Here is a 72,089-nt window from a genome sequence, read left to right on the forward strand (position 1 = left end):
TTATAAGGAGATTTTGTATGCCTTTTTAAGATCTTCAGGAAAGATTCTCGTGGTTAAAGAAGCATTGATGATTCTTCTTACTGGTATGGCAGCAGAGGTAGATAAAAGAATATTTCTGAAGATGTGTGGTGGACAAGGGTCAGTAGGTCAGCCGGACGGCCTGCTTGCTTTGACTAGATCCATAAATTCACTTTGTGATATTTATTTGAAGGAGTGAAGAGGCTGGATAAGCTTACTCTTAGAGGGAATTTTTGAAAATGGGTTGGTGCTGGTGGTTTTCCTTTGTTTTACATAGGTGTCCATCGTGTCTGCCTCGGTTGTATAATGATTTGCCAGTTTGTCTTCGAAATCTTGAGTAATGGGATGAGTTCCATCAATGCATTTAGGTTTGCGAAATCAGTTGAGAATTTGATCAAATTCTTTCTTTGTATAGGTAGCATTTTGAATTCTGACTAAGTAGTACCTTTTTCTTTTAGCTTCTTTGGTTGTTGATTTATTTATACTATTAAATTTGCGTACTTGAAGTTTGTCTTGAATATTATTTGATTTGAGCCAAGTTTGTTGCAGCCTTCTGATTTGTTACTTTATCTTTTTTAGTTCTGTATTTCTCCAAGGTGTGTGTTTTCTTTTGTTCTGCTTAGTTTTTCTCAGTGGTATTAGAATATCAAAAGCTTCCTTTATCCACTCGTAAAGTTTTTGAACAGAATTTATTGTTTCTAGATCTGTGTTGGCTGTTAGTTGTATTCCTAAGTGTATACAATTTTGTTTGTTCCATGGTCGACAGGTGGATGTATGTAAGGTGGTCTTGGGTGTCTTGATGTGTGGTGTTTTATGTTGAAAAGTAACCAAATGGTGATCTCACCAGGTGACTGCTGTGATGCTTTCAACAGTTACCAGCGACCAGTTCTGGGTGTGTCACAACAACATTTAGGATGTGTCAAGTGATGTGTGTAGAATTGTGTACAATCTGATGTAGATTCAATGTGACTAGGCCAGTGATGATAGCTTTTGAATGCGGCATACTGTGTTTGTCAAGCCAAATGTTTATGTCCCCAAGAATGCATAAGTTGGAGTATAGTGTTAGAAGGTATGAAACTGTGTCTAGAAATGTGTCTGGGGATGTAGAATTGCTAGGTTGTGGTCTGGAAAAAGACGAGGAAGTTGGGTTGCATCTGGTGAGGAGGGCCTCACAACCTTGTATGGAGATGTTGTCTATTTTGCTAAGATTTATTGCTTGTTTGAATATAATAGCTAGTCCACCTCCTTTTTTGCATGGATGGTTTTGTGTGATTGTTTGATAGCCTGGAGGAACGGCTTCATGCAACACTGGGGCCATGTCATCTCCCAATCATGATTCAGTTATGAAGAGTAAGTCAGGTTGCGTGTCAGTGAGTAGGTCTTAGATATGGTACTTGTTCTTAGAGAGTGATTGAGCATTTAGGAGTAGGCAGTTTAGAGATTGTGTATTGGTGGTGTTGTCATTTTGTTTTGTAGAGGAGTTATCAGTATATTTTTAATTTGTAGCAGGTGTGTCATAGGTGTTGATATTAACTATATGAGGGTCACAATAGTGTTGTTTTTCTATATTGTGTTCCTCGTCCAGAAAGCTTAGAAGGCATTTTATTGGGTCTAAGTGTTTCAGTGGTGGACATGGTGGTTGTGAGCGAGATGGTGAGTTATGTTGTTTGTGTAGAGTAGTCTTGTTGTGTAATAGACTTGGGGATTCAAAATTGGGAAGACTGACATGTTTTATATTTTGCTTGTGTCTGTTTAGAGTGCAAGGAGTATGGGGTGGGGTGGTGGTGGAGCATGTGGGATCATATTGCAAGGTCCTAAATTGTGCAATGAATGGGAGGCGGGCCAATGAATCTTGTTGTGTTGGGGCGTTTGTGGTAGATGTTGGTGAAGAATGTGAATGTTTGAGTGAGCTGGTTTTGGAATTGCATCATTTGTGTAGTCAGGAGGGTGGTAGTGGGTTTGATGGAAAGTATTTTGAAATTGTTTGTGATTTTGATGTGGTTTTTTGTGAGTGTTTTGTTTTTCTGGAGTAGTGAGGGGAGATATGGATGTAGTGTTTTTAGGTCAAGCATGCAAGCGCTTTCCAACTTGTTGTTATGTATCGGGGGGCTTTTAACCATCCCCATCTCATGCTCATCACTTTCACTCGTTTGTGGGCATGCCTTTCAAAAATCTCTTGATGTCATTGGTAAATGTTTTATGTTTGTCCTGACTTAGGGGGGTTTTGTTACCGCCTTGCAGACTGCCCCTGTTACATGGATTATTGCACGATCGCTGATATACTTCAGTGTTGGTGAACTTTCTTTTTTTCTTTTGTCTCTCCCCTTTGGGCTGCATAGCACTCATAGCGTGTGCAGGCACAACAGTGTGAAATCAGCAGGTTGTATTGAAGTCCTGGTCACATTGTTCCCAGTTACCTAATCAGAGTAATTTCTTGTGGCTCTCCTCTTAAAACACTTGAAATTGGTAAATGCTTTATATAAAACAGAAATCCTCAAAGTGAAAATGGCTCTCCCAGCACAGTGGGAGAACTGATACTACAATATTTACTTTGCTTGGGAAACCCACCCCAGAATGCTTTGCAGGGCATTACTTTGACAAAACATTTTTGCTCATAACTCAGCCAGTGGTGGTCCTAGGACAATTGGAGCACCACCAAAAGGTTCAGCATGATGTGTGCTTTCTGTCTACATCATCACTGGGTCCCCACACCAGTAATAATAAACCCTCCCACCCGTCAGTGTCTTTTTAAGTGCTCTCGTGGCTGGAATTTTTATTTTATACATAGAGAAGTTTGTGTTTTAAGGACCTTGTTTGTTATATTATTGCTATAGGCCTGCTAGCCCAGAAAACGTGTAAAGCACAATACCCTCTAGGTGCTAAATATTGGTACGCTGCATTATTTCATGACATTTTCTTTTCGGGTGGTTATGCCTTCTAAGGGTTAACTATATAGTTACATTGCCATGGGTCTTACAAATGCTAATTTCATTGTGGTGTCCCCTGGGGGCTGTTCTAATCATATTTGTGGCACACGGAAACCTGCACCATAATGCTTTGCAGGGCATTACTTCTACAAAACATGTTAGATTATAACTCCTGTGGTGGTCCTAGGACAATGGGACCACCTTCACAATATTGACCACAATGTCCTGTTTCTCTCTACATCATCTTTGGGTCCCCACACTATGCTAGTGGTGACCCCTACCATAATTCATTTGCTTTTTAAGCTCTCTCATGGCTGAAACCTTGTTTTACAGCTGGAGAAATAATGTTTTATGGGTCTTGTTTGTAATATCATTGTAATAGGCATGCTAGCCTTGAAAATGTGTAATGCACTATGTCCTCAAGGGACTAAATATGTGGCTACACTGCATCACTTTCTTCAGTTTTTTCCATGGGGTTATGCCATTTAGGGGCTACCAATATAGTTAAATGACCATGTTTCTTACAAATGATATTTTTGTTATGGTGTTTTGAGTATTACAGTTTAATTCCAAAAGTGTACTTCTGATAAAGATTTATATCATACTTGTAAATGTTTTAATAATCTCTTTTTATTACAATTATGCCCATGATTCAGGCCAGCTTAGCATCATTATTAAACTATGACTGTTTGAACACTCTTGATATATTTGGAAGACCCTTTTAGTTTATTTCTTCTCTGTGGCTGTCTTAGCCAGCCAGAAACTCTGTATTAGCATGGCAGATTTAAATTAGTATACTAAATAGCAACATTTTCATTTTTTGCTGCAGATAGAGGAAGAAGGTAAATGGAAGTGCTTCAGTTATATAAAGGGCCACTGGAATTATATGGCTGGAAAAGACGAAATTATGAAGCAGGGTTGACCAATTTGTGTGGCTAGAAAAGTCCAGCTATGAATGTACAATGCCAATAGCTCCAACACAAGAAAATACGAGACCTATTGCATTGCAAATGCTTGTTTTGTGAAGGATTTGTATGTGAGTTTCTGCTGGTGAGTGGTGTTTGAAAAGTTTAGAGGGTGGTGATGTGTTTTGGAGAAGAGTGTATGTTGTGACTAAGAGGGGCCAGACAGCCGGTATGATTGTTTGTTTTAGATTTGATCACTGGAAGAGGTAATATGTGTGGTGGATTAGAGTGTAAGGAATATATAGTTGTGTGTAATTGATAAAAAGAAGAGAAAGGTGTTTGTGGATGGTGTGATAGAAGGAGGCTGAGTATAGGTTCTGTCATTATAAAAAGGGGTCTGTAATGAGTAAGTAGAGGAGAAGCTGGTGTTTTGTATTAACATAGAATGTGTGTCTGGATGCATTATAGTTTTGTATAATGTGGCTTTGTGTTGTGTTTGTAATGTGTGGATGTGTTAATGGTATGGTACAGAGTTGTATTTTGTGTGAGATTGAAGAAGCCATAGTGTTGTAGTTGGGGTAGAATGGAGTATAGGTGTGGTTTGTGTGGTTTTGTAGTGGTTGTTGAACCAATGAGATTTGTATGAGGTTTGTTTGTGGTGTATGTGTTGGATGCATTTCCTGGTATTGTCTTTGGATGTTGGAGGATGTAGAGGAATTAAGGTCTTTTTTGAAAAATTTAAAACTGGGCAGCATATCTGGCCCTAGGCCCGAGCAGTCCTGACCTGGTCCAAACAGGCAGTTGACCTTGCCCTTTCTGACCTTAGCTTCAACGTCCGGCCTGAGATGCCCTGAGACCTAGACTTAAATAGCCCTATTGGCCAATGGAACCCTAGGCATAACCCTGCCCAATCAGAATCCTAACCCTAAATCCAAGAGCCAATGGGAGACCTGGCCATGTTAACAATCACAAACCTAGCCCTAACAGTCAATAGGAACTGTAACCTAAACACGTAGTCCAATAGGAACCCTAGCCCTAGTACCAATCAGAATTCAAACCTTAGACTCTTACTTCAGTGTCAACACCAGGACAGTGCGCGCTCTACGGGCATCTAGAATGCAAAAACCCAACACTCGCAAGATAATGTAATTTATGCATTGTGATGATATGTTATTGTTTAACCTTTTGCATTGCAGAATTCCATCCAAAAGATTCATTTTTAAGGTGCTTATAAATACTGTACATTTGCAATGTATTGCTGCAGACATTCAGAGTGTGTTAGGGTGTGGTCCCTTTCCAGGGCCTTCTAGAGACTTTCCCTGCAACATGCCTGGGCGTGGTTCTAGGCTGGGCCAAGACTCTATAAAAGCGAGTCAGCCCAACTTCCAGTGCTCACTATTCAGAGGTCCCGGTGCAGAGCAGCAGCTTCTTCCTGAGCTCCTGTCCCGGCGGCCTATTTGGATTTTCCAGTCTTCGGCACTCATCTCTCATTGGTGATCACTGTTTCCAGGCAGTAAGACGGTGTTTGGACATTTCCCAACACCGTAATTGAGAATTTTCATATTCTTGATTTTAATTCTTAAATGAATAACAGATTACTTGTGCGCTGCCATTTTTTGACATTTGTATGGTGGTTTGCAAATAGAGAGGACGCGCAATTTACTCCATAAAGATTTGACTTCGTTATTACATGGTTGTTCATTGCGCGCTGATATTTCTTGACATTTACATGATGTTTTACGAGTTGGCAAGACGTGCAACTCGTTTCATGAGCATTTAACTTTGTTGTTCATTGCGCGCTACCTTTTCTTGACATTTACATGGTGGCATTTGAATCTGTGAAACGCGTGATTCACTTCTCATGTGTAATTCATGCTGTTCATTGTACGCTACCATTTTCTGGCATTTACATGGTGGCATTCGAATCGGCAACACGCGCGATTCTTTCCTTGAGTGTTTTTTAATGTTATTCATTGTGCGCTACCATTTCTTGGCATTTGCATGGTGGCATTTGAATCGACAAGACACGCGATTCTTTCCCTGAGTGCTTTTCATGTTGTTCATTGTGCGCTACCATTTCTTGGCATTTGTATGGTGGCATTTGAATCGGCAAGACGCGCAATTCTTTCCTCGTGTATAAATAATGTAAATTACTGTGCGCTACTATTCTAAGACATTTTCTTGGTAGCATTTCAAGTTGACACGTTGCGTGATTTATTCCTTGAATCTACGTTGTGTGATTTCATGGTGCACAATCCTTTATGGTGTTTAATACTCATATAAAAATCTGCAGGGTGCGCAATTCACTTCCCAATGTTTTTTCTGAGATGAACACAACAATACCAGAGTTCTAGATGTAATGCTGTGTGTTCCTGATATGTATTCTTAAAAGGAGATTCATGGGGGCGTGGCTTCGGGCGTCAAGATGGCAGTCGCACTCTGAGAGTGCTCCGGACCCCTCCGTCATCCGCCCGAATATTCTGCGATCTGAAGGGTTAATGGTTCCATCTCGAGTGACCCAATGTATTCCCTTCCCCTTGGGCTGCAAACTGAGGTGAAAAATCGGGTCAGAACGGCCCCCGTAGTCGCCTCGTATCCTGTTGAATCTAAAACAAAATGGCGGCCGGACTCGAGTTGAATAAGCGAGGCTGAGACCCGGAGCCCCGGGCGCGTCCATCCGGACCGGGGCCCCGCTGGGGCTGGCAGAGAGAGGAGAAGTGAGTTGGTGCTCCTGAAGCGGGTGCTGAAAGGGACCGGTATTATCGCTGGCTGGGGTGCGTGCTACCGCGCCCTCGCCAAAAAAGGAAAAGCGGTGTGACTACGACCGCCAGCAGAGGAGAAGCGGCATCCGTGAAGAGGGGAACACATCCCGCTGAGCGAGGGCCGCGCCGCACCGCACCGGTATGGGGACATAGCACTCGATGACCTCAAAGGAGTCCGGGGCGTATGCAGAGCCCGAGGGAGCGCCCGAATACAGCAGGATTGCGCTCCGGAACTGGCGGACGCCCAGCGGCACACAGAAACGGGCCCATTCTTCATGTGCGGACGGGAGACGCGCCAATTCCGGTAAGAGGAGGGGAGGGGAGGGGAGAAATGAGGAGCCGGACGGCCCAGGAAATTCCCCTGAGACATTGTCCCTGTGGGCCATCCCCTCAACTCCCTTGAAGATTAAAAACAGGATAGAAATCAGGCGAAGAAAGGAGTGACTCCCTGATCCCTACCACGTGCACAAGGCTGCATTGTAAACAGCGACTCCTCACCGGCCCCGGGGAGAGGCACCAACAACTGCAAAAGGAGTAGGCCCTTCGCGGAAACACTGAAGATAGGTGGCTCCGACAGCTGGCCCCCGCGTGCTGGGGTCCCCCTGGATCCCGGGGACCGCGACGGTGCGGAAGAGAGGGGCCCTGATTGGATGGCCACGCGGCATTTGGGCGTCCCCCTCTCATCTTGAGTTGGCCCGGCTAATGGGGGAGACTGACTCTGATCTGCCAAACCCTATTTAAAAAAACAACACCCGCCTGGCCCATCCCGCGCCGTTTGGGGCCCGCTGGTCCGAGGGGGTCCCTCTTTGACCCTGGGCACGAGGAGCTTCATGAATGTTTGAAACTCAAAAGGGAACTTCGTACTAGACAAAACATTCTGCCCCCTCCTCGAGTAATAAGATGGGACGGGACAAGCCGAACAAACAACCCCCTGCCTCCCAGCAAAAGATTGACCAGTTCACAGCGCCTGCGGGACCGCGGAGAGACGGAGACACACCCAGTGAAGGTCCTGCTCCTGACGGAGTGAACGCCATCCTCCAGGCGATTCAATAATCGCAGACCGCCGTTGAGACCAAGATCGTAGAGGTGCGGGAGGACATGGGATTAATCAGACAGGATCTCAGAAACGTCGTGGCCGTATTACTGAGGTAGAAAATCGAGTCTCTCAAACAGAAGACGAGTTATCCGATCTCAGAGCCAAAGTGACCCAACTCCAAACCCGAACTAACGATTTGCACCGCCGTGCTGAAGATGAAGAAAATCGGTCGAGACGCAACAACCTGCGCTTTGTTGGATTCCCGGAGGGCGCGGAGAAGGATAAACCTTCCGACTTCCTGGAACAGTGGATCAAAACCTGGTTCCCAGATCAAACCCTCTCATCTTGGTTTGCAATTGAACGTGCCCACAGGGCCCTTGCGCCACGCCCGCCGCCGGGCGGCCCCAGGCGCCCCATGATTGCACGCTTCCTTATTTCAAGGACCGAGACAATATCCTTAAGCAAGCCAGGTGTGCCGAGAACCTTCAGTGGGAGAATCATAAGATCTTAATATTCCCTGACTACACCCGTGAAGTACAGAACCGCCGCCGTTCCAATGAGCATGTCAAACAAAAACTTAGGGCAATGCAACTCTCTTACATGCTACTATTCCCCGCCAGACTCAAGGTAATAATGGCCGGAAAGGCCTACTTCTTCGAGTCCCCGGAGGAAGCATGGGGCTGGCTGACTGAAGAGGGCATCGGGGCTCGACGAGGCCCCCGGGGCCCGGTGGACGCCCCTCCCAAAGGGAGCCCCCTCCACTGGGGGGGCCCCTGAGAAGCAGGCGATGAACTCGATCCAGAAGGGGCAGACGTAAGGACTCGGACGCCACCGCGATCTGTGGGACGCCCTCGGGCTCTGGTGTGCGGGAGGGGGGGGCGCTGGCGGGTCGCCGGGGCCTCAGGACACGGCTCGAGCTGCGGACGACACTGATCTGAGCCAGTCTCCGGTGCTCGGCTGAGGCAGGACCAGCGAACTTTGAAGGATCATGAGCATGCGACAGAGGCGCCCGCCCTGGACATGCGCCCAGGGGAGGTGACACCACAGATGGCTCTACATCTCCTTAACACACTACTGTGTGAATTACTTAAATGCCATTAACTGCATTTGATCCGACTAAAGGGAGGAGTTCACCACTCCACTCCAATAGCAGTCCATCTGGCTGCTTGGTTCCAGTTGGGTAATGGGGCGACAGATGCTTCCGGGGTGGGAGTATGGGGTGGGGGGTGGTTTGGGGGTAAAGAGTTTGACCCGGGATTAGATAGTAATGTGTTGATAAGTTCACCTTGTTATTTTAATATTTCACTGTTGCAACTGAAACGGTCATCCCAAGATTCACAGCCAGGCATCCAGCAAAAGATAGTACTCACGCAGCCCACGATTGGCCCTTACTGACTCAGGTCATCTCATGGAACGTAAATGGCCTGTTAGATAAAATCAAGAGATCCGCTGTATTCAGCACCCTCCGCAGATACTCCCCCACTGTGGTCCTACTGCAAGAGACCCACCTTCTAGGAACTAGATGCCCCATGCTTACACGGGGAGGGTATGATAGAGTCTACCATGCTGGCTTCTCCAGAGGTTCAAGAGGGGTAGCCATCCTGCTCCACCGTTCCCTACCAATGGTAATTACGGACACGCAATTGGACCCACAGGGCAGATTTGTAGTGGTCACAGGAATACTCTACGGTTCTCCACTAAACCTGGTGTGCATATACGCCCCTCCAGCTGGGCTTGACGCCTTCTTAACTTCTCTCCGTCAGGTAATTGCTGGGCTCCCTCAGGGTTCCACATTAATAGGATTGGATTTCAACGCCGTTCTCGAGCCTAGCCTTGACGTATCAGGCGAGATTACTACTAGTAGATCCATCCGAGCGTCGAGTCTCACGGGCTGGGACGAAAGTTTGGGTCTTTGCGACATATGGAGAACCTGGCACCCTAGGGAACACCAATACACACACACATCGGCCACCCACCCGACACAATCCAGAATTGACCTTGTATTTATGCCCGCCCTTGACGTCTCCAGAGTCACAGGAGCGGAAATACTACCGCGTGGAGTCTCCGACCACGCCCCAGTGAGGGTTCGACTGGGAGGGGTGGACCCCGCCAGACGACCGGTGTGGCGTCTTAATGCATGGTGCCTGCAGGACAATGACTACACCCTTGAGATCAGGAATCACCTGACTCTCTACTTTGAAAAGAACCTGGGTTCAGTCCGATCCCCTGGCACACTTTGGGCTGCGTGTAAGGCCACGCTGAGAGGGCACGCTAAACACCTTCTTCGTGTTCACGAACGCACCCGCAACTCGCAGCTTTCTGCTCTAGAGGCTAAGGCGTTAAACCTGGAGCGACAGTATGGATACTCTAAATCAGCCTCCACTCTGAGGCACCTCACCATCGTGAGAGATGAAATCAAACACTTAGGGGGTCATTCTGACTTTGACGGGCGGCGGAGGCTGCCCGCCAAAGTCCCGCGAAAGTCCCGCCGGCAGAATACCGCTGCGCGGTCAAAAGACCGCCGCGGTAATTCTGAGTTTCCCGCTGGGCTGGCGGGCGACCGCCAGAAGGCCGCCAGCCAGCCCAGCGGGAAACCCCCTTCCATGAGGATGCCGGCTCCGAATGGAGCCGGCGTAGTGGAAGGGGTGCGACGGGTGCAGTTGCACCCGTCGCGATTTTCAGTGTCTGCTTGGCAGACACTGAAAATCTTGGTGGGGCCCTGTTAGGGGGCCCCTGCAGTGCCCATGCCATTGGCATGGGCACTGCAGGGGCCCCCAGGGGCCCCACGACACCCGTTACCGCCAGCCAGGTTCTGGCGGTCAAAACCGCCAGAATCAGGCTGGCGGTAAGGGGGTCGGAATCCCCATGGCGGCGCTGCTTGCAGCGCCGCCAGGGAGGATTCCCCTGGGCAGCGGGAAACCGGCGGGACACCGCCGGTTTCCCGTTTCTGACCGCGGCTATACCACCGCCGCGGTCAGAATGCCCATGGGAGCACCGCCAGCCTGTTGGCGGTGCTCCCGCGGTCGTTGGCCCTGGCGGTCCATGACCGCCAGGGTCAGAATGACCCCCTTAGTGTTAGAGTCAGCTAAACATATGTGGAGGGCCTCAGCTGCCCGAGTATATGGATGGGGAGACAAGAATGGGAAACTCTTACATTGGCTGGCTACTCGCCCTCTAGCCAATAGAGTCATTCCCGAAATCATGGATGACTCAGGCTCCCTTGCTAAGACTCCTACTGAAATCGCACGAAGCTTTGCCTTATACTACGCTCGCCTATATGCAGAACACCCTCGGCCTAGTCCGGAGAAAGAGTCTCCTCTCCTAAACAAAATAACCCTTCCAGAGTCTCCCCAGAGACAAGGAATAGATTAGATGAAGCCCTCACTCTCCCTGAGATCACTAACGCAATCGCATGCCTGGCATTGGGCAAAACCCCAGGACCGGACGGGTTCCCGGCAGAGTTGTCTACCAAATGTGGCGACATCCTAACCCCCCACCTGCTTGAAATGTACATAGAAGCTGAAAAACAAGGTTGCTTCCCTGATGGGATTGACCAGGCCACTATTGTGGTAATCCCTAAGACGCAACCCCCGTCAAAATACTGCTCGGCGTACCGGCCCATTTCTCTCCTGAATATGGAGATCAAAGTACTGTCTTCGATCCTGGCAACTAGACTGAAAGAAATCATGCCCTCACTGGTACACCCTGACCAGTGTGGCTTTATGCCCACCCGTGGCACAAGGCACTGTATTAGATGGCTGCACTTGGCCCTAGCACATCGCGGGACCCTATCACATAATCCCTTAGCATTACTCCTACTTGATTTTGAGAAAGCCTTTGATACAGTGGATTGGTCTTATCTGGACCAGGTTCTGCAAAGAAATGGGCTTGGGACTAAATTCCGTGGACTGGTGAAACTGCTTTACGCCAATCCGACGGCCCGAGTACAGGTGAGCGGTGTGGTCTCTGATCTGTTCCCCATCAGCCGTGGCACCCGACAGGGATGCCCTCTATCCCCTCTGCTCTTTGCCTTAATGATTGAACCACTGGCGATATTGTTACGCGGGGATCCCCTGATTGAGGGTTGGTCCTGGCCCACATGCACAGAGGATCGAGTGGCACTTTACGCGGACGACGTCTTGCTATACATCTCCAACCCAGCCACAAGTGGCCCCCGCGTTCTATACATACTGAACCTCTTCGCGGAGGCTTCCGGACTGATCCTAAATCATAGTAAATCATTGCTGGTTCCTCTTCACCTCTCTCGAGACTGTGTGGATTGGCAACATACTATCCCAGTGAAAAGAAATAGCTTTAAATACCTAGGAGTATATATCTCGCTACTCCCTGAATTAACCTGGGAGCTCAACATAACACCCTCAGTCAGGAGAATTAAGACTGACCTCCAACGTTGGAAAGCGCTTCCCCTTAACCTTCTAGGCAAAATAGCGTTATTTAAGATGATGGTCCTTCCCAGACTTCTTTACCTATTACAGAACTTCCCACACCCCATCCCAAAGAGATGGTTTAAGGAACTGGACACACTAACACGCCAGTTTATATGGAATGGTGTGCGTCCACGACTGGCGCTGGTCACCTGTCAGAGGGACGTCCAAGATGGGGGTCTGGGCATTTCCAACATTTACCAATACCACCTCGCAATGCAACTACATGTAATTAACGATTGGATGAGGGGCGGCTGGTCGGATCCGGCATATCGCCTAGAACTTCACACACTGTCTTACCCAAGGATCTTTGATGCCCTATATGGGGGCCCGATCTCACAAAATACCCCAGACATAACCAAGGTGGTCCTAATGGGATGGCGGGCGGCTCAAAAGGTGACGGGATGGTGGGGACGTCTCACCCAACAGACCCCGCTGTGGCACGGGAAACAGCTGGAAGAAGTCACAGGCCTCAAGGGATTCCAAAGATGGGACAACATTGGCATATCCACATTAGGCGACATTTGGAATGGGACACATATGCGGTCCTTTGAGGAGCTTCAGAATTTATTTTCACTAAACAGGACACAGTTCCATAAATATCTCCAACTCCATCATGCCTTACATTCACACGTACAGACAGGGACCACATTACCAGAATACAGCCCGATGGAGGCAAAGGCACTAATGGGGAGTCTGGGCAAAGGGGGCGTCTCCCAGATATACCGCGCCCTGGTGTTCATCACAGCGCTCTCCCTGGAAGGGCTCCGCCAGAAATGGGAGGGATGGGTGGGCCCCATAGAGGAGTTGGATTGGGGCAAAGCACTGATGGCATCCCGCTCCCTTACGATGGCCTCCCGTTTTCGGCAATTACAGACATATTACCTCCACGTAGCATACCTAACACCTACTAAACTACATAGAGCGGGCCTCCGAGCTACACCTGATTGCCCGCGATGCCTAGACCCCTCTGCCGACTTCTTTCATATGGTTTGGTCCTGTCCAGTCATAGCCATTTATTGGAGGGCGGTGTTAAACGAGGTCTCTGGGGTCCTGCAGGTAGACATAGAGAAATCACCGTTGTCCGTGCTACTGGGAATCATGGGAGACACTGGGTTGAGAAGATCAGATAGGACCCTCTTGGGGGTGGCATGCTTGGTGGCCAAGAGGGATATAATGGCGAACTGGAAAGCCAAAGGGTCCCCGGCCCTGACTAAGTGGAGGCGGGGAATGGATTGGTGTGCTAGCCGGGAAAAATTGGTATATGAGGCTAGAGGTTGTCCGAATAAGTACCACAGGATATGGGGAAGGTGGGAGGCCGCTACGAGTGCCTGCCCTGCGTCACCGAGGCTGCCTCCCCCCTGAGGATCGATTCAGCTCCCCCTCTGGCACAACCCTTATAGAACACCTCAAAACTCATCAGGACCTGTCTAATGGATTTGCGTACAAATATCCTCTCTGTCTTTTGTAAGCGGAGAACGTGTCGCTGGAACAAGGGATTTGACCTATGCTGTGTGCCCGGTTGGCACCATATGTAAATGTTGTATCATCTTATTCGTTTGAGTTCAGAAAAAACAATAAAAAATACTTTATAAAAATAAAAAAAAAGGAGATTTATATGGTTATTTAGAAATTGCTCAGAGTGTTTCCTGATTCTCATGCTAAAGAAAGTACTCGAATCTGAAAGTCCTATTAACTTTTCCTGTTTCCTCCTCAGGTATTCGGTCATCTAAAGCCTAGTCAGTTTGAGGACTATTCTAGGGTTGTTCATGTTTTTCGGAAAAGACGAAGCTTAGAGTTGTAGCATGGTACTGAATTCATGAGATGTAATTTTGATGTTGTGTTTTAACCTTTTGCTTCCTACAGGTCTCCTTCCCAGCTGTTCCCGTCCTAATCCCCTTTTCCCCACTTGGACTCTCTTAGACTCTGTGATAAATCTAATCAGAGTATTGGAGCTGTCTTGTGGTGGAAGTGTTGGGAACGTGCACAGACCCCGAGGATCTGGTGACTGTGACACTTCAGTAGGAAACCCTAGCCTTAGAGCCAATCAGAACACAAACCCTACACCCTTAAGCCAATAGAAATACTAGCCTCAACAACCAATCACAACAATAAATGCAACAACCAATAGAAACGTATATGAGGGCCAAGTTACCTTAAGCCCAAGCCCCTGTTGAAGGGAGGAGGGAGGAGCTCCTCTATTCCGAATCTCCTTGGATACAGACAGACACAATCCAAACTTTCAAGCTAGCAGATTCTACTTTTCAGGTAAGGAACAAATTTGAACCACTGAAATACTGCTTGTCACACACTCAAATATTTGTCTTTTTCAAGGCAAAAACAAGTGGTGCATACACTTTCCAAACACTTTCCAAACACAGTTTAAAACAAAGAGCAGATTAAGCAGTCTCCTAAACACACTCCGGTTAGCTGCTGAGGAATATGTAGCCTAAAGGCACCAAGTTTGCAGAAAAACAGGGAGCCAAATGTAAACATAGATGGGTAGGGAAAAACCCCTTTTATACAAATAACAGGAATACACAGAAAGTCTGTGGTTTTACCAGCCTTCTAGGACTCTGGCTCACTGGGCTGTATTAGGGCGTAGAGAAGCTGGGCTCACAAAATGGAAGTGGCTGTTTTGGGGGTCCCGCCACAAACTTAAAGGCGCAGATGTGTGCAAGGGAACACAGACATGTAGGCACCTTTATGCATATTGTGTGGGAATGTCTGAAACTGCAGATCTACTGGGTGGAACTAGCAGACTATATGATGAAAATGACAGGCCTCCCCATAGTCAAAATGGTTTGTGTAAAACGTATGAGGGGGGTAGAATGGAAAATTGCCTTTGCTCTTATAGTGACAAAGGGAAATATAGCCCGACGCTGGGGAGCTAAAACAGCCCTAGAACTGGCTGACTGGGAAAAAGACATGGACTGGTGCATGCTGGCCAAAAAGGTGATATACAAGGGACGGGGCTGCCCCAAGGTATAGTAAAAAATATTGAAAGCATGCAGTGGCTGCTCGTGCGAGTGAAAAGGGGTGGGTGACGCGGCGTGTGGCGGGGGAGGGAGAGAAATAAAATGAATGCCACACTGCTCCGCTCCGCCATCCTCGCTGCAAGCACAGGCTCCCAGCCTGCCCAGCGGCCAATCCTGATGCTGCTCAGAGCAGACTGGGAGCCTGAGCAAGCTCTCCCCAGCCCGGCAACACAGTGCCAGGCTGGACAGCGCCCTGTGTGCATATGTGTTTGGCCAGCCCCAGACAGCTGGCAAAACATACATGCGCAGTGAGCACTTCCCCTCTGTCCCTGTCACGACCGTGGCCCTGCCCCTTTTAATACAAAATGATAATAAATATAGTTTATTATGGTTTTCTATTAAAGGTTTGCAGCTGCTGCTGCTGGTGGGGGAGGGGCGACGCTCCTTAGCCCTAACGGAGGAGCCGCGCCTGAAAGCATGGTGGTCCCACAGAGAAATCTGATGAACAACTGGAACGTTAACACTTGCCTGATGAAGCACACCAGACATACAATGCTACTGCCACATTCAGTGAAATATTATATAGCAAGTCTTTGTTTAAAAGCAATAAAAATAATTTTAAAAGTAAGCTTAGGTTTGTGATTTTTATATAAAAACACACCTGTTAAAAAACCTCTATTTGAAAGACATTAGCACCCAGAGGAGAGAAGCGACATGAGCCACAGACTGAAGGACTGCTATGTCATCTGATGACAAAGAAGTTGTTTCCTGGATCTTTTATGATTCTTACCTTGACTGGAGGAGAACATTTTATGTTTCTTATGCTTCCTCTCACATGAAGGAATCCTAGATCTCCTACTGGACCGTTTAATATTCAATGTTCAATATGCAATATGTTTGTGGTGTTTTCAAGGACATTGTAGAGCCAGTTTGCTAGGCTCATAAAAGATGGAAAGTAGACTCACACTTGCAAAGAAGTGCAAGGGATGCTTTCTTGATGACAAAGATGAATAGGTGTATACTGTGTATATATACATCAAAACTAAGCTGCTCATTCATGCATCTTGTTGGCATTTATTTTGGATTTTTAGAGTAGAAGAGTCAGCCCATCCAAGAAGGTGGCCAGGTTTATAAGATACAAATTAACACCCGGAAATTTGTGGTTTTAGGGTATCGACAAACACATAGGAATATGTGTTTAACTACACTTTTCTTATTGTCTAACCCGTACAGATACAGATCAGACTTTAGCAATGCTGAATGGTGGGAAAGTGCACTAACATTTCCAGTTATAAAAGGTTACCAAGGAGGAAGGGAGTTGTTTATATGAAAAGAAACACAAACAAATGAAAAAAGAGTTACAACACCATCACACAATTTTCTTAGCTCAATGGGGGTAGAAATTGAGAAAGCAATAAGGTCCCTTTCTAGTAGATATCAAGATTGTGCTCCCAGAAATCAGTGAACTTGATACTGTCACTTTATAACAATACTGACGCCCTCATAACTAGCTATAACAACAGAGCATAACATAAATTATCATAATGTACACATTGACTACGTTAGGCACATATATGCGTAGGGGAATTGGAGTAAGTCATCATTGTGCATAATTGCCATCCTTTTTTAAGTCTGGGTTTTGAAAGTGCAGTTGTCTAAACATCTAATGCTAACAAAATAGACAGAGTGGATTTTAGATGTGTACCTTTCAACCACTGGCTTTCTTAAATAAGTATTGTTAGAAATTAGGTCTTTAGTTGGCAGTCAGGTTGTCCCCTGTCCAAGCAAGGACTCTCATTCTAGTCAGGATAAAGGAAAATCATGCTCAGTTAAGCCCCGCTCACCCCCTTGGTAGCTTGGCATGAGCAGGAAGGCTTAACTCAGATACAATGTGTTAATTATTTGTACCAACACACACAGTAATACAGTGAACCACTACAAAATGACACAACACAGGTTTAGAAAAATAGTAAATATTTTATCTAAATAAACAAGACCAAATATGATAAAAATCCACAACACACCATTAAAAATATGATCTTAGCACTTAAAATCACAAAAATAGTGCCAAGGGGCCCAAATGCTGCAATTTGATGTTAAGCGGCATTGTGACGTAGTTGTTTCCTACAATGCGATGCCACGGGCGTCATTCATGGAGTCGTTCGGACCACCAGGTACAGTACCTTAGTAAAACAAGTAGAAAACAGGCGATGCATGGAGTCGGGGAGCGAGGCGTTGCTGGATCCGATGCAGCGTCGGTTCCGGTGCTACAAGGCAGAGGAGCAGAGGCATCAAGAAGTGCCGTCAGGTCCTTACTGCAGAGCGGTGGAGGGGAGGCGGCATCGGTTGCAAGATGTCGGTCTCTTTGTTCCAGCACAGAAAAAGTCCAGAGAAGTCACGATGCTGCAGGGTGACCTCACGGGGTCGCGATGACATCACAGAGCCGCAGGCACTGCAATGGTGTCGGATGTCACAGACGTTGGACTTATGACACTCCGATCTCAGTAAGGTCATGCGGGATCAGCGGCTGTGGTGACGCAAGGCCTGTGGAGTCGTTGAGGTCATCACGCTTCGGCGAGGTCCAGGACTTTGGGACAGGTGGCGTCACGGTTTCCTTGCATTCTTAGCAAAGTCACAAGGCCTCACCTGGCATTGTTAAACAGGTTTTTCTCCAAAAATTCACTTCCAGGCCACCCTCTGGCAAGCTAGAATCCACAGCACGCGGACTCAGAACTGGATGGTGAAGCCTTTGCTGTCCCTGAGGCTTCAAAACAGGAGGCAAGCTCTACTCCAAGCCCTTGGAGATTCTTTTTCCAGCAGGAATGCACAACCAGTCTTTTTCTCCTTTCACAGGCAGAAGCATCAACTGCAGGAGAGCCCAACAAAGCACAGTCACATTTATTTGGGTGACACAGTACCAAAAATATCTTAGAGACAATACTCCTTCTGGAGGTAAGTATTATACACAATATATACACTAGACACCAAAATTAGATAAGTAAATAGTCATAGAATAATGCAAACAATAGGAAATGCTATAGAATGCAATGGGAGAAAATAGGTCTAGGGGCAACACAAACCATACACTAAGAAAGTGGATTGGGAATCACAAATTCCCCCCTAGACAAGTGTAGTGTGTGCAGAATTGCTGGGAGAGTAAGAATACAGTAAAGGTAAGTAAATTACCCCACCCCAGAGCCCAGAAAAGCAGAAGTAAAGTACTGCAAGTTTCCTTAGGACACACACTACACCTCGTGATTGGGATTTTGCAGCAGCCAACCAAGTCAGCAAAGAACAACTGCTGGATTCCTGGACCTGAGACCTGCAAAGGAAGGGGACCCAGTCCAGAAGTCGAAAGAAGTTCCAGGAAGGACAGGAGCCCCTGTCAACCCAGAAGAGGGTGCAAAAGAAGAGTCCCTGGTTAGTCGAAGACTGCAGAAATGCACCCTAGGAAGATGCCAGCGGGTTCTTGCATGATGCAAAAGATGTCCCACGGCGTGAAGATCGTTGCAGATGAGATTTCATTTTGGGAGTCACCAACAAGCCTTGGCTACGACAAAGTGTATTTTGCAACAAAATGGCGCTGGATGGACCCAGGAGGGACCTGAGGGCCTGAACTCTGTGTGAGGAGGAAGAGGGGACACTCAGCACTTTAGAGAGCCCTCAGGATGCCAGCCAGCACCCCCAGAGGTCCCAGGACACAGGGACAAAGGAGGTGCGAAATACAGTTGATGCAGCACAGCAAAGGAAGATTCCACACTGCCGGAGAACAACTCAGCGAGTTGAGCGTCACAGGATGGAGTGCTGGGGACCTGGGCCAGGCTGTGCACAAAGGAATTTTGCAAAGAGTGCACAGAGGCCTCAGGAGGTGAAGAAGATGCAGTACACAGGGTTACCATCGCTCTCAGGGAAGACAAAGTCTTACCTCCTTCAAATTGAGTCAACAGGACCTCAGGACAGTCTATGTCGATGATGTACACCCTCTGTGTCCTTAGGAGCATGCTCGTCGCTGTGAGAGGATTCCAAGGGTACCAGTCGTCATCTTGGAAGGTGCCTGCTTGGAGCAGGGGAGTGACTCCGTCACTCCACGGGAGATTTCTTCGGCCCTTCTGGTGCAGGATAAAGACAGGGAGTCCCCAGAGCATGCACAGCATGGAAACTGTTGCAGTTGCTGACTTGGAGCTGAAGTTGCTGACAAAAAGTTTTTGTTGCAGTTACAGCGTTTCTTGGAGCAGGCTGCGATTGATCTGAGGTCAGAGGAGTCTGAAGTTGTTGCAGAGGATTCCTGAAGGAAACTTGCAAGCAGAATCTGAAGAGAACTCACAGGGGAGACCCTAAATAGCCCGGAGAGGGGGATTAGCTACCTTATCAGGAATGGACGTCTCAGGATGGGTCTCTAACATCACCTGCTGGCACTGGCCACTCAGAGGCCTGCAGGGTGCCCTACACCTTGCAAAGCAAGATGGCTGAAGTCTGGGACACACTGGAGGAGCTCTGGGCACCACCCCTGGGGTGGTGATGGACAGGGGAGTGGTCACTCCCCTTTCCTTTGTCCAGTTTTGCGCCAGTGCAGGGGACAAGGGTCCCTGAACTGGTGTAGACTGGTTTATGCAAGGAGGGCACCATCTGTGCCCTTCAAAGCATTTCCAGAGGCTGGGGGAGGCTACCCCTCCCCAGCCTGTAACAGCTATTTCCAAAGGGAGAGGGTGTAACACCCTGCTCTCATAGGAAATGCTTTGTTCTGCCTTCCTGGGACTGGGCTGCCCAGACCCCAGGAGGGAAGAACCCTGTCTTTGAGGTGGCAGCAGCTGTAGCTGCAGTGCAAGCCTCAGAGAGCTGGTTTGGCAGTACTGGGGTCCATGATGGAGCCCCCAGGATGCATGGAATTGGCTCCCCAATACCAGATTTGGAATGGGGGGACAATTCCATGATCTTAGACATGTTACATGGCCATATTCGGAGTTACCGTTGTGAAGCTACATATAGGTATTGACCTATATGTAGTGCACGCATGTAATGGCGTCCCCGCACTCACAAAGTCCGGGGAAATGGCCCTGAACTATGTGGGGGCACCTTTGCTAGTGCAAGGGTGCCCTCACACTTAGTAACTTTGCACCTAACCTTCAGCAAGTGAAGGTTAGACATGTAGGTGAAGTTACTAAAGTGCAGTGAAAATGGCTGTGAAATAGTGTGTGCACTATTTCACACAGGCTGCAGTGGCAGTCCTGTGTAAGGGTTTGTCTGAGCTCCCTATGGGTGGCAAAAGAAATTCTGCAGTCCATATGGACCTCCTGGAACCCCAATGCCCTGGGTACCTAGGTACCATATACTACGGGGGTCCAGTGTACCAATTGAAATTGGTAAATGAAGTCACTGGCCTACAGTGACAAATTTAAAAGCAGAAAGAGCATAAGCACTGAGGTTCTGATTAGCAGAGCCTCAGTGACACAGTTAGGCACTACACAGGCATAGACATTAGGCCATAAACTATGAGCTCTGGGGTCCTGGCTAGCAGGATCTCAGTGAGACAGGCAAAACACATTGACATATAGGTTTTTATCTATGAGTACTGGGGTTCTGGCTAGCAGGATCCCAGTGGCACAGTAAAAACACACTAGCAGACACTCACAAACAGGCCAAAAGTGGGGGTAACCATGCTGGAAAGAGGCTACTTTCTCACAAGAGTCCTTGCTGGTGTGTAGACAAACAGATATGTGCCTCAATATGGAAGCGGATGCTGTTTGGTCTTTTGGTTTGCATAAAAATATCCAAACATTGTCTGACTTCTTTATTGAGGCACATTAACTGACCTTTCACCCCCCAGCAAATAGCTAGGCACTGTTACAATATTTCATTAGCCTAAGGAAAGCTCTGAATGGCATACTTCTTGCTGAGGCACAGAAACTCATGTTTGGGCCTGGGTTGTCTGACACCCAGGGAAACTTACCAGCCCCAGACATTTCTGAATACTAGTCACTTAGAGGATTTTTTTATCTATAACTTGATACTTTCAAAGAAAGGAATTCTGAGGATTAAACATGTTGGGATTCTTGCCACATCGAAAAGTATTCACTGATGTCTAAAGTTTTGAGGGATGTCTATGGGTGAGGGGTTCCACGGGGCACCTGTCAACTCTTTGCCTAAATTCTGCAAACACCAAGCAAGCAACCCCCCATCAAAAACATTCCTTGGTGTTTAGTGTCTTGATCACTTCTCAAACTCCTTGATTTCCCACTAAAGCAATGGTTCCCAAACTTTATTTACCTGTGGCTCCCTTGACCATAACTCCCAGTTATGTCACTTTTTTTTGGGTGGGTGGGGGATGTAAGCCCGTCCTCTGCAATACTTCCATCTTTCTCCCTGGAAATAATTGGGCTGAAGCCGATGAAGGTATTATAATCATATGACCTCCCTCTTGCCTGCAGCCTCCACAGTACCAGCAGTGTGCCTATTCACAGATGCAGGTGCTAGGCTCTTCCCTCCAGCCTTTGCTGGACATGGTGTGCCAGTGGTGCTCCTACAGCATCTCAGAAATGAGGTATTTATCTTTGGCCACCTCTTGGTATGTCTGCAAGGCACACACCATGTGCACGTAGAACAGTGGTCATCCTGGGCATGCTCTTGCTTCTCCACTAAAGCTCACTTAGTATGCCAGTAGCCCTCATTCTACATCCCGGAGTGGAGGGATTCACTTTATGCTTGCTGCCCTGCCTCTTCTCAAGCCTCATCAGTTTGTCCAGGGAAGGATTTCACCTTGAAATTTTTGCCCCGTTTACACTCTGTCCCTCTCACAGTGCCAGTAGCACTCACTCAATGCCTCAGCAGAAGGGGCTTTACTCTGGGCTCACAGTCCCTCTTCCCTTTCTCGGTGCGCCAGCTGCATTCTGGAAGTGAAGGCGTTCACCATGGCCTCCCGTCCCTCTTTCCTCCTGCGTCTCTTTGCCACCACCGGGATTTGGGGTGAAGGTGCACAATATGGACCCAATGCCTCTCTCTCCACCAGCCCTCTCGCTGTGCCAGCATTGTGAATAGGATGGAAGTGAGCAACTGGTCCCTGCTGTCCCTCTCCACTAGCCCCTTCAGTGTGCAAACAATGTGCTTCGGAGCAGAAGTTCCCACCTATAATCTCCTGCCCCCTCTTTGTGCCAATTCCGTGCCTCAGAGTGGAAGCTCATACCTACGGCCTTTGTTCTCCTCTACACCTAGCCCCTCAGTGTACCAGATGCAGAGGTGCCTCGAGGTGGCTCCAGGTGGAAGTGTGCATCCTGCACCTGCTGTCGCTCTCTCCACTCACCCCTCAGTTCACCCATCCCGGAGTGGAGGTGCTCATCTTGGGCTTGCTGCCACCAATGGCCCCAGGCCGGATGGAGCCAGGCTCCTGGTAGCAGCGCAGGATCTTGGAGACGCAGCCGTGAGAGACCTGTAAAAGAGGACCTGGGCCCCATTAACCCGCTGGATCCTTCTCTTCCTCATAGGGGATTGTAAGAGCCCCTTGTGAACATGGGATATCTGTGTTCAGTGGCTGAAACTGGAAAACAGAAACAGAGGGAGTCTGGTGCCACCAGAAATACAGACTCACAAATAAAGTATGAAAACTGCACGAAGGAGATAAGTGATGTTTGTGCCTGTCACGAGCAGTGTCCGGGTTTCCGAAGTGGACGAGTATTGTTATTATTGGTTTGTCTTTTTTCTTAATCATTATTTGACTTTAAAACGACCCTGGGTGACATTAGATGTTGAATTTAGCAGTATCTTTTCGTGTACACATCATTTGTAGTTATATTTCCGCGTCCAAGAAAGTTGAAATATGCTGCAGGGATGAAACCCTCTTACATCCCCATTGTTTGCTTTTCTCCAAATTGTAAGGATGATGAATTTTAATTTCCTTCAAACAGGAAACAAAGTTTGAAGGACTATTTAACATTTTCTTATTTTTGCAGCAATCATTTTTTGGAATTCCATTCTATTTGCTCCTATCAAGAAGCCAAGGAGTTGCCCTGTTGTGTTTTCTTTTTATGTACTGGCCGGGAATTCTGACTCAGTAGGTTGAGCTGAGATGTGTGTGTATCATGTACGTCACAGATTCCAGCACCAGCAGAGTGGACTCAAACTTTCATTCTTCTTTTGGTTATGAAAGAAGTACTATTATTCCGTCACAATTCCATTTGTGGCTTGCCTTCAATAAGATGATAGAAAAGGAGCAATTTGAATGCCCATCCACCTTATTGTCTTTATCGTTGCTCCAAAATATCACAGAGAGGATGCATGTGTTGACTCTGGGCCACCTAGAATCTGGTGGAAAATATTAATAACGGAAAAGGCAAAAAAATCTCAGGTGTGCGGACCTCCTTACTTGCAACTTTGTATCTTCTTACATTTATGTTGTTTTCCTTTCTGAGTCATTAAATAATGAGACTTGAGCTACTCTGGTACCCAATGAGTAGCACTGCTTCTCCAGTTGTGTCTCTTGGGTTTTATCTCCCAGCCATGTTTCAAACCTAAGGTAATTTGTCTGTCATGTTTCAACAATACGTGGGGCCTCCTGTTAAAGCATAGCAGTTGTTAATGCAGAATTTCTAATGAGTTTACTAATAAATATCCATGTATATTGAGTGTTGGATTTGCATAGAAAATGTATTAACGTAGAGAAAAATAATGCACGCATTTGAAGGTGGGCCTACCTGAGTGTCCGCCAATGTTCACAAAATTTACTTATTAATAGCTTTTTAATGTGCAATGTCGAGCTTATGTTTAATTAATATAGTAATATGTTATATTAAGGGTTATGCTTTATGTATTTAATTTATTAAATGTAGGCCTTAACTTAGCGAGGTCTTGGCCTAGTTGCACAGCCTCATGTCAAGCTGCATTTCTTAGTTGACTTATAAAATGGATGCTTAGAGCATTAAACTGTAATTTTCCTCTGTACTGTCCATTTGCTCGTAGAAAAGGAGCCAATCATCAACATGTGAACCATGCAATAGTAAAATTGTAGATTTGAGGGTTTAGTTTCATTGACTAAGTCTGAACATGCAATCCCCTCACCAATTAGAATGTGGGAAGTAGTTTTTGGAAATCTAACTTAGCCAGACTGGACAGAGAGAAGCTAGGTGATTATTTTCTAGACTGTCCTGAGAGGAGACGTGTTTAACTTTACTGCTTAGAGATACTTTGCTTTTTCTGAACTTTGATGCTGAATCTTGATGTATTGCTGACCAAACTGATGTCCTTTTGATGAATACTGTCACAGCTTGCTGAACCTTATTGAGGACATGTAAACAATGACTGTACTGATTCTATTTGCCTTTGTTTCAAGGTACCAACCGCTATTTTGACAGAGCCTTAGTTAGATGTTTTCCAAATTTGTGTGACTAAATTGTTCTGCATGTAGCCCAAACATGCTAATTCTAATCTGGTGTTAGTTAAGGTTTTCACTGATGAAGTTTGCTACATGTATTACCAGTTGATATCTTTTCTTTGTTGAATCTAAATGTATGTCATATCGTTTGCGCAGTTATCCTTGCTATTAATTTGTACTGTAACCTTAGAATGTGTAGTGGCTCAAGCTTTGATTAGATTGCATTTCTGTCGCCACTTTGGACAGCTAGTGTTGTTTCCATATGTTTATCATTTGATTTTGAGAGTAAGTTACGTGACTTTAGCATTGTTAATATAGGGAAATAAACATTGTAACTTTTACATTAAGGTGTGGTTATTCATGGCCAAGAGGTCATGGTGAGTGTAAATCAATGACTTCTATTGATTGTTTATGTTATTGATCTGTATTGGTACAGGATATAAGGTGGGAAAACCTCAAAGCGAGTCACAAGGTCCATCAGCCTATTCGCATCTCCCTTGTAAGCTTACTTAATAAGGTCTGACGCGCTAACACAGTCAAGATGATATTATTCAACTTCAAAGAAGTCTATTTCAATTTCTCACAATGAAGGAAATTGTCACAAACAAATCCAGTGACATAAGTGTACAGGGCCTTAAAATGTGCGTGCACGGCTAAGAAAGTATATACTGAGAAGTTTGAAAGCACAGCATTGCCACTGTGTTGTAAACTCTAGTGGCATATTAAACTCAGTTTAGGTTTAAATTAACAATCCGTCTTCCACTGAAACGCTTGGAAGGACCGTCTCTTCAATGCGATCCATGATCAATGCTTATATGTGAGATACTCAGCCATATTCAGATTGTTTTTAGTTTACTTAAAAAAAATTCACATTTAGATCTCCCTAGGCGTTGCAATGACCACATCACAAATATGCTCTCATTGTTCCAAAAAACAAAGAGCAGCCTCATTTAGTACGGCCTGAGAAAGTTGTTTAGCAGTCTGTTCAAATTAAATAACTGGTGTATGAGTACTAATTACATAAACTTGCTGGAAAGTGTTTTCCAACCTGGTGCACATCTATTTGTGGGACCTCTAGCTAGTTTTGATGGCACACCTGAGTGCCACAGCACACAGACTGGGAACCGCAACACTAATGTCTAACAACCCGACAAACTGACGACCTAGGGGAACACAGATTTAGGTCAGGCTTTTGGATTGATATGTTGCTATGAGAAGAATTTTGAAGAAAACTACCAGGACAATTTTTAAAAATCTTGCAAATGTCTTGATCAGTGCATTGTCTCGACTAGTCAGTCACTGCTAAGGCAGTTTGGAGCTTGGGCGATAGAAATGTTATGAAATGTAGATGTTGTAAAATATATGCTTGGAATATGTTTCTGTAAGAAAGTGGATTATTGTGTGGAGTGAGTGTTCACCCTCATGAAGGAGTAAGAACACTAACATGTCCGGTGTTCCCAAAGTCATTAAATGAACCTGAGCTCAACCCCGACAGCTATGGCATAGAGGACCCAGGTTTATCTAAGAGAAATGTGGAAAGCATTTATGCAGTACCAACATAGTAATAAAGTCAAAACACCAAATAGTAAAACTCCCAAAACAATTAAAAAAATATACAGTAAGCTTTATTAAACAGAATGATACCAAAATGACAAAAACGAATAAGGGGAACAGAAGATATGATTTTTTAAACTTTTAAGCAAAAAATAGAGGAAAAAAGCACTCTGTACCAGTGATAGTTATTGGAAGCAGGAACTAGGTGCAATTTCAGGCTGGCAACAATGGAGTGTAGCTCGGATGCACCAAATGGGTTGTTCCAGTCAAAGATTTTACCTTTTAACTTAACTTTTTTAATGTAGCTCGAAGTCCTCTAGTGGGGCAAGCCTTAAGCTGAATCTGAGAAATATGTATCCAAATCAGATCGCTTTACAATGAGTCTTTCCTTACACTAAACTATAAATGAGCATGCATCACCTCTGTCCGTTTGAAGTTAATGAAGTTCCTGGGTCTACCTCAGCTAACTTTCTCAGCTGATAGGGATCAAATACTCAATACCCAGTCAACCTGCCACCTGGCCTTAGTCATCGACTGTTCTGGGAGCGGTTTTCACATCTCATTAAGGTCATACTCTTGCTCGGCAGCTGCTGGCAGGTAAATGCAAATTAGCTGCCAGGAGCTTAAGGCAAGGAAAAAGTAACCATCTAAAAGTTGCTTTTCTTAAATATTTATTAATAATTTAACTTCACCAATGAATTGAACTTATAGTAAATATGAACAAAAGCCTTTGAATGACTAAACAAACAGTCTTTGAATCACTATTCTAGCCTTTTACTGACAAATGACACAGATTAAAGTTTATAGTCTGTATTTTGACATTTTCTAGGATACGGATATAGTCCTACCATTGAAAATAGCTTTAGGTTTCCAGTCACTGGAGGAACATGCCAACTTAAATTTTGCACATGTTCCACTTTTAAAAAACAGGCAGCCTACTTTCTGGGAAACAAAACTTATGTAGGGGTGACTTAATAATATTAAAAGCACAGTTTCTTCTCTGTCAAAAATGGTTATTTTGGAAGGATTCCCACTTATGAAACAGCTTCAAAGGTAATTCTTGGATTTTTTAAATATTTATTTACAGACCAATAATTGGTAGCGTTGGATTTGTAATAAATATTTTAGAACATATATTTTAGAAAGTTGCCTGTTACCTGCCTAAACTCCTAGAGGTCTATTTGAATGAGCTTCCAACTATCACAGAGGACCAGAATAGCCCCTTTGATGAGGTGTGAACTTGCTCCCAGAGCTGAGCCAAAGGCCTTGGATGTGGGGGTGTTCTGTTCCTCTGGGTGGCTGCCCATGTGGGCTGTGCTCAGGAACCTAATTGACTTTAAAATGGCCTACTCTGTCACAGGCAGATGTAGCTAACACCCAGTCGTGCACCCTCTATTTCACCCCCTAGCTAGTCAGGCACTAGACCCACTGAGAGCAGCTGCCCTCAGAACTGCCTAGGAGTGACCAGATGTGAGAGGTTGTTCATTTCCGTGGCCACACTTCTGGACTGGGCAGAGGAGCTCTGGACAGGGGAAGAAGGATTCTGCCAATTGAGTGTTGGGCAGAAAAGGGGGCACTTGTGGGACTCTTTACAGTAAAACACTCAAGAAGTGCTGCAAAAATGGTTAGGGCCATCCATGGCAATTTTTACCCTAGTGGTTAGGGAGTGGCCAGGAGTTTCCCCCATCCACAGGCTGCCATTGGGCATAAATATGGCATGCCCAGTACCCTCCTCAGAAGACGTTCTGAACCTGTGGAAGAACAGAAGAGAACTGGAACTGCTGTCTGCAGCCTGTCCCTCTTATACCAAGGACACAATAGTGGACTCCCAGGGGCCAAAGGCTGACCTCCTGTGTGCTGCATTCCCAGCTGACCAGTTCCAACTGGACCTGCCCTAGACAGTGCTGTAGGCCACTGTTGGAGTGAGTCAGGACTCCACTACCCCTGTGTAGTCTCTGGTTTACTGTACCCTTGGATGTTGTCAAAGTGTGCTCCTCCTAGCAATTCTGGAAACCTGTGACTTAAAACCATTTGCCAAATTTTTGCCATGAGAATTGGTGGTGTGCCAGGACCAGCTTGCTAATCCAATCTGACAAAGTTGCATCGCCGCTGGACCAAAGATTCCTGTAGCTTCAGCAGAGCTCTTCTCTGCAGCAGTAAATACACTTCAGAGGGACCTTGGGGAGGAAGTAGCTAGCCACATGGAGCCCTCTTCAGCCACTGCATGCTACCATACCCGAATGAGGATTTTTGACATCCATTTCAGAGACTAAATCCGGGTCAAACCCATGTTTTGTATCCAGTGGCTGTACTGAAAAGGCAGACTTCTTATAGTTTCTGCGCAGCCCAGAGGGGACACCGAAGACTAAATCTGGTAGTCTAAACCAGCATTCAGTTGCTTTCCAAATTTTCAAAATGTAGTAGAGACAGTTTATTGCTGTTGGTGTCCTATAGAAAACCTATACATCATGTAACCCCCTCTCACATGTCAGATACCCCATGCTCTGGAGAATAGGTACTTGTATGTGGGAGAATCAAGGGACTCCTTACACTCAGTGTCAGATGAAATGCCAAATACTAGATGTGCTCAAGGTCTGTTAAGTTGCCTTCTTTATTTCACCAGGAAAGGGCAACTCCTCCAGTAGCCATAGTGTGGTCTTGCACAGTATAAATAGTAAAGGTTTTAGGCATCTCTTTAAGACTGTCAAAGTTAGGAGAAAAACATCACAAAGGTAAAACTTCTACTTGGTGATGTGATAGCGCTTTATGGATGATGGAAATGTATGTTGCTGTAGCTAACCCAAGCACAAACCTTCCCCTGATATCAGTAAGATATACAAGCCAGACATGGAACCCACAAGAAGAGTCCCAATGGAATCCAGCTGCAAAAATGAAAAAGACATGAGCAAAATTAGAAACCAAGTATGCAAAGAATGCTACGACAAAAAGGTATCAAATCTATTAGATGCATCTTCTGCTTGTAATTTACTTTTTTATATATGTTAAACAAAACATCACAGGGAAGAATCGTCATCTTGAATTGGGAACCTCCAATATAGTTTTCTGGACAATCCACCATTTTAGGAAAGGTAGTTTGTAGCGTTGTCCAAACTTCTATTTCAGAATTAAGGTGCTATCTCAACACATAAAGAAGGAGACCCCTTGATGTCAGTGAGACCCCAAGAGTACAGCAGAACTCTGCAATCTACGTTTTAGTCTGTACCTAACAATATATATTAGGAGATTACTTAGCTGAGTGTTCCACAGTTCTCATCGACCGCTGTCCAGAAAGCATACATTGATGGGCTGAAGGGAATTCTTGAGTTGCAGGACTCAATGTCTTTGGCAGCCGGTCTCCTTGTTAGTCTCCTTTCCAATCAAGAACAGACTTACCCTGTGCAGTAATCCTCCTAGAAGTACTGCTAGGAAAAAGCTTGAAAGGTGGAGCTATCACTGAGGAGAAAAGGGTACCTGAATTATACACACAGTGAGGAGCTGTTTATTTGAGTGACCCAGTCCAGTAGCCTGGTGGAATAAGGAGCTGTGCAGAAAAGGACTAATGACACATATGAAGCACTGAGGGAGATGTTGAAGGTAGAGCAGACTGTTCTCTCCGTCTAATGAACTCTAAAGTTGATTCCTCAGTAGGCTTGTGGCCTGCTTTGGGGTATGTTCCCGTATTTGCTGTGAGAGGCCCAGGTAAATCTAACTTTTAGCCTGTAAATCATATTGTCATAAATTCCAATGGCACAGAAATAACCCTAAGTGATTGCAGCAGAATCGATGTAGTGACCATAGGAATGGTCTGATCAATCCCCGCCCTAACTTAATGTGAGCACCTCCGACTCCTGAGGATCTTTGTCCCTGGGCAGCAGGTTTCCTGTTCATACTCCCAGTAAATCCCCACATCATCCTCAAGTTTGGGATCTGATTTTGGGGAGAGCTGCTCAGTCCATTTTGAGGGAAGGGTGCTGCTTTTGTTGGTCCTGCATGACGTCCCTGTAGCCACATACAAGTTGCCTCAGCCGTAGCTATGAGGGGTATGAGACCCATCACTGCAATATCACCAGCAATGCCGCACCCGTACTTGTTTCACACTCTTGGTGCAGGCCGCTACACAATACTTCAGCCAGAGTGTGCATCTGATCAGTGAAGGCAGCTGGATGTCCACAGCTGCACAAACCAATATCTTTCACCTGCCATAGAAGAATGACATCTTAAAGACAAACTGCATAAGTGCTAAAGATGAATGAGATCCTCTGCGTGAGGAGGCATCTGGCCTGTATATTCTATCAAGTGGATAAACACACTGGATGGTCCAGTCCCACTAGAAGTATTATTAATTGACTACAGTCCCAGGGGTCAATGGGGCTTGTTAACATTAAGCAGAAAGTACTGAGTAGTGCCTGTATGCACAGAGGCAGGGGTCACTTATACTATGACGACTATTCCAGTACTGTAAACTGTATGGGCATCTCGTTCTGGGTGAGTAAGTGTGTAGTTTATTATTAGGAAACAGAATAAAGTAATTTGCATTCTATAAGACAAAGCTTTGGCTGGACTTTGGTTATTAGGTGTTGTGTGTATTCTGCTGAGTTCAGAGTCTGTAACTCCACATCTTCTCCCTGAATATGCCCTCGACAGCTCTGCTGCGCTACCCCAAGAGGGAAGCGCTAAACGGGCGTACTTAGGTGATCGGCGATTGGTTCATTGATGGCAGAGAAAAACGACTTCAGTTGACACATTTGGAGCCCAGTTGCCCTTGCCTCCCGGTGACCCAGATACAGGTCTGACGCTGTCCTAATACATTTTCTACCATTAACATATTATTTCTGAAGTATGTATTTTATTGTAAAGGAGACTAATACCTTATGCTGTCACAGCGCTGCTAATATAAATGCTCACATTATTTTTTGTAATAACAAATAGGATTCAAATGCCCGTTACAGGATTTAGCCCTGCTATAATTTGAGAGGTTAGAGTGAATTAGGACAGAGGATAGTATTTTTTTTAAAGACTGCTTTCACGAAGAACGATTATAGGAAAAAGAGGCAGGTGCAATGTTTACCTTAGAGGCTATGAAAATATGTTCGTGCTCCGACGGCTTTAACTCATTCATCTGTCAAAGTTTTTGAAACCAAAGGTTAAATCTGAAATCCATTCATCTTAGATGGAACATTTTTCTCTATGCCTAGTGTGCTACTGAAAGTAATGTACAGTATCAACAGAGAAAGAATTATGGCCAGTCTAGGCCCTGAAGCTATTCCCCTCAGGAGCCTCTACTCGCGACTATGAAGTATTTCAAAATATGTGTTTTTCTGATGGGTTAGCGTTCCTGCAGTGAGCTCAATACATACTTTGCATTTTTTATTTAAAAAAAAGAAAAAAATGAGCTTTGCTCTGTACATTCCTGAGATGTTGAGTGAAGATTTGTTTTTTGTGGTTGTCAACTGAAATATAATTCGGTATTTGATAATGAGCGTGAGCCATCCAAAATCTATATTTCTACAAGTGTACAAGTGTAAAAGGAACAGAAAGAATATCGTCTCACTTTCTGTTTCATGATTAATTTAGGTGCGATGGCGTGAATTTTATTATAGGCAAGTTCCCTCATGTTTGGCGTGAAACACCTAGAGAACTCGACAGCGTCAGATTCGTGTCTAAGAAAAGGTCGGTAACTTTTGAAAGGTGTGGTTTCTCTCAAACACTTAGCTATGCCTGTATTTTATGGTGTGCTTTTACTTTCGCCCTTGAGGCCTCCCAGCTCTTGTAGAAGTGTTGCTTTGCAATCTAAAGGCAGGTATTTGTTGCGAATGATGTTTTTGTTGTTTCTTCCCTTATAGTTTGTATCAGTCTGCAGAGATTAGCATTTTCTAGTGTGCCATTTTTTCAGCCTTTGTTGTTTGCAAACCTGATGTCACCACAACACAGACCTCACAACAACAGATACCATACGACATGAAAAATAACATACACCGTTCAGGAAACGGCTTTGGATCAGTCCTCTTCAGCCACTGGCTTGTTTATGTTATAAGCTGTTTGCCATTGCGTGGATGTGCTGTCCGTCATGTGCTGGATCAGCCCACAACATCTCACTGAGGGTTACATAATGTGGTTGAGGAAAAACAGTAGATCTGGTTTGGGCTCCACTGCTTGAGCCCACGCTTCTCGGTTGCAGCCCATAATCCGAAGCCTATTATCACCAGCCCATGCTGTCCTCCGCTACTCCTCCAGCATCTCCAAAGTGCCACTGCCTGTGTCCCATTCCGCAAGCCCTAACTTCAAATCTCTGTTAGTGTAACCCTGAGATGGCCAGTTTCTCATACTTTCATTTGAAAAACATACATTTCTAAAGTCAAGTGTTACTCACTATAACACTTACCATACCTTATATACCATACTATACATAAACTTATATACTATATCTAACCTTACATAAAATGCCTAAGATTGCTTACTATAGCTTACCGTACCTTATATACTATACCATAACTAACCTTACACAGCATAACTCACATGCCATCCCAAACGTAAACATAGCATGCCTTACCAGACGTATCTATACCACACATAATCATACCATACATCGCTTTAGATACTGTGCAATACCTATCCTTAGATACTATATCTACCCATAACATACATAACCCCAATATACCAAACCTCTCCTTATATACCATACCTTACTTAGCCTTAGCCTTACCTAATCTTATCATAATGTACTACAACAAATGTTCCAAACCTAAACTACATGTCATACCATACCTATCCTTATCATGGCATACCAAACTTTACATCCCTTATCTAAACCTGCATGCCATGCCGTACCTCACCTTACTTACCACATCCTGCTTATCCTTTTTACCACGTCTTGCCATAGCTAAATTAACACACCATATCATCCAATACCTAACGTTATCAGATCTTACCAGGCCATAGATAATCTTACCATAACATACCTACCTTACCGTACCTAAGCTTGGAAACCATACCTTACATTCCCTGCCATCCCCCACCTTACAAGCCACACCAAACTTAACCTTACAATACCTTATATAATCTTACATATTATACGTAACCTTACCTACAATGCCAAACCCAATATTACATACCATGCCATATCTAATCTTATTGCACTATACATATCCTTACATATCATATGTATCATTACTTACCATACAGCACCAAATGTTAAATTCCTTATGTAATCCTACTATGCCACACATTACCTCACGTACCATACAATGCATGTTTACCACCCGCTCAATACCCTACTGTTGGACTTTTGCTTATGCAGGGTCATCCCCAGTCTTTTTGCCTCCTGCCTCCTATTTTTTTCTGACCTGTCGCTGTTGGCTTTTGAACTCTGAGCACTTTCCCACTGCTAACCAGTGCTAAAGTGCATATGCTCTCTGTGTGAAATTGTATGTGATTGGTTTATCCATGATTGGCATATTTGATTTACTAGTAAGTCCCTAGTAAGGTGCACTAGAGGTGCCAGGGCCTGTAAATCAAATGCTACTAGTGGGCCTGCAGCACTGGTTGTGCCACCCACATAAGTAGCTCTGTAATCATGTCTCAGACCTGCCACTGCAGTGTCTGTGTGTGTATTTTTACACTGTAAATTCGACTTGGCAAGTGTACCCACTTGCCAGGCCTAAACCTTCCCTTTTCTTACATGTAAGACACCCCTAAGGTAGGCCCTAGGTAGCCCCAAGGGCAGGGTGCAGTGTATGGATAAGGTAGGACATATAGTAATGTGGTTTATATGTCCTGACAGTGAAACACTGCTAAATTTGTTTTTCACTGTTGCAAGGACTGTCTCTCTCATAGGATAATATGGGGGCTACCTTTAAATATGATTAAAGCGTAGATTCCCCTAGAGAGTAGATGGACATGTGGAGTTTGGGGTCCCTGAACTCACAATTTAAAAATACATCTTTTAGTAAAGTTGATTTTAAGATTGTGCGTTTGAAAATGCCACTTTTAGAAAGTGAGCATTTTCTTGCTTAAACCATTCTGTGACTCTGCCTTGTTTGTGGATTCCCTGTCTGGGTCAGTTTGACAGTTGGGTTGTTTTTCACCTCACACCAGACAGTGACACAAAGGGAGCTGGGGTGTAACCTGCATTTCCTGATTAGCCATCTCTGCTTGGAGGGAGGGGTGGAGTGGTCACTCTCATCTTATAGGACTGTGCCTGCCTCTAACAATGCCGGCTCCAACCCCCTGGTGTGTGTCTGAGGCCTTGCCTGGGCAAGGCAGGATTTCACAAGTAGGTGTGAGTCCCCTTTGAAGAAAGGTGACTTCAAAGACTAAAATGAAGAAGAAGGGCACCCAAATCTACAGACTTCAGAAGCACTTCTGGAATCAAGAGGAACCTCTGCCTGGAGAAGAGCTGTTAGCTGAGGAGGAAGTGCTGCCCTGCCTGTGACTGTGCTTTGTGGAGCTTTCCTGCAGTGCTGCTTCTGCCAGAGTAAGAGGGCAAAGACTGGACTTTGTGTGCCTTCCATCTTGAGAAGAAATCTCCAAGGGCTTGATCTAGAGCTTGCCTCCTTTTGTTTGAAGTCTCAGGGACAGCAAAGACTTCTCTCTGCCAGCACCTGGAGCCTCTGGAGAGACTCCTACTCTGCCCTGTGGTGCCCATCCAGTCCTGGGACCCTGAAAGGAGAAGCTGGCAGCCTAAAGACAAGAAAATCCACGCACAGAGCGCCGTGCGGGGAAAAGATCGACGCGAATCCGATCGGCGGCTGAAAAACGACGCGCCGCCAGCTCCGCGGCTGAGAAACGACGCTCGCAGGAAACGCGACCGAAGAATCGACGCACGGAGCAGGAGAAACGACGCGCAGCATCGCTGACGGAGGCTGGGAGATCGCAACCTGCGCGGCTGGATCGTCAACTCATCGTGCGGCTGGATTTTTGACTCGAGTACCGCCGTGCGGAGTTATTTTCGACGCACGCCCGCCCGTACGGGGTTATTTTTGACGCACACCAGGTACATTTTCATTCTAGCAGCGCTAGTGTGTTTTTAAAACTACTTAAAGACTCTTTTTGATTTTTAATTAATAACTTGACTTGTGTATGGTGGATTTTTGTCGTTTTGGTCTTGTTTTGTTTAGATAAATATTTCCTATTTTTCTAAACCTGTGTTGTGTCATTTTGTAGTGTTTTCTTTGAGTTACTGTGTGTGTTGGTACAAATACTTTACGCCTAGCACTCTGAGGTTAAGCTTACTGCTCTGCCAAGCTACCAAGGGGGTAAGCAGGGGTTAGCTGAGGGTGATTCTCTTTTACCCTGACTAGAGTGAGGGTCTCTGCTTGAACAGGGGGTAACCTGACTGTCAACCAAGGACCCCATTTCTAACACCTACCATATCTAACCTAAAACAACTAGCCCTACATATCATGCCATGACTAACCTTACCATTATCTCCAGGCCATACTATAACTAAACTTACATACCACACCTAACATTCAGTTCTATACCTAAGCTTGCTTACCATACATTATAACCCATTACTCTTAGATAACACACTATACCGATACATTCACATCATATTTAGCCTTACATATCATGCCTAAACTTACGTAACATTCTCTAACTTTTCCATTTTAACTCTACAATACTTTACCATGCCATACCTAACTTTACACACGTACCTAACCTTTCCTCCAATTTCATTTTACCATACTATACTGCACTGTTTTTAACCGTGGGTACTGTACCTGACCTTACATACAATGCCATTGCATGCATACTGTACAATTTCATACTGAACGTTTCAAACCTTACTAACCTCACAAGCTGCACCATGCCTAACCTTACATAAATAGCCTTACTAAACATACGTTATCATATCTAACCTTACATACCATACCATACTTACACAATTACCATAACAAAGCTTACATTACATACTATGCTTAATGTCACATACCAGGCCTTGCATATCGTACTGCTGTATAGCTAACCTTTCCTAGCATACCATACATATTTGTACATATCATGCTGTACAACACCTAACCTTACTGAACAATAACTGCCAAACAATACTTAACTATACATACCATACCTAATCTTACTTGCCATGCCATGTCTAACCTTACCACCATACCTTACTATATCTAATCTAACACGTCATGCCAAACCGTACCTAACTTTATCATAACTACCCATATCACACATATCCATACCATACAGTAAATATCCTTATGTTCCATGCCATCCTTAAACCTTACCTTAACATTCTAAACTTTATCCAGTTACATATTAATAGTAGCCTTTTCTACCATACCAAAAGTAATGTATATTCCATACCATAAATAAACCTATCATATCATACCTGTGATATTATATCGAACCTTACATTAGAAAACATGCTGAACTTTGCCATACCTAACCCTACATACCATACCTTAAATCCCACTCAATAAATCGCCTTACATACCATACCATACCTTTCCACTCCATGTCTAGGCTTACCATACCATCCAAAACCTAACCATACCATATCAAACGTTACAAACCATATTATACCTTACATAGACTACCAACTTTTACATTCCATATCATATCTATCTTTATGTTACCATACCTACACTTGCATAATATGTTAAGCGTACTATCCCTTATCATGTATACCTAACTTTACAAACCATACCACACCTACTGTACCTAACCATGTTGTATCGCACCTTATATACCTTACAATACCTAACCTTGAGAAGCATGCCCTATTCTAGAAAGTCTACCCTCCATTAGCTAACCTGCTATAGCCACTATTTCTACCTCTCATACCTATCCTACCTAAACTATCACCCCTACCCTACCATATACAGCTACCTACCTACATGGTACAATTGTGTCACATCTAGGAATGTCTCCTGCCATCTTCGAACGGTATTACCTACAGTCTGTCATTGTTGTACCTTTTCAAGATGGCTGCCACTTTGCTTCTAAATGTGGTGCCAACTTGAAATAGTACAGCAATACAATATTGTAGATGGACCATCGCTGCAACTGCCCACAACAGCTTAGGCCTGATTTCTCCCTACTCACAATACTAATGCTTTCAAAATATAAAGCAAGAGTTTGGCAATGTTTGTTTACCAAGCAATGCAATGCAAATATAGGTAGCTATAAGGGGGAGCTGTCTGGCAATGCGCTTTTATGTGCCACCTTAGTGTAGTTGCAGGGTTCTATGTTGAGCTGGATCTGGGCACTGTACATATAGGACGACAAGTCTACAAAATGCACACAGGGCAAGGGTCTGCCAGAGATTATGAGCTATTTTAGATTTCCCTGCATCTGCTTTCTCATGCTCTGGCTTGGCTTGAGATGTTCTCATAGCAAGGGCTTCTCTGTATGCATTGTTTCTCAAGAGAAAACAAGGGCCCATATTTAACAGAAAATGATTTAATTAAATATGGCGCACCCCTGTGTTGTCCCCGGCGCTGGTGCTAAATTGAGCTGCCTAGCGCCAACGCTGGCATCCTTGAACCATCGTGCAAGGATATCTGCGTTGAGGGGTTTGATTATTTATGTCTGAGAATGTGTCCCTTCCTGCACATAAACAATCACTAATGGCGATTTGGCACTTCTGTGTCTGTTGCAGAATGCAGCACACACAGAAGTGCCAAAGCGTCATTTTGAAATAATTGTTTATGTGCAAGAAGGGACACCTTCCCACACATAAACAATCATGTCTGGCATGTTGCTCTTTCTATGCTTGCTGCAGAATGCAGCACACATAGAAAAAGCAAAAAACGAGGAGGAACAAAAGTATTCTTGCTAGTTGCACCTTACTAACGCCACCCCTGGGGGGGTATTAGATTTTGGCGCTGCCTCAAGTTTATGAAAACTCATAACTCTGAGACAGCATAAAAAATGCAATGGGTGTTGCTGTGGCATGCCCACAGCAACACTCATTGCACACCCCTTCCACATAAAGGGCTGCAGGTGAAGGGACCATATTTACAAGGTGGCGTTAAGTCACAAAAAGTGGCTTAACGCAACCTTCTAAATATGGCGCAGGGCATAGCACCAACGAAGCATCACGTAAAGTGATGCTTGGGTGGCACCTGGGGCTCATAAATATGCCCCAAAGTGTCTATTCTGTAATAACTATCAGCAAGTCAATAGGGCTCAGGTTTCTTAAAGTTTCGTGCAACACAGTTCAGCGCTGAAATTTGTTGCACTGCCTTGTGTAAAAGGGAGAGAAGGAAAGTGTACCATGTTTTATAAGATAAGGCTCTATTCTACTCTCTCCTAGGGTTTGCACACATGGTTGCCTGCAATCAAAGGAGACACCCGTTTGACTTGTAGCAAGGGTGCCTGTGCTGAGGTCAGGTTAGTTTTTGTGAAAGAAGGGATACCTTCCGTCACCAAAAACTATCCTTGAAGGTTAATTCCATTTTGTCTGAAGCACACGTGTAAAGAGAGAAAAAAAAGGGAACAAAGAAATGTCTGCTCACTACTCCAGCCTCGGGTAGGAGCACAAATTCGGCAAAAACCTATGTTTACAAGTCATTGTGAACATGGGTTTGCATCAAATTTCATGAAGGAGGCATGGGGCAGCCCTTGTGTCTACCAATGTAACGCCCAGTTGGTGCAAGGTAACACAAGGAAGCGCCATGTGCTGTGTTGCCTTCCTTTTGTTTGACAAAGTCATGCAAATCAGGCTTTTTGTGGCTTTGTAAATCCAAAAATAGGTTTTGCTTTAGGGCTGCACCACAAAAGTGACACAACCCCAACCAAAACATAGTAAATTTGGGTTTAAGTTTTTAGGCTTCTCTCCCAGCCTGTGTTTTAAGAGGTGTGGGGGCCACGCCCAACAGTATGTGAAATGGAGACTTCTTGCAAACTGCATTCCTTGGAAATGACAGCTTCCATTAATCGTTGCAAATTATGACTTTGTTTCCACCCACTAAATCACCTTCGTACCAGTGACATAGCAAGGGAGTTATGAGCCCCAGTGCAATCAAGAAAAATGGGTCCAGTTTAATAATGAAATACAGTCACAATGCGGAGGGACCCTCACACCACTCTGTCCCAGAGCCACTGCACATGCTGCACTATTGATGGCTACACCATCCTTTGTACTAAGTTAAAACAGACAGGATTATCCAATTTTAAAGGCAATTTCATTTTAGTGAGGTCTATATTGTACAGTATGTGGCCGACCAAAAGAAGACAGAGCAAGGCAACCGAATATGTTAGTGCTAAAACAAGCACTGGCAATGTCAACAGGGCGCATCTATGCAAGATATATTGACTTTGTCAAAGTCTTTATCAATACTGAACAGCAACGTGGATGTTGTGCAACATGGAAAAGAAAAAAAGAGCAATGGCAGGCCAGCATTGACCACATCATATAGATACAGCGCTGCTGTAGACCATGGCTTAAAAACATTGACAGAGCCAATAGATCTCCCACAGACAAGACCCATTGGCTTTGCCAATGCCTGTTGTAAATAATGAGCTCCTGCTGACTTTTAAGGTAAACGCAAGAAGAAGTTGAAGCCGGAAGAAGACGTTCATATACAAAAATTAGAGTGAAGTCCAGCTAAGCCTTCACACTTATGCAGAGGAATTCAATTTAATGAAACTTTCAAGCTGGAGTGGTGGATTTAAGTGAAGGAAAGCTCACACCACGTCTAAAACGTGACACAAATACAGACACAGAGAGCAGATACGAACCCACGTCTCACCCACTATGCCCAATGTCTGCCAGTATAACACCACACGGCCTCATTGCCTCCAGCTTTGTCTTTGATTTCACTTTTTTAAATACTGCACCAAATAGAACCTTTTATGCCCTTCAAACTGCCGGTTCAGCTCTTTGCCAAGATTTTTAACAACAGGATTCAAGTGTTTAAGGTAAAATAACTTTCACATTAGCAATACAAGTCCCTTGTATGTGGCATTTGCTGTCATTATCACGCACTGGTGTAAGTCAGTGAAAAGATGTTCTAATTACCAAATTCACTAGTCCTCATAGGATCGATCTACAAGGGTGAAACTACTTGCCTGATCTGCCAGATTCAAAGCTATGCCCTCTAGGTGGCATGCGGATTTCAGTAACAGATGGATTCACCCACTGAGTTATTCCACAGCTGCACTGCCTATAGAAAACAGAGAATCATGTGCCTCTAAACCGATCAGTCCGGGCAATGCGGCATGTTCTCGGATGACCCTAGTGCAATTCTTCTGCAACGATTGTGGGGCGAAAGGGAAATAAGAAGCACGTGATGCAACTACCATCAGGCACTTTCTTAGTGCATTATCAGGGTTATCAAAGTTGAGCAATAAGTTTTGCAAGTAGAGCAGACTTTACTTCATATAATGGCCACATGTCACAATTAATCAAAGAACACTTACAAAATGTTTAGTACACAAATGCTGCTGGAATGCCCGAAATAGAAAGTATTATGCAACATGTGATATTTGTGCAACAGTCAGGCAGAGATGTATGTGAAAAGGCAAGACTGCACTGCTATACCATCTTTGCAAGATATATTTAAATTAAAGTGGAAACAGTGCCTTCAATAAACAAGTAATGGGGTGGGGAGAAGAGGGGGTACAACGGGAGCCAACATGACAGCAAAAAAACCTGCTTTGATGCAGCCAGTGCTGGCTGCGTCATAGCGCTTTAAAAATCAAGAAAATAGAACCTGACTTATAATTGTATTTGTAATAATATAGTGTTTACTACATCTGACAACGCATCGAATTGCTGTTTTGAGAGTAGCAAGCTACTCCAGAACCCAAAAGGATGAGTCTGTTAGTTGGATTGAATAGAATAATGGAGGGATAGAAGAGGGAAGAGTCTATAGAGTGTTAGTTGGGCGATAGTAGTAGTAAAATGAGGTCTGGGATGAATAAAGCGAGAGATGGAGGAGGGAAAGTCTGTAGAAAGGGGTTAGGGAGATCATAGAAGTAAAATGAGGTTTGGGATGAGTCAAAAGGAGAGATACATGAGGGAAGAGTTTAGTAGGGCTGTTTGGGAGATCTAGTAGTAAACTGACATTTGGGGTGAGCCAGGAGGGATAGAGAAGGGAAAGGTCTGGGAAAGGTTATTTCGGAGATCATAGTAGTTTAATGAGGTTTGGGATGAGTAAGAGATTGAAGATAGAAGATAGCTTGAGAGTGGTCTAGGCGGAGACAGAGTAGTTCAGGGCGAGCAGTGGATGGACACATGGAGGACACTGATTAAGTTAAATCAGTCAGTAGTTGGCACATGATCCACACAAAAGTAGAGCAAGTAAAGCGGCATGTGATAGCCAATTAAGAGGCAGCAAAGATGAGTAACAGCAAAGGCAACTGATGGTGAGCAATGGAAAGACTCCAAAACCCCTTGTAATAATGTCTCTCGAAAGCCAGAGAGCATGCTCCAGCTCATACACTCTATCAGGTGAGACCTAAAAAAAGGGGTACTTTTGCAGAATTTGTTGTACAGAGAATCCCAACTCATATTTTTTAATGAGTAATTCTGAACGCACTTGTAGAGTGTAAACGAAAAATATTTTTGGACTCAAATCAGCTTGCCCATATTCCTAAGAAGTATGTTGAAATATGTAGTACAATAGACCATTTATATTCCTTTCTCGACTTGCTTGCTCTTCGTCTAAATCAATAAGCACATTTCTCAGCCTTTCATCGAAACCCAAGGACACGATAGCGCCACTAAGCCAATGAAATATAAATAAAAAATAAATTATCTGGTGTTTGCCAAGTGACCAAAAGTGTGAGAAAGCAACTGGCACATCGAAGAATGCATGAGAAAGTTTGGTATGTGGGAACAGTGTTACCATGTTAAAGTGAAAAACAGCCACATTTCTCGTCAAATTAGAGCTTTTGCGAAAGCATTGCTTACTTATCAGTGGTGGCTGCCACTGAATATGGGTGGTGTAGTGGGACGGGGGGGACAGGATGGGGTGTTAAAAAAACTAAATATGCTTAAAAAAATGCTTACCGTCGACAGAAGATGCATTTGTCTCCCCTCCGTCCTCCTCCAGTTCGCGGGTGCATACAGACTCCCAGCAAACCATCATGATGCTGCTGCCACTAGCATGACAGCAGCACTGTGAGCCACTCAGACTTGAAGTGGGAGCCTCTGCATGTCCTTCACCTGCCTCACCCCTTACTACAAGGAACAATAAAATGATAATACCATAGCATACTTTATTATCACTTTATTTTTCCTTTTTTGAAAATCCAGCGGGGAGATGCTCCTCCGTTTTAGCGGAGGAGCCGCCCCCTCGTAAAGTAAGTGCTTATAGGGAAGATTTACTATTCCTATTCCTAACTTGACATCTAGGTACCTTGAAGATATATGTACCTCTTAGGTACATAGATGTGGAGTTAGGTATAAAAATGTCTACATTTATTTATCTGTCAATATTTTATTTTTTATATTCTGTCCTCGATGTTTGTCTCACCAATATTGTTTTTTCGATATTCAGGTGGCACAACATTTGTCAGTGTGTCTCTTTTTCCTTTTTTTTTAATAAATGGAAGTTTGCTGGTGTGAGGCAGGAGGCTCTTGGTGCTCTGCAGTTCACGTCTTGCATGCTGTTTACCAAGCATTAGATCTTGCTTTATCCCAGCACTCTGATCAGATGGCTCAGCAACAAAATAATCAACCAATTGCAAGACCAAAAGCTTTGGCAGTGACTGTCAGTCTTTTGGTTTTGTCAAGGTGGGTTTTGCTTTGTCATGGTTTTTTCAAAACTTTAATGTTGAGGAAGCTGTTAGGCTCACACCAGTTAAAAAAGCCAAGTACATTTTTTGGCCTCAAAAGGCACACATTGTCATAGCTAGCACTGAAAGAAACTACTTTGAGTGTGGATTTGCTCTTTGTGAAAGGGCAGAATGCCGTCACTCACATTGACATTAGCCAGTGGCATCAGTGGGCTGACCCACTGTCCCATGCAGTATGATGTTGCGGCTATAACAAAAATGTGAAGGACAGAATAACAGGCCAGTGGATGAAGATGTTTTACTGAAAGCCCTCATAAGTAAGTATGTCATACATTTATTTTAGTTAATCAAAGGTTCTTGGCTAATGCCAGACCTAAAAATATAACATTGTTCACCTTCACTTACTCTATCTACTGTATGTAGTTAATTACTATATATAACTTAAATTACAAACCTGACCTACTGGTTTAGCCAATGCTTGTTTATGTTCTACTTGCCCTGAACTTTACAGAAATAGTAAAATGCTTAGGGCAGCAGATGAGGGATATAGTGTGAACAGTAAAATCAGCTGGCGATATTTGTTGCTCAGGGAAGTTTTCAATTTATGTGAACCTAACTAGAAATTGGACAGCCTTTTCTCTCTGTATAAGCACCATATTCATAAACCTAAAATATGTTCTTGCTGTGACTTTTTCAAAGGCTTCTGATCACAATCTGGTTTGGTGAAGCAGGTTAAAATTTATAAGGTGTAGGACTTAGTTTTTTGGATTACTATGTTGGACTTTTCAATGTCAGTTGTCTGCTCTAGATTTATAACTGACAGAATTAAAGATCTATGCTTTTGTACCTGAAATAATACTCATAACATTTGCACTATTTTTAGACATTTTCTACTAAGCCACATAGATAATTATTTCCATGTGTAAGTTGTGAACTCTTAGATTACTTCAACTATTATTTCTAATTAATTAATTATGCTCACAGGTGTTTATGGGGTGTAAGGAAGTGTGTGTGTGTGCACATGCTTACACATATGTAGATGTCCATGAGTCATTTCAGTAACTGAAGTAAAGTGTAAATGATGAGTTGCACATGCCAATTTGCTGTGTTCTTCATGGTTTTCAGGAATATCACGGACAAAATATCAAAGTGGAAAAATATAATGGCTGAATTGTATAAATATCTTCAAAGTACATCTATAATTATATAGGATTACCTTAACGATAATTTTACATTTTATATTTAGGCTAATATATTTTTGTAGGATAACCTTTCTGCTGGAAATATTTTGACAGACAGCCATTATTCAGGATCCAACACAACACGTGGCCATACAATTCTGCTCAAGGTGAAGAGCTATGTTGGGGTCTCCTTTGTCAAGGAGCCCAATCCTCGCGGGTCTTCGTACTAGACAAGATCATCTTGACTTCTGCTCCATTTGTTGCCTCATTGTCTGTCCCTATCAGCACCCATGTTTTCAACATCTAAGGTGACTTTAAAATGGATCTTCACTGTTCTGTCAAAAGAGGCACACTATATAAAGCTTTGTTCTCTACATTTGAAGTCTGTCTTCATCCATACCTGTGATGGTCCATGGGTATTGAGTGTAGGTACAGACTCCATGCAAGAACTTCGGAATAACCATATGAGATAAAATTAGTTGCACTGAATATCCTTTGCACTGTCAGTAGTTCAACTGAAAATCTGGCACCAGTCTAGCTTTCCCTTTACCTACATTAAACACAGCTGTTTGTGATATTGCCAAAATGTCTATTCTAAACATTGCTCCTTCGTTTAGTGCTGAAACTGCCGTTCATGAACAATTTTTTACATTTATGTCATTAGCATTTTTGACATTTCTGTCATTACAGAGTATTTGTTGGAAGTTTTGAAGTTTGGTTGATGTTCATGGGACTAAGCTTTGTTGAAGGTAAATCAATAGTAACCTGCACAGTGACGGCAGTGACAGACCATTGTTTAGTACTTTAGCATAGACATTTTGTGGCCTATACACAAAATGCATTTTGTAGTACATTTAGTAGTTCTACAATAGTTCTGCTCCTATTACAAAATGCTATTCACAAACATCCATGTAGAGGGCTATGCCTCTGCCTCTCCTATCTTTTCTCTGTACAGATCTCCTCTCCGCTACAGCGATCTCCCCACTTGTATGCATATGCTTTTGTAGAAGATATGGGAGGGCCTAGGAAGTGGCTGGAAAATACCGAATACTTACTCATACAAGGAAGGGATTTAGGGAGAAGTAAAGAGCAGTAAAGGGAGGAATAGGGAGGGGTTTAGGGAGAACATCCACTCAACGACAGAAGAGTAAGCTTCTTCCTATTCTCAAACTGCACTTCTAATGTTATTACAGTAAAAAATGACCCAGAATAGTTTGAAAAGTAGTTCAGTTTTGACCTGATGTTAGTGTTGCACTACCTATGGCCACTCAGATGTACTTCAGTAATCTTCCACAGAAAATAATGGGCACAGAGACTTAAAATACATCCTTATAGGAGATAATGTTAAAATAAATCAATTTATTAAACCATTAAAAAAAAATATGCATTTATTTTAATGATTAAAAAATAAAACATATTAAAAATAAATATTTGTATTAGAATATGTTAACAACCCTTTTTTCAATTTAAAAATAATATATGAATAAATATAATTCGGTTAAATAAATAAATACATTAATGTAAATTAAATATATTCACTTGTAGTAACTTTTAATACACAATAAATAACATTAATATAAACTTTTAAATTTAGGCTGGTATTTTTAAATACTTAGATTAATTAGAGTTTTAATTTAAAATTTAGTTAATAGTGCTGTAACATTTAATTGATTCTACATTTAATATGTGTAAATAATATTAATTTACATTAACAGTACCTTAAATATATATATATATATATATTTGTTTTTTTGTTTTAACTTTAATTAACTTTGAAACATTTCCCTATACTTTACCATATTGAGATCATTGCCTCAGGTCTCGGTGAAATGTGTGGAACATCAAATATGATCATAAGGTCACTAGTTGGAGTAGTTTTAGCCTATATGATGTTCTTACAGACTCCAATCTGTATTTCAGGCGATGGGGACTTGTAAATAGGTAAGTCTACATTTTGAGTAACTGTACACTCACAAATGGTGAATAGCCAAAAGTAGTAAAGTTACACAAAAGTGAAAGAGTAAAAATGTGTAGATTTACTCATATGTAAGGTTAACTTTGTAAATAGCCCGCTGTGTATATTTGAATATTTGCCGAGGGGGCCTCCACATGCAAGATGGAAGACAAGGACAATTGAATTTATAGAATCATAAAATAGCAGCTGATAATACTGCACTAATGCAGTTTTGCACCAAAAAGTTTAGCACCGGCTTGCGCCATTCCTGAGCACCAGCCGGGTGCCATATTTATGGAATGGCGCAAGCCGGTGCAAAGGGTGGGCTAGCGTAAAAAAAAATTACGCTAGCCGGGTGGGGCTGGCGGTATGGGAGAAGTGGGTTTTGCACCAAAAAATGATGTTAGGCTGGTTAGTCAAAAAAAGATGACTCGAACCAGCCTAATGGCATTTTCTGATGCAAAACCATCTATACCACATGACTCCTGTCTTAGAAAAAACAGGAGTCATGCCCACCACCCCAATGCCCAGTGTCCCCTGGGCATGTCCATTGCACCATGTGCCATGCAGGGGGCCCCAAGTTACCTATGCTTACTTTACTTACCTGGGATGGAGTCCCCCATCTTCCTGTGTCCCTGTGGTGTGGGTGGGGGTGTTCCTGGGGCTTGAGGAGGGCTCCTGTGGACCCATTCCATGGTGTTTAACCATGAAAATGGGTCTACAGGTCCCTTAACGCCTGGTCTGACCCAGGAGTTAAGTGGCTTTGCACGATTACTTAGCTCCTCCTCCGACCTTTGTGTCATTTTAGCACAGGGGATGGATATGGGGCTATGGGGTTAACACCATTTTTTAGATAGGAACACCTACCTTACATCTCATTGACACAAGGTTGGTTCACGCATCTAAAAAATGGTGCAAACTCCAATACTTTGACTTTAGACGGGTCTAACGTCAAAAAGCAAATATGGTGTTAGTTTTGTGCTGAATTTGTGTAAAGAAAATGTTGCAAAATTGGCACAAATGGGGTATAAGTATGCACCGAAGCTTGGTGTGGATGCGCAATAACCAAGAATCATTGCTTCTATTGTAAACCTTTAATGATCGTGTAGTCATTCGTGCACAATATTCACACACATCACAACTCTTTAATACTGTTGGATAGCAATTTATCTTTGTAACTGATAAAAACAAGATACTACGCCGAAAAATATCTTTTAAAAAATGTGGTCTGTTTAATGTCCTGCAGGCACTGTAAATGTCATGTTTGCACTTTGGGAACTTGATGTAGTCAGTCTCCCACTAGGCTCAATTAAACAGCTTCAAGAAGCAAATATCGCTTCTGGGCTTACCAGTTTCCTCGCCAAAGAGGCTCGTATTTCCCCAGCGTTGAAAGGTCTCTTTTGGCAAGCAGTATGCACAAGCGAGCATGTTCAGCAGCAAAAAAAAAAAAAACTCTGCTTCCTTCTAATCCATGCAGAGCTGGTTTCCAAAGAGCCCCTCTCCACTGCTGAAGGTCACAACAGTTGTCATGTAAGGGACGAGATATATTGTACTTATATTGTACTTTCAACAGTTTAGGAGGAACATAGATCCTGTTATCCATTAGGTAATAACAGAAATTCTGCCAACGCCATGTTATGTTAATATCTTCTATAGGTCATGAGCGCCTTGTAGTTTCGTATCTATACACTCTGGAGCAACTTCGAGACTTGCTCTGCTTCTCATCTGCTTCAAAGCGACTGTTTAAAACAGAGTTACAAACCCATAAATACGTCCACTATACATTTGTAATGTGTGTTTCAAGGAATGCTAAACAAGACAAATAAGTGCTATGATTGCTCAGCTGGAAAATGGATGAAGCAGTTAACCATCCAAAAAAATGTAAAGTAATGTGAACGTCAAGAGTTTGAATCCCACCAGACCATGAGCCCCTTCGATTTGTTTATAGGTCAGAAAAGTGAGTACTAATACACTGAGTATTAGTAACACATCAGTAGATCTAAAAACACCAAGGGCCATATTTATACTTTTTGACGCAAAACTGCGCTAACGCAGTTTTGCGTCAAAAAAATTAGCACCGGCTAACGCCATTCTGAAGCGCCATGCGGGCGCTGTATTTAATCAATGACGTTAGCCGGCGTTAGCCGCCGGCGCTGCCTGGTGTGCGTGGAAAAAAACGACGTACACCAGGCAGTGCCGGCGTAGGGGGATATGGAGCTTGGGCGCCAAAAAATGGGGCAAGTCAGGTTGAGGCAAATTTTTTGCCTCAACCCGATTTGCGCCATTTTTTTCGACTCCCAACCCCCATAGAAATGACTCCTGTCTTAGCAAAGACAGGAGTCATGCCCCCTTGCCCAATGGCCATGCCCAGGGGACTTCTGTCCCCTGGGCATGGTCATTGGGCATAGTGGCATGTAGGGGGGCACAAATCAGGCCCCCCTATGCCACAAAAAAAAAAAAAATATAATGACTTACCTGAACTTACCTTAATGTCCCTGGGATGGGTCCCTCCAGCCTTGGGTGTCCTCCTGGGGTGGGCAAGGGTGACAGGGGGTGTCCCTGGGGGCATGGGAGGGCACCTCTGGGCTCCTTCAGAGCCCACAGGTCCCTTAACGCCTGCCTTTTCCAGGCGCTAAAAAACGGCGCAAAAGCGGCCGTACGTCATTTTTATTGACCCGCCCACTCCCGGGCGTGAATTTTGCCCGGGAGAGTAAATACGGCGCACATGCCTCGGAGTCAATTTTTTAGACGGGAACGCCTACCTTGCATCTCATTAACGCAAAGTAGGTGTCCACGCTAAAAAATGACGCAAACTCCATGGACTTTGGCGCTAGACGCGTCTAACGCCAAAGTATAAATATGGAGTTAGTTTTGCGTCGGAATTGCGTCAAAAAAAACGACGCAATTCCGGCGCAAACGGAGTATAAATATGCCCCCAAGAGTCAACATCTGTAGGGCCTATTCACAAACTACATCTTCAAAACGCTATTCACTAACCCGAGTGTAGTGGTCCACGTGTCTGTCCATCTCCTATCTCTTACATTTGGAGATCTCCTCCCGACTGTGGAGATATATGCACACATGGTATAGATTTTAGTAGTAAATTATGAAGGGACTGGGGAGGTGCTGGAAAATGGACAATATTCACAGCTAAAGTGGAGGGGTTTTTGGGAGGACTAAGGAAGGGTTAGAAAAAGATTAGAGAGGTGGTTAGGGAGGGACTTTTAAAGTTGCTGCGGGTAAAAACTGACAAAAACCATAATAAATGTACTCTGTCTCAGAGCTGCAGTAAGTATGCACCACATGTGGCCACTCACAAATACTGCAACACGGTCCTTTAGAAAATAATAGAGGTAGGGTCTCAAAATAGAACCTCAGAGGAAATAATGATAAAATACCTTGGCTAGTTTTAGTTTAAAAAAATGTATATACATTATTTTAATGTAAAAAATAAAAAATAAATTAGAAATAAATAGTACTTTATTTTAAAATAAATATGAACATTTTACTTTAAGTGGGTTTGAAAAACATTGAAACAATCATTTTGCTTTGATGTAATGTACTTAAAGTTATTTAAATCCTAATTTAAACTGCAGTGACATTTAAAAATATTCTACATGTAAAATATATACAAAAATAATTAACAATAAAATGTTTTTTTTTTTTAAACAATAACAACCTTGTGTTACTTGTGCTATACTTTACCATAGCAGATCTCTGCCTTGATTGCAGAGGTGTACACCAAGCGTGTGAAATGTCAAGTGCGGTCAATAAATCACTAAGTAATAACTTTTTAGACATATTTGATGTTTCTACTTACTCCACCCCCTATTTTAGGTAATTTTACACTCGTAAATGGTGAATAGCCCAAAATAGTAAAGTTTCTCAAAAGTGAAAGAATAACTTTACATGCTTAGAGTTGCTCACATATATAATTGCCTGTGTGATTAGCCCTTTATATGATAAAGCAACATAATCTAAACATTTGTGCTGGCAATACATTGTATTCCTCTACCTGTGGGTTATTTCTTGAACTCCTATGTTTCACCTTAGTACCTTACATATTAGCACTACATAGACATCTATTAATGGTAATAGTTTTCAGATGTGGACTTTTGCCTGTCTCCTAACTCCTGAGTGAATGTAATATAGTTAAAGTGGTAAAATGTCAGTCTATCTGGGGTACTGTTCCTTGAAGAAATACATTTTCGGTTTCTTCGTGAATTTTAGGAGGGTTGGTGTTCTTCTGTGCTAGTGTGAATGGTGTTCCAGATCTTGTAGGCGCAGACTGAGAAGGCTTGTTTAGTCTCCATTTAGGAATTGTAGGATATCCTGTTCTGTCACTGACCTCCAGATATTGTAGGTTTGTTAGGTTGGTAAACAGGAGTCTTGGGGTAGAGATTCTTGTAAGTTATACTGTAGTAAATCCTAGTTTGTTTTAATGGGATACAGGAATTAGCTTAGCCTTTGGCTTGCAGACTGCTGCCCCCATCACCTAGTGACTTTTACCCTACTTAGCTTGCTCTGTTTTAGCACATTTATTTAATGAAATATTTTATGATGGCTGCCTTGTTTTTAGTTAGGCCCATGTTTTAGTTTTGCGTTATCAGTGCCACCGCGTTAAGGCATCAATATCAAGTGACAAAGATAAACAAACTGTAGGTGTTCACATCAGGTACCTTCCCTCTTCACGCTTTTGAGGGAATTGTTTACATAAATTACCATCCAAAGCATGTCTTGTTATCTATTGTTTGGGAACAGACCTACGTTAGGGGTCAATGCAGATCGGTATAAATACTCCTCACTTAAACAGATAGTCAGAGGGATTCCGACCAGATGCCATCGCTGCTATTGATGCTGCACGTCGCTTTGACGCTGATCCAGTCTTCGTGTCCCTACTAGTCTGAGCTAGAGATCTCATTCCAAGGTAACAAGAGTTGGGGGCTCTTCTCATGGACATGGCATTGGCAGATTAGGTTTAACATATCTAGCTCTCTTTTAGGTTAGAGGTTAGGCTCATTATGCTAGGGTATTTGGACATATCTCATACTTTATGTCATTTCATGTTATTGCAAGATGGTGGGGGTCTTTGTATTAATGGCTCTTGTCTTTACCATTCTGTTTCTTGCACTGTTCACTATCCTAATCATTGCAGCCCATGCAATTTATCGCAGATTGCAGTTTTGCTAAATAAAACCTATTGAAACTTTACATCTTCTTCATTGCCTGTGTTTGATTGAGACATGGTGTTTATGTGAGAAAGGGGTAATCTCCGTTTAACCACGCCAGTCCCTGAGATGTCACACTCTTGAGTCCATGCGGAAAGGCTGCCACAAATCACCTTTTACTGTTTGGGTTTTTGGTGAGGTGCTGCTTGTAAGCCGGGAGGGTTGGGTCGACAGTTGCGACTGGTTGTAGGACTGGCATAGTTGCCTACAAACATAAGTACTGTCATCCTTAAACCAGCAGTCTTGCCTAGAGCAAGAGTCCAACTACGACATGGTGCCACCAATGATGGTGTTTAGGCACTAATTTACGGATACCCTGACAATCACTGTCTCACATGCAACAGGTACCCTACGTACCATTATACGGAGACATCTGTGGTCTTGGGAAAGCTCCTCCTCAGCTGAAGAGGGAGCACCTAGTTAGGCTGTAGGTTGTTCGAGCTCAAACTCATAAAACAGCTTTGCTCCCCATTTGGTGTTCCATCTCTTATACCCATTATACAATATGGCTCACTCCATAGACATTCCTGAGAATGCTAGACAAGCATTAACACTACACCTAGTAATGCGTGGCTTAACAGATGGGGGCGGGATGTCACATTCATAGTAGAAGCTAGTGAAGCTTACCAAAAATAAATATTCTACTCTTGGGTCACCTTTCCTGAGTAAGACCAAAGATTATTTACATTCCACATATACAGAATTGAAAACGTACCTCTACGGTACCAAGCATACCAGTATCTTGAGATTCCGATTACTTACCAAGAACATCAGAACTGGTTTTATGGCGCTACCACATGTAATACAACCCATGAGATTAGGGTCCATAATTATACTTTTTTTGTGCCTCATTTGTGTCACTTTTTGACGCAAAAGAGTGCAGACTTACAAAATACAATTGTATTTTGTAATTTAGCGCCACTTTTGTGTCAAAAAATGACGCAAATGTGGCGCAAAAATGTATAAATATGGGCCTAGGTCCCTTAGGTAATGATGGACCAACGTGGCCTATGTTTGCCACAAACACACCTCACCCAGGTATACAAAATATATCGGCAGCAGACCTGCAAAACGTATACCTTGAACTAGTAACACTTTACAGAAGACTTGTTCAGTTCGTAATGCAAACTTTGAATGCTGCACCAGCGTGTCCAGCGCCACCAGCACCTGCTGGATATCAATTGGCTACTCGGATTAATCTACAAACATACTATCATGGGTAAGGTACCCACAGAACGAGAGAAAATACCGTTCTGGATAGCCCAGAAAACAAATCAGCTGGAAACTGTGTTTCCCCATACGGGACCACAGGAGAAACATAGAATTCTCACAATGTGCCTTTCTTTTGGGATGGTTCCCTTGGCGGATGACTGCGCCACATGGGGTACAGCCTTCGCTGCAATTTATACTACCACACATGGTACCCCGACACTTGCCAATTTGCCGGAAGTGTTAAAACAAATACAGAATGAGCACAGGGCTGCACAAGCCCTAGATTTGGGGATGAAATTAATGCAGAACTTCGATGCAGTCTCCTCAATAATACTCAGTAATATCAAAAGGGAAGCGGTAGCACTAGCTATACGGCAGCGCTTCCGAGAGATTCCACATTGGGCCCGGGAGAAAGAGCTACCGAAAACTATTTCCGACACCCATTCCAGTATAGGACGGGATCGTTTGGGAGGCAAGCCAAAGAAGCTCAAATTACAGAGTACCACTCAGGTAGTAAATAAGCACAGGACAGTTCTGAGAAGCGCTGGGATAAACAAAAACAATTTGTATATAGACAATATCAGAGATCAGATTCTCCACATCCAGCGAACTCCAAAAGGAGATATACTCTCAGAAATGGAGAAAATATAAAAGGTCATGACAGATATACTGATTCAGTTCCCTCTCTTTCAGGATGCACCGGATAGACGTAACAAGAGAGGGGGCCGTCCTGATCGACATCCTGAATACGTGAAACAGAAGAAATACTCACCACAGTCTTCAGACAAAAAAGAAGAAAAGTCCCCCCCACAAAAGCCACAGTTTAAAAAGAAAAAGGTGGCAGCACTGTCAATTAAAAATGCGAGTACACTTGAGGACATTGCTGAAGAACAAGATGTGGGCAGTGGCACTGTTAGACAGTGCAGCAGAGGTCACGATATGTTACCAGAGTCTGAACGATCATCTGTATGCGTCAGCAACTAGTGATTTAATTGCAGTTGAGACTGCGGATGGGTGCGTTCTCCCACCCAACAGGGTTTATGATTTAAATATCCAAATTGAGGGTGACATAGAGCACACCATTGGTGTGATATTTTGGGATGAACTTAGTTGTGATATCCTGCTGGCCGACAGGGACTGGCCACCTGAGCACATCCATAAGCTCCCACATGGGGAAGATGTCATTTTGCCTTCTTTCTCTGATCTTGTTCCAGAAGCGGTGAAAGAAGCCTACGCTGTCAATTGGGATTTAGCGCAGGCGCCTGCGTTGTATCGCAATCATGTAAATTGGGACGAGGATTAGCCTTGCCATGTAATACCTATCTGGTCTACACCCCAACCTCAGCCACAATATCCTGTTAAACATGAAGCAAAAGCTCCAGTGCGGGAGATCCTCACTCAGCTCGAATACCAGGGAGTAATTGAGCCCTGTGTCTCTGCAATGTAATTGAGCCCTGTATCTCTGCAATGAATGACCCGTTATTCCCCGTTGCAAAACCAGACCATTCCTATAGAGTCTTAGATTATAGACACTTAAACAGTCATACATGTACATACGCTATGCAAAATTCACATAGCACAGCACTAATTAACAACATAGTGCGCAAAAAATACAAAACAACGTTGGATATTTCCAACGGGTTCTTCTGCCAAAACTTGGCACACAGTAGTTGGGACCTGTGTGCATTCTCATTTGACTCACAAAAATGCTTTTGCTGTTTGCCCCAAGGCTAAAAGAACCGCCCAGGGCTGTTCTCAGCAGCCCGTGTAACATCAATATTACATGATATTGATCTCGAGGCATTGTCTTATGTGGATGACATCTATCTTACAGATGACGACCTCAACATTCATCTTGCCAGGGTCGATCGGATCGTTTTTATGATTCGCAGCCCTTGGCTATAAATTTAATTTTAGAAAAAGTAAAATAGCCTTTCTCAGCGTATTGTTCCTGGGATACAAGCTTTCAAATGAGGGGAAGAGCCTGGCCCGGACCTTCTAAAGAAATGTGCTCAACTTCACCCACCTAACACTCTCAAGAAACTACATTCTTTACCTAATTTCTTTAATTTTGGCAGAGCTTACATTCCTGACTATGCACAACATATCAAGCCACTCTATGACTTAATACGCCCTGATTTGTCTAGCAGACACTGGACAGTTGAACACACACGTATCCTTAGGGAATTGCAACAGGACATGCTGGAAGCAAATCACTTGCACACTCGTGACAATAAAACAAATTTGGTCATCAGAATAATTACTGGTGCCATTAGGTTTACTTATGTCACCTTTAACGAGGGTGACTCAGTGCCCGTAGCATACAAATCTCATTTATATTTTAATGCAGAACAACATTTTGCAACCACAGAAAAGATTCTAACTGCCGTTCAAATGGCTGTCATTAAGGAGAGGCCACTTGCTAAAGTATTACATCCATGCTGGATTCACTGGGCAACCTCCCTGACTGCCACCAATGTTGACTATATCTTTGATTTAAAACTTCAGACACAAGAATTTCTCCAATACGAACAGGAGTACCCAACTCCTCTAGATATTTTGCCCCTTGACAGCTACCATACTGTCATTTATACTGATGGTTCAGCACAACCAGCTGTAGGAACGAAACATAAATATTCAGCCGCTTGCGCATCTGTGAGTGGAGTGATAAAGGATGGAGTTTTCCACCCTCACAATACCTACATGCAGAACCTAGGGGACTGCACAGCTCAGCTGGCTGAACTCAAAGCCCTTATAATAGCGCTAGATCACACAGAGCCAGGATTACTGACATTAATTGTCTGTAACTCATACTACTGCATCCAGTCCTACAATAATTACCTCAATCATTGGAAGATGATTGGGTTTAGAGACTCCAAAAGGAACACCATACAACACAAAACATTGTGGGAGAGGGTGACTGATCTCAAGGATAAGCTACCGTGTAGTCCATGTAGTACATACACTGGGCCACCAACGTGTAGGAGTACACGTTATTGGCAACACTTTGACTGATGAAGCAGCCAAATCTGCAGTAGCTACGGCTTCAGTGGTTGCAGTGACTCATTCACAGACAAGACTGGATAATGAAATTCTGACTGCCGTGAAAGCCTCGGCTGAAGGTAAGTCTCTCCCAAAAGCATACCCTACAAAATATTCTTACCACATCAGTGTGTAGAATGTTGCCTATAGAACACTTCCTGGGGTTGGCGATCGACCGATCCCCAATCAAGACCTGAGATTAGATCTAATATAAGCAGCGTATGAAGGTGTCGCTTCTGCTCATGCTGGTATCTCGGCCACAGTAACACTCTTACAGAAACGCTTCTGGTGACCAAGTCTATACAAACAGACCAAACAATACATCCTTTGTTGTGACATTTGCCAGCAAATCAAGGGTTCAAATATCAAACGCCCATTGCAGACATCCCTCTTAGTGTCCAGCAGACCATTACACTGCGTGTACCTGGTCCATTGCGGTCCACCCCAACCAGATGGTGCATACAAATACATTTTAGTCGCTGTAGATTTTTGTTCTAGATTCCTGTGTGTATGGCCTCATCGGTCGGCTGACGTTCTTACTGTTATAAAAAGACTTGCTGATCTTTATTGGTACATATGCAGTTACAGCATTTCATTCAGACCAGGGCCCTGCATTTGCCTCTAAGGCATTCAAGGATACCGGGGGGACGATGGGTGATGAACTCCATTACTCCTCACTATACCATCCCGAGGGAAATTCGGTTGTAGAGAGGAGAAATCTAAAGCAGTCCTTAACAGCTAGAATATTAGGTTCTGGCTGCAGCTGACTTCATCACCTAGTTGGGGTCCAGAGAGCACTGAATAATCTGCCAAAACGGTCCTTGGAAGGACACACTCCCTATGAGGTTCTTTTTGGGATACCTATGTATGTCCCAGATCTTGATGTCCCCGGTTTGGTGGCAGCAGATACACCTTATGACATAAATGAACGTCTCACTGTCTTACAGGAGCTACAGCAATTGTGTGATGATAAATCATCCACCAGTGCTGCCACCTTGGGAATAAGGGGTTTACTAACAACTTCCACTGCCTCGATTTCTAAAGTCAGGGATCTGGTTCGTGAAAGATTCCTGTGAAGAAGGAATTTGGTCCATCCTACAGAGCACCTGTCCCAGTCCTGGGAGTACAAAGTACTAGAACTGTCATCTTACCACCGCTGCCTGGCTCCAAAGCAAACAGATTCATTTCCATTGATGACATCAAAGTTCACCATGTGGCCAATCCTGCACAGTAGACCCAGAGGTCCCTTGGATAGTTCCCGGTCTCCTCTCAATACCCAACAGGATATACCTCTTCAAAGCAGAAATAACAACACCACTTCTGACTACACAAACATGTCCAACAGTGCTACGAATACCTCCTCGACTGTGGGGAGGGTGGAAAATGTGGTCTTGCTGACTCCAGTTACTACTTCAACGACAGCACCTGTGCAAGATTTGGCTGTTTTCTACACCAGCACTACACAGACTGATGACACCATCTACTATGAGCCTCCATGCAAAGTGAATCCATCCACCAGTGATGCACATGCTCCTGCATTTGCAGAGACTGCTTCTGGTTACTTCATCAACATTGATGACTTTTCCTCAGACTCATCCACTCCAGTAATTGAAAATATATCAAAGACACGTAAGCTGTACCTGTAGCTTAAAAATAACTATTTAATTCACCCATGGGACTATTTATGGTTCTGCTTGACATTTCTTGCATTGTTTCTACGGATTGGTTTCCTGACTGTTTTCTTTTTGCTCATAAATGGTCATTACCTTCCTGAACGTTCCTCTGTTGCGCCGGTGGATGAGGTCTAACTCCGTATCTTTCCTCTCATAAGGTCCGAAGAGACTTGTCCCTTGTCAACATTTCGGCTGTACCAATTCCTGATGGGATTGTGTGGGATAACGATCGATTTGATATATATGAGCCTACTGAGGTTATTCAAATTCCATATGTCTTCATAATTTCTAAGACTGATGTAATTATACCTGGTGTTGTATCTGATGGTTGGGATGTCCAGATAGTTGATTCTGTGTTAACTGAAATTAAGAACTATTCAGTGTTTAAAAGTGATGAAGTAGTTAGACATACAATGAATTAATGGGAAATGTTCTGCTGTAATAACTGGGGACATTACTACCTGCACCGTGCCACTAGACACAGACCAGTACTTAACTACACATAGTGGGAACACTGTTCAACACCACCTGTGGGGAGTCCAAAACATTATACAGATAAACTTACTTATTTTTCTGGGCATGACACAAAACATCCAGAATCATTTTATTTCAAACTACCTCCTTCACGAATTAGGAAAATGTTGCTAACTGATACAAAGCTGATTTATTCAGATTCCTTTGTTTCACCATTGATTTGAAGAGTGTATGGGGAACTCAAGATTGGCAAATACAAGGTAGGGAAGCTTTATTTGGAGCATGCCTGATTCCTGTGCAAATGATCTTTTTAAATTACACCATTCAACAGCCATCCTGTCTGGGGTTAGCAAAAATAAAAGAAATGAACACGCCTAGTATCCCCACACCGGCAAAGTTTAATGATTGGCAATTCTTCCTGAATGTCACAGAGGAAGAGCTAGATGAAAAGGTTCAGGCTGGTACCCATAACTCCTCACTTTTCAGTCCCGGCTGGTGGTTGATCTGGCCAATAGTCACAAATGGATGTCAGGCAAGTTTGGTGAATTCCACAGTGGGTTTCAAGATTAGCCAGCCAGACCCTTGCTTTGTCTCAGGTCAACACACGGGTATAGTTACAACATACAGAGTGGGTAAACTGTTCCAACAATGGCTACAGTATAACATATTAGCCGCAGTTAACAAACATCTTAACACTCTGAGGATATAGACTTGCAGGACTTTTTGCTAGGTCCTGGAAAGCCACGCTCTAAAAGATTCATTTATGCTATGTATAAAGAGATCTGGAAGCTTTCTCAGATAGAAGCTGCTGCACGTTTAAGGCAGATAGACAAGGAAAACTTAGAAAAGGCTTTAGCTGTTGTTGATAACTGCATGAACACTCTGTCCAACAGGATTTATTCCCTAACAAACATAGGGGGTCATTACAACCCTGGCGGACGGTGTTAAAGGTGCGGTAATACCGCAAACAGGCCGGCGGACAAAAAAAGGGAATCATGACCCTGGCGGAAACCGCCAACAAAGACAGCCACTTTAACACACCGCCCGCCACGGCGGTACAGACAAACAGCACGGCGGTCACCGCCAACAGACAGGCGGAAGACAATGTACCGCCCATAGTATTACAACCCGCCAATCCGCCACCTTTTCCAGGGCGGATTCACCGTGGATAAAAACACGGCGGAAACAGTTGCTGCAATGGGAAAACGCTCACCTGAACACATCCCACGAGGAACGAGGACTCCATGGAGCCGGAACTACAAATACTCCCTGCGCTTGTCTTTCTGCTCCTCTACGACCACCATCTACGTAGGCGCTGAAGACAACGGTGAGTACTGCACCTACGAGATGGGGGAGGGTGGAGGCAAAAGTTAGGGGGACACCCACGAAACACCCCCACCCTCGCATATTACAACATACACACCAATGCATTTCCAAACATCACAGTAACAACCCACAATCCCCCCGGAAGAATGCAAAGACAAAGTGAAATCCGTTCAAACACTGTAATGTTGCAATAAACAAGTTTTGCAAAAATATACAGATATATACGAAAATCTGGCAGAAATAAATACAGTACGAGAAGTAGTGCAGATATGTACATATCACTGTCTGTGCACCACTAGTCCAAAAATGCATGGGCGAGGCCCACAAAAGATACCTGACCACAATCGGAGAGAACACTGCCGGGGCATCAGATAAAAATACTACAGGCACCTCAGGGGGAAGGGAAGGGGGGGCACCTCAGCCGGATGACTGCAAAACAAGATCCACAACGGGGCTCCATGCCCACTGTGCCATCCTGGGGAGTGCAAAGCCACAGTCTCTCAAGTCTCTACAGTGGGTGGTTTGCCCACTGTGACATCCTGGGGAGTGCAAAGCCTCAATTTCGCAAGTAGATGACATCCACCAGTGTCTCGTGAGGGGGACTGGTGCCCAGACTGGATTAGTCTCCCCGTGAAAGTTCCTGTCCCGTCACTGTCCCAGCTGCACATGGGATAAGGATGCTTGATGTGGCGGTCTATTCATTCTTACCCGGTGCTTAGTTGTGTCATGCAGGGCTTGGTGTTGGGATGTGTGGTTTGTGTTATGAGTACATTAGTGAGGAGTTTGAGTGATAGGGGAGGGGGTGGGGGTGTGTGATAGCATGCAGTTAAGGTGTGGGATATGATAGTTAAGATTTGACTTACCAGTGTCCCATCCTCCACTGACTCCTCCGAGGCCCTCTGGATGTATGATGGTCAAGACTTGCTCCTCCCATGTTGTTAGTTGTGGGGTAGGAGGTGGGGGTCCGCCGCCAGTCCGCTGAACCGCGATGTTGTGCCTGGAGACCGTTGAACGCACTTTCCCCCGTAGGTCGTTCCACCTCTTCCTGATGTCCTCCCTATTTCTTGGGTGCTGTCCCACAGCATTGACCCTGTCCACGATTCTGCGCCATAGCTCCATCTTCCTGGCTATGGAGGTGTGCTATACCTGTGAGCCAAATAGCTGTGGCTCTACCCGGATGATTTCCTCCACCATGACCCTGAGCTCCTCCTCGGAGAAGCGGGGGTGTCTTTGGCGTGACATGGGGTGGTGTGTGTGATGTGTGGGGCGGTGTGAGTGTTGATGTGTGTGGTGATGTGTAGTGGTATGTGGTGTTTTGTGCGTGGATGTGGTGTGGGTGATGGTGTTGTGTGCCTCTGTGTGGTGGTGTTGTCTTGGCTGTGCTGTCTCTCTGGCCTTCGTCCGTGAATTTTGGGTTTGTGGGTTTGTGGGTGATGTGGGTGTGTGTTTTATATTGTAATGGGTGTGTGGGAGTGGTGTTTGTATGTGTATCAGGTGTGTGTATTTTGAATTGTCCAATGAGGCGGTGTTTTGGAGATGTGTGTGTATTTTGAGCGCGGCGGTGTATACCGCCAATGGAATACCGCGGTTGAAAGACCGCCGCGTGGATTCGTGGGTCGTAATAGCATGGGCATGTTTCTGTTGTCGTGGAGGTGGAGGTTTTGTTTTTGCCACTTTAACACTGACCTTTGGTGTGGCGGAGTTGTGTGGGTGTCTGTATTTTGGTGGATTCCGAGATGTGTGTCATAATAGCTGTGGTGGACTACCGCCGCCGCCGCGGTGTATTGGCGGTCTTCTGCACGGCGGTAAGCGCCTTTTACCGCCAATGTTGTATTGACCACCATAGTGTCGTCTGCAATTGATATCATTCAGACAGACATGTCCCTTCTATACCATGGACAAAGTCAGCTGCATTCCATCATGCAGTTAGGTTGGACGTTACAGACTTTGAAAAATGGTTGAATTCCATGGAAGTACATTAACAGTAGTGAATTGTTCACCACCTTTGATTTATCCAGGGAACAACAGACAATGGCTAAAAGGGAAGTGAGTTTTACCATGCTTCACAAAGAGAAGTTAGAAAAGTTGCCTTTCTCAGTTGCAGAAAGTCCTTCAACAGTATAGCTCCGACATGGCATCATTAATGTGCCCATTTCCACTTTTCGTTTTTTTAAATGCCAGAATCTTCTTGCTGTGGGCAGGTATGAGTGACTAGGTGATAGCTATATTTAAAGAAGAGTGGGAGTAGCCCTTTGAATACAAATGTCTGAACGGAGAAACAGAGGTCTTTCTCAGTGGAAGCGAATGTGAGACTACTGTTAGTCATTCAATGATCTGCAAGCAGGTGTCCCTTCATGGCCTTTGCAATGCGAGGGTCGCAAATCTGGCCTGTTTTCTGAAGGGTGTTCCCGACCCTTTGATTCAACAGCATTTCATGTACTTTCGAATGGAAGTTATGTGGGGCTGGGCAACCAAAGCTGTCGCGGTATGCAACCAGGAATTGCCTACGCAATTTCAGTCTTTCAGGTCGTTATGTGTTGCGGACAAGTTTTATTTCCCACACAAGAGACAAAAGTATCAGAAATGTGGCTTCACATGGATACTGTTAATGTAAATTATGACAAGCTGAGCAGACTAAAGGTGCTACTGTTCCAAAAACAAGTCGCGTTGACATCAGCTAGAGAGACATATACTCTCCAGATTGTGAGATCATCAACCGAGATACCATCCCTATTAAATACCAACTTCCTCAAGCACTTTGGAGAGCTGGTATCCAGAATTTTCAACGCCTTGAGCACTACTGGGATTGTCCACTTCCTTAAGGCTGTTGGGTCCGGATTTGTGTCCATCTTCCAGACTGTCTTTGGAGTATTTCCATCAGCCATCCATTCACTCTTTTCCAGTGTGTTTGACGGCTTTCCTATAATTTTGGCATTGATTGGCGGAATACTGGTGCTATTTCTTCTGGTTCGCAGTGGTTGTGTCTTTCCATCTACGCCAAGCAATGGAGCCACTGCCACCAGCTCAACTGTGCCGTGAACGCATGAATCAGGTCTTTAATGCTTTCTTGCTGGAGGAATTGGAGCATGATTGGTCATTGTCATTCCGACTACTCCTGTGGTGCGTGCAACCAGTCTTCGAACACTTGCCTACCATGTGTCTTGCTGTTACGCCAGTGCTACCTGTGCACCAAGCACTGCTGATGTCCCCGATGAGGGTCGTGCCACGTGAGACTAAGGCTGATTCGCAAGGCCACTTATGAGCCACCCTTGGTGAGCGATCTGGCTCTTTTTGGAGCTGTGGAGAGTTCCCCTCCTGCAGGTGGACCTGCACAAGAGACTACTACACACTACTGCTCTGTGGATCCATCTGCCTATCCTGTGATGGATCTAACATCTGAGGTCCTTTCCATTCGATGGCTTTGAAGGTGCTCTTCAAGATCATGACTATTGTTAGAAAGATTTGATGATTAGCTTATCATACCCATTTCAAAGTTTGCCTTTATTGCCCTCGCTGTACTTGTCATGATCGACATTATATCTCTTTGTATGTTTTTAGCTATTGATTATCTAGTTTTTATGCATTTAGATTTTAGTTCAGAGCACTTTTTAAAATTGGGTTAATTCACCTTCGGTGGCGTCAAGTTATGGCGTCATACTTGTTACGGCAATGGGGAGGGTGTAGTGAATCCTAGTTTGTTTTAACTGGTTCTGTGCTGGGGATGTAATGGTTACATCCCGGGGCAGGGCTGGAAGGGGAATCGCTTCCCCTTCCACCCCGACCCCCCCAGTGACGTCTGATGACATCAGAGGTCACCTCCTGATGCTCAGCATTTCTCTTCCACTCGGGAGGAGGGGGCAGGCAGAGGCATGAAAGGAAAGAAAAGGCCTTTTCTTTCCTTTCTTGTCTCTGCAAGCATTTCTGCTGACTGATCGCAATCCGATCGGGCAGCAGAAATGCGCACTAGACACCAGGGAATTTTTTTTTTTAGACTTACTCATAAGGAGGGCGGCCCCTTGGGCAATGGAGGCCCCCCAGGGTTCCAAATTATTTTTAGGCCATTTCTGCCCTGGGGGCAGATCAGCCTAATATAATTAGACCGATTTGCCCCCGGGGTGGGGGGCAGAAACCCCCTAGACACCAGGGATACATTTTTTTTTGTTCATTTATTTTTTTATATATGGGGAGCGACCCCTTAGGCAAGGGTCGCTCCCCTGTAGGGGAAATTGTATTTAGGCCATTTCTGCCCCCCTTGTGGGCAGATCGGCCTATTTTTATTAGGCCAATCTGTCCCCAAGTGGGGCGGAAACCACAAGACACCGGGGATTTGTATTTTTTTGTGTCAATTTCACGCAAGGGGATCGACCCCTTAGGCAAGGGTCGTTCCCCTGGGGGGCAAATTTATTTTATGCCATTTCTGCCCCCCTTAGGGGCAGATAGGCCTATTTTATTAGGCCGATCTGCCCCCAAAGGGGGCAGAAACATACTAGGCACAAGGGATTTTTTTGTTTACGCCAATTTCATACAAGGGGAGCGACCCTTTAGGCAAGGGGCTCTCCCCTCGGGGGACAAATTCATTTTAGGCCATTTCTGCTCCCCTTGGGGGCAGATCGGCCTAATTCCCCCACCCCAAATAAATGGGGCCAAAGTTGTTCTGCCCACCATTGGGCAGATGGGGCAATTACCCCCGATCCACACCCGGGGGGGCAGAAAGTCTACTAGATGCCAGGGAATTTAAAAAAAAATAGTTTGGTGGTGCCCCCACCACAACTGAAGGGGATAACAGTCTTTCAGCTCTCCCCTGCACACTAAAACATCTTATTCCACGGCACGCATGAGGACATTTGATTATTTTTGGTTTTGGTTTTACATTTGGGCCATGATAGCTTGGCTAACTCTCAAAATCGTCCCATTTGGAATAGTGAGGGCTGCACTTTTTGGACTTTGGGACGCTGCCAAGTCGAAAAATCCACAAGACCTAGACACATTTGAAAACTAAACATCTGGGTGAATCCAGGGTGGTTTGTTTCATATGCACCCGCGCCATTTTCTTAGCCACAATGCCCTGCAAACCTCCAACTTTGCTGGAAATCACAAATTTTTTCCACATTTTTGTGATGGATCCACAAAATTCCTACTACCCAGCATTGTCTCATCTATACCGATAAAACTTTGCCCCACTTGTCAGCCTAAAAACGTTTTTTTTTCAAACTGCCATTTTGGACCCGCTTCGGTTCCCCCTCAATTTCAACATGTTTTTGGCTCTTTCCTGTCACAGGCACTTGGCCCACCTACACAAGTGAGGTATCATTTTTACCAGGAGACTGAAGGGAACGTTGGGTGGTAGGGAATTTGTCCCTGTGCGGTGATCCCACACAGAAATGTGTAAATATGTGATTTTCTTAGCTAAATTTCAGGTTTGCTGAGGATTCTGGGTAAGAAAATATTGGGGGATCCACGCAAGTCACACCTCCCTGCATTCCCCCGGGTGTCTCGTTTTCAGAAATGTTTGGGTTTGGTAGGTCTCCCTATATGGCTGCTGAACCTAGGACCAAAAACGCAAGTCCCCACGCAAAAACAGGTAGCTTATTATTTGATCATTTTGATGTGTCCACATAGTGTTTTGGGGGCATTCCCTTTTGCCGGCACTAGACCTACCCACACAAGTGAGGTACCATTTTACCATTTTTAGTGGGAGACTTGAGGGAACGCTGGGTGGAAGGACATTTGTGGCTCCTCTCAGATTCCAGAACTTTCTGTCACCAAAATGTGAGGAAAAAGTGTTTTTGTAGACAAATTTAGAAGTTTGCAAAGGATTCTGGGTAACATAACCTGGTGAAATCCCCACAAGTCACCCCATCTTGAATTCCCCTAGGTGTCTAGTTTTGAAAAATGCGCAGGTTTGGTAGGTTTCCCTGGGTGGCGGCTGAGGAAGAGGCCAAAATCCACAGCTTGGCACTTTGCAAAAAACAGCTCTGTTTCCTTTGGGAAAATGTGATGTGTCCACTTTGTGTTTTAGGGCATTTCCTGTCATGGGCACTACGCATACCCACACAAGTGAGATACAATTTTTATCAGAAGACTTGGGGGAATGCTGGGTGGAAGAAAATCTTTGGCTCCTCTCAGATTCCAGAACTTTCTGTCACCAAAATATGAGGAAAAAGTGTGTTTTGGGCCAAATTTTGAGGTTTGCAAAGGATTCTGGGTAACAGAACCTGGTGAGATCCCCACAAGTCACCCCATCGTGGATTCCCCTAGGTGTCTAGTTTTAAAAAATGCACAGGTTTGGCAGGTTTTCCTAGGTGCCGGGGAAGCTAGAGGCCAAAATCCACAGCTAGGCACTTTGCAAAAAACAACTCTGTTTTCTTTGGGAAAATGTGATGTGTCCACATTGTGTTTTGGGGCATTTCCTGTCACGGGCGCTAGGCCTACCACACAAGCGAGGGACCAATTTTATCGGGAGACTTCGGGAAACGCTGGGTAGAAGGAAATTTGTGGCTCCTCTCGGATTCCAGAACTTTATGTCACTGGCATGTGAGGAAAAGGTGTTTTTTTAGCCACATTTTGAGGTTTGCTTATTATTCTGGGTAAGAAAACATTGGGGGATCCACGCAAGTCACATCTCCCTGGATTCCTCCGGGTGTCTAGTTTTCAGAAATGTTTGGATTTGGTAGGTTTCCCTATATGGCTGCTGAGCCTAGGAACAAAAACGCAGGTCCCCCACGCAAAAACAGATAGTTTCGTTTTTGATAATTTTGATGTGTCCACATAGTGTTCTGGGGCATTTCCTTTTGCGGGCACTAGGCCTACCCACACAAGTGAGGTACCATTTTTATCAGGAGATTTAGGGGAAAGCTGGGTGGAAGGACATTTGCGGCTCCTCTCAGATTCCAGAACTTTCTGTCACCGAAATCTGAGGGAAAAGTGTGTTTTTGGCCATATTTTGAGGTTTGCAAAGGATTCTGCGTAACAGAACCTGGTGAGATCCCCACAAGTCACCCCATCTCTTGGATTCCCCTAGGTGTCTAGTTTTCAAAAATGCACAGGTTTGCTAGGTTTCCCTAGGTCCTGACTGAGCTAGAGGCCAAAATCCACAGCTTGGTACTTTGCAAAAAACAGCTGTCTTCTTTGGGAAAATGTGATGTGTCCACGTTGTGTTTTGGGACATTTCATGTCACGGGCGCTACGCCTACCCACACAGGTGGCGTACCATTTTTATCAGGAGACTTAGGGAAACGCTGAGTGGGAGGAAATTTGTGGCTCCTCTCAGATTCCAGAACTTTCTGTCACCGAAATGTGAAGAAAAAGTGTGTTTTTAGCCATATTTTGAGGTTTGCAAAGGATTCTGGGTAACAGAATCTGGTGAGATGCCCACAAGTCACCCCATCTTGGATTCCCCTAGATGTCTAGTTTTGAAATTTTTGCAGGTTTGGTAGGTTTCCCTAGGTGCCGGCTGAGCTATATGCCGAAATCCACAGCTTGGCACTTTGCAAAAAACAGCTCTGTTTTCTGTGAGAAAATGTGATGTGTCCACATTGAGTTTTGGGGCATTTCCTGTTGCGGGCGCTACGTCTACCCACACAAGTGAGGTACCATTTTTATCAGCACACTTGGGGGAATGCTGGGTGGAAGGACTTTTGTGGCTCCTCTCAGATTCCAGAAATTTCTGTCACCGAAATGTGCGAAGAAAAGTGTTTTTTAGCCAAAGTTTGAGGTTTGCTGAGGATTCTGGGTAAGAAAACATTGGGGGTTCCAAGCAAGTCACACCTCCCTGGATTCCCCCGGGTGTCTGGTTTTCAGAAATGTTTGGGTTTGGTAGGTTTCCCTACATGGCTGCTGAGCCCAGGACCAAAATCGCAGGTCCTCCTTCAAAAACAGGTAGTTTAGTATTTGATAATTTTTATGTGTCCACATAGTGTTTTGGGGCATTTCCTTTTACGGGCACTAGGCCTATCCACACAAGTGAGGTACCATTTTTATTGGGAGACATAGGGGAACGCTGGGTGGAAGGACATTTGTGACTCCTCTCAGATTCCAGAACTTTCTGTCACCAAAATGAGAGGAAAAAGTGTTTTTTAAGCCAAATGTTGAGGTTTGCTAAGGATTTTGGGTAACAGAACCTGGTGAGATCCCCACGAGTCACCCCATCTTGGATTCCCCTAGGTGTGGCATTTTGAAAAATGCTCAGGTTTTTTAGGTTTCCCTAGCTGGGGGCTCAGCTAGAGGCCAAAATCCATGTTGTGTTTTGGGGCATTTCCTTTCACGGGTGCTACGCCTACCCACACACATGAGGTACAATTTTTATAAGGAGACTTGGGGGAACGCTGGGTGGCAGGAAATGTGTGGCTCCTCTCAGATTCCAGAACCTTTTGTCACAAAATGTGAGGAAAAGGTGTGTTTTTGGCCAAATTTTGAGGTTTGCAAAGGATTCTGGGTAACAGAACCTGGTGAGATCCCCACAAGTCACCCCATCTCTTGGATTCCCCTAGGTGTCTAGTTTTCAAAAATGCACAGGTTTGCTAGGTTTCCCTAGGTCCTGGCTGAGCTAGAGGCCAAAATCCACAGCTCGGTACTTTGCAAAAAACAGCTGTTTTCTTTGGGAAAATGTGATGTGTCCACGTTGTGTTTTGGGACATTTCATGTCACGGGCGCTACGCCTACCCACACAGGTGAGGTACCATTTTTATCAGGAGACTTAGGGAAACGCTGAGTGGGAGGAAATTTGTGGCTCCTCTCAGATTCCAGAACTTTCTGTCACCGAAATGTGAGGAAAAAGTGTGTTTTTAGCCATATTTTGAGGTTTGCAAAGGATTCTGGGTAACAGAATCTGGTGAGATGCCCAGAAGTCACCCCATCTTGGATTCCCCTAGATGTCTAATTTTGAAATTTTTGCAGGTTTGGTAGGTTTCCCTAGGTGCCGGCTGAGCTAGAGGCCGAAATCCACAGCTTGGCACTTTGCAAAAAACAGCTCTGTTTTCTGTGAGAAAATGTGATGTGTCCACATTGAGTTTTGGGGCATTTCCTGTTGCGGGCGCTACGTCTACCCACACAAGTGAGGTACCATTTTTATCAGCACACTTGGGGGAATGCTGGGTGGAAGGACTTTTGTGGCTCCTCTCAGATTCCAGAAATTTCTGTCACCGAAATGTGCGAAGAAAAGTGTTTTTTAGCCAAAGTTTGAGGTTTGCTGAGGATTCTGGGTAAGAAAACATTGGGGGTTCCAAGCAAGTCACACCTCCCTGGATTCCCCCGGGTGTCTGGTTTTCAGAAATGTTTGGGTTTGGTAGGTTTCCCTACATGGCTGCTGAGCCCAGGACCAAAATCGCAGGTCCCCCTTCAAAAACAGGTAGTTTAGTATTTGATAATTTTTATGTGTCCACATAGTGTTTTGGGGCATTTCCTTTTACGGGCACTAGGCCTATCCACACAAGTGAGGTACCATTTTTATTGGGAGACATAGGGGAACGCTGGGTGGAAGGACATTTGTGACTCCTCTCAGATTCCAGAACTTTCTGTCACCAAAATGAGAGGAAAAAGTGTTTTTTAAGCCAAATGTTGAGGTTTGCTAAGGATTTTGGGTAACAGAACCTGGTGAGAGCCCCACGAGTCACCCCATCTTGGATTCCCCTAGGTGTGGCATTTTGAAAAATGCACAGGTTTTGTAGGTTTCCCTAGCTGGGGGCTCAGCTAGAGGCCAAAATCCACAGCTTGGCACTTTGCAAGCTCTGTTTTCTTTGGGAAAATGTGATGTGTCCATGTTGTGTTTTGGGGCATTTCCTTTCACGGGCGCTACGCCTACCCACACATGTGAGGTACAATTTTTATCAGGAGACTTGGGGGAACGCTGGGTGGAAGGAAATGTGTGGCTCCTCTCAGATTCCAGAACCTTTTGTCACCAAAATGTGAGGAAAAGGTGTGTTTTTGGCCAAATTTTGAGGTTTGCAAAGGATTCTGGGTAACAGAACCTGGTGAGATCCCCACAAGTCACCCCATCTCTTGGATTCCCCTAGATGTCTAGTTTTAAAAAATGCACAGGTTTGCTAGGTTTCCCTAGGTCCTGGCTGAGCTAGAGGCCAAAATCCACAGCTTGGTACTTTGCAAAAAACAGCTGTTTTCTTTGGGAAAATGTGATGTGTCCACGTTGTGTTTTGGGACATTTCATGTCACGGGCGCTACGCCTACCCACACAGATGAGGTACCATTTTTATCAGGAGACTTAGGGAAACGCTGAGTGGGAGGAAATTTGTGGCTCCTCTCAGATTCCAGAACTTTCTGTCACCGAAATGTGAAGAAAAAGTGAGTTTTTAGCCATATTTTGAGGTTTGCAAAGGATTCTGGGTAACAGAATCTGGTGAGATGCCCACAAGTCACCCCATCTTGGATTCCCCTAGATGTCTAGTTTTGAAATTTTTGCAGGTTTGGTAGGTTTCCCTAGGTGCCGGCTGAGCTATATGCCGAAATCCACAGCTTGGCACTTTGCAAAAAACAGCTCTGTTTTCTGTGAGAAAATGTGATGTGTCCACATTGAGTTTTGGGGCATATCCTGTTGCGGGCGCTACGTCTACCCACACAAGTGAGGTACCATTTTTATCAGCACACTTGGGGGAATGCTGGGTGGAAGGACTTTTGTGGCTCCTCTCAGATTCCAGAAATTTCTGTCACCGGAATGTGCGAAGAAAAGTGTTTTTTAGCCAAAGTTTGAGGTTTGCTGAGGATTCTGGGTAAGAAAACATTGGGGGTTCCAAGCAAGTCACACCTCCCTGGATTCCCCTGGGTGTCTGGTTTTCAGAAATGTTTGGGTTTGGTAGGTTTCCCTACATGGCTGCTGAGCCCAGGACCAAAATCGCAGGTCCCCTTCAAAAACAGGTAGTTTAGTATTTGATAATTTTTATGTGTCCACATAGTGTTTTGGGGCATTTCCTTTTACGGGCACTAGGCCTATCCACACAAGTGAGGTACCATTTTTATTGGGAGACATAGGGGAACGCTGGGTGGAAGGACATTTGTGGCTCCTCTCAGATTCCAGAACTTTCTGTCACCAAAATGAGAGGAAAAAGTGTTTTTTAAGCCAAATGTTGAGGTTTGCTAAGGATTTTGGGTAACAGAACCTGGTGAGATCCCCACGAGTCACCCCATCTTGGATTCCCCTAGGTGTGGCATTTTGAAAAATGCACAGGTTTTGTAAGTTTCCCTAGCTGGGGGCTCAGCTAGAGGCCAAAATCCACAGCTTGGCACTTTGCAAGCTCTGTTTTCTTTGGGAAAATGTGATGTGTCCATGTTGTGTTTTGGGGCATTTCCTTTCACGGGCGCTACGCCTACCCACACACGTGAGGTACAATTTTTATCAGGATACTTGGGGGAACGCTGGGTGGAAGGAAATGTGTGGCTCCTCTCAGATTCCAGAACCTTTTGTCACCAAAATGTGAGGAAAAGGTGTGTTTTTGGCCAAATTTTGAGGTTTTCTGAGGATTCTGGGTAACAGAACCTGGTGAGATCCCCACAAGTCACCCCTTTGTGGATTCCCCTAATTTTTAAAAAATGCACAAGTTTGGTAGGTTTCCCTAGGTGCCGGGTAAGCTAGAGGCCAAAATCCACAGCTAGGCAATTTGCAAAAAACAGCTCTGTTTTCTCTGGGAAAATGTGATGTGTCCACATTGTGTTTTGGGGCATTTCCTGTCACGATCGCTAGGCCTACCACACAAGTGAGGTACCATTTTTATCGGGCGACTTAGGGAAACGCTGGGTGGAAGGAAATTTGTGGCTCCTCTCAGATTCCAGAAATTTCTGTCACCGAAATGTGAGGAAAAGTCATCCCATCTTGGATACCCCTAGGTGTCTAGTTTTAAAAAATGAGCAGGTTTGGTATGTTTCCCTAGGTGCCGGCTGAGCTAGAGGCCAAATTCTACAGCTAGGCACTTTGCGAAAAACACGTCAGATTTCAATGTAAAAATGTGATGTGTCCATGTTGCGTTTCCTGTCGCGAGCATTAGGCCTACCCACACAAGTGAGTTACCATTTTACTTGGGAGACTTGGGGGAACACAGAATAGCAAAACAAGTGTTATTGCCCCTTGTCTTTCTCTACATTTTTTCCTTCCAAATGTAAGACAGTGTGTAAAAAAGACATCTATTTGAGAAATGCCCTGAATTTCAAATGCTAGTATGGGCACCCCGGAATTCAGAGATGTGCAAATAACCACTGCTTCTCAACACCTTATCCTGTGCCCATTTTGGAAATACAATGGTTTTCTTGATACCTATTTTTCACTCTTTATATTTTAGCAAATGAATTGCTATGTACCCAGTGTAAAATGAAAACCCATTGCAAAGTGCAGCTCCTTTAATGGCTCTGGGTACCTAGGGTTCTTGATGATCCTACAAGTCCTATATATCGCTGCAACCAGATGAGTCCAGCAGACGTATATTGCTTTAAAAAAATCTGACATCGCAGGAAAAAGTTACAGAGTAAAACGTGGAGAAAAATGGCAGTTTTTCACCTCAATTTCAATATTTTTTATTTCAGCTATTATTTTCTGTACAAAAACCTTGTAGGATCCACACAAATGACCCCCTGGTGAATTCAGAATTTTGTTTATTTTTCAAAAATGTTTAGCTTTCCGGGATCCAGCATTGGTTTCACACCCATTTCTGTCACTAACTGGAAGGAGGCTGAAAGCACAAAAAATCGTAAAAATGCGGTATGTACCAGTTAAATTGCTAAAATTGTGTCGAAAAATTTGGTTTTATGATTCAAGTCTCCCTGTTCCTGAAAGCTGGGAAGGTGGTGATTTTAGCACCGCAAACCCTTTGTTGATGCCATTTTCAGTGAACAAACCACAAGCCTTCTGCAGACCTTTTTTCCCATTTTTATTTTTAAAAAACGAACTTTTTGCTGTATTTTGGCTAATTTCTTGGTCTCCTCTGGGGGGCCCACAAACTCTGGGTACCCCTAGAATCCCTAGGATGTTGGAAAAAAAGACGCAAATTTGGTGTTGATAACTTATGAGGACAAAAAGTTATGAGGGCCTAAGCGCGAACTGCCCCAAATCGCCAAAAACAGGCTCGGCACAGGAGGGGAAAAGGCCTGGCAGCAAAGGGGTTAATTGGATACAGGAGTTAGCTTAGCCTTTGGCTTGCAGACTCGATCCCCTGTCACCTAGTAACTTTTACCCCACTTAGCTTGCTCTGTTTTAGTACATTTATTTAATTAAATCCTTGAACATGGCTGCCTTGTTTTTAGTTAGGCCCATGTTTTTTGCATTATCAGTGGCACCGCGCTAAGGCATCAATATCATGCGACAAAGATAAGCAAACTTTGG

This window comes from Pleurodeles waltl, chromosome 3_1, assembly GCF_031143425.1.
Source record: "Pleurodeles waltl isolate 20211129_DDA chromosome 3_1, aPleWal1.hap1.20221129, whole genome shotgun sequence".
NCBI lineage: Eukaryota > Metazoa > Chordata > Amphibia > Caudata > Salamandridae > Pleurodeles > Pleurodeles waltl.